Below are 72089 nucleotides of genomic sequence, written 5' to 3' on the forward strand. Positions count from 1 at the left end.
CTATATATTTATTGATAAAAATACATTTATCAAATTACCATTAACTGTATCGGCCAAATAATGTGCAAAATTGTTAAAAGGGCTGTAACAGGTAAATGACAAATAACAAAGTCTCAGATTAGGAAGGGAAAAAATGATGATATATGTGGGCGTGTTTTTGTGTCATATCAGGATACAACTGTGTATAATGACATGGGTATGACACAGGTATCACAAGGAGAGCGTGACTTATGAGGACATAACCCATGTCTCCATTTTTCAAAACGCTTATAAATAATACAGAATGTGTTTTTTTGAGAAAGTAAAAATGCACAAAGTTTCCTGTGAGGGTTAGGGTTAGGTGTAGGGTCATAGAATATCCAGTTTGTACAGTATAAAAACCATTACGCCTATGGGATGAACCCACTTTTCACAAAAACAAACGTGTGTGTGTGTGTGTGTGTGTGTGTGTGAGACCCTGGACCACAAGACCAGTATTAAGTGTCAATTTTTCAAAACTGAGATTAATACATCATCTAAAAGCTGAATAAATCATCTCTCCACTGATTTATGGTTTATTAGGATCTGACAATATTTGGCCAAGATTCAACTATTTGAAAATCTGGAATCTGACGGTGCAGAAGAATGTAAATACTGAGAAAATCATCTTTAAAGTTGTCCAAATGAATTCTTAGCCATGCATATTACAAATCAAAAATTAAGTTTTGATTTATTTATGGAAGGAAATTTACAAAATAAGTTCATGGAACATGATCTTTACTTAATAGCCTAATGATTTTTGGCATAAAAGAAAAATCAATAATTTTGACCCATACAATGTATTTTTGGCTATTGCTACAAATATTCCCCAGAGACTTAAAACTGCTTTTGTTCTCCAGGGTCACATATGTGTGTGTGTGTGTGTCCATATATCTATGTATATGTATATAAAAATAATGTGTGATGAATTCAGATGTGAGCAGATGCAAAATGTCCTGTTTCCATCCTCACTAGCAGCTCGTGACTCAGACTGTTTAAGAAAGTCTCTCTGCGCCGTGCTGACGCTGAACTCATTGCTATGGGAACTGATGTAGATACATGGGAAGTGGGCTATACTGATCAAAACCGATCAGATTTCACCCCCAGCAAAATAACAGCATGGTACTGAAGTTCAGAAATGTCTTTCTGGTTTGCATCAGTGTTCATCACAGTCACTTGTGTGTCACTACGTCGTCATTCAGATCATTATTCAGACAAGTCCAAACGTGTCTGTGAGCAACTGTGCAAACAATACTGAAACACAATCAAACTAGCAAATATCAGTTCTGAGAAAAACCCTCCTAAACTGAGACGTCTGACATAGTCCTCAAAGAAAAACATCTCACTACTGTATCTTCATTAAGGAAAAAGACCTTGAGACTGAAAAGCACAGATGTGTGTCGCCACTAAGTGAAGACAGCGATGTTCAACTAAAGGATGAACATTATTCATTTTCCATTTTCCACAAAAATATTGATAATAATCAGAAATGTTTCTTGAGCATCAAATCAGCATATTTTCATGATTTCTGAAGATCATGTGACACTGAAGACTGGAGTAATGATGCTGAAAATACAGCTGTGCATCACAGAAATAAATTATATTTTACAACACATTCAAATAGAAAGCAGTTATTCTAAATGGCAATAATATGCAGAAAATGCTTTTTTTTATCTTTAAATCGACTACAACCTTTTTTTTTTACATAAAGTTTTGTGAAACTTATTTTTCTGAAAAAAAAAATCCACTGGCATGACATTTTGTTTTATATATATAGAATATTTTAAATTTATATTTTAAATATTTTTGGCATCCCTCTATATGTGTAGTTTTAAGAAGGGGATGGCCTTCGGAGCAGACGGATCAATAACCGAGTCAGACTCAACATACATCCAAATGTGTTTCAGATCAAGTCTCAGACGTCCACAGAGGAAGACAGTGAAGGTGGAGGCTATTCAAGGACAAAGACCAGCTGTTTAGGGTTCCAGAGAGTCAGGTTTGGGCTAAAAACATTAGATTAAGCTGAGTAAAAACACTCTGTCCGGGAGAAGCCAATAACTGTATCTGGACGGCCAGACTGAGAGCATCACGATGGCATGGGATTTTTAACATGATACTGTTGCCATGGCAGTGGCCTAGATCACGCGAGTTAGAGGAAAAAGATGATTAAGGCCAAGAATAAATAACTTTTGACCAATGACAGCGGATTCCACATTTAAAACATTTTCCAATAAAACATAATCTGAATAAAATGTGAGCAGAATTAGCCTGAACAAATGCCGTTGTTGCAAAACTAGAGCAGTGTTATTAGGTTGCTAAGCATTCTGAAAGGTTGTTAGCACGTTGCTATGCCGTTGCTAGGGTGTTCTGTGTGGTTGCTAGGTGGTGGCTTACTGTGCCAAAGTCAAACAATATGCAAAATTATTTACAGTACTGATTATGAGTAACTGACTCATAACGAAGTCTCAGATTATCAAGGGAAAACATGATAAAAAAATATTATTTTATTTTATTATAATAATTTATTATTTTATTATCTGTTTTATTACATTCAAAATATTTTACAGATAAAAATTGTCTGAATAAAACGTAAGGCACATTTGCCTGCACAAATGTTGCTGTTACAATGCCAAAAAATATACAATTATTATGAATTAATTATAATAACTTGCGATTATTATTATTTTATATTTTTGCATATTTTATGTTATCTGTTAAAAAAGATTGGATTTGTCTGTATAAAAGCTGCCTATTAATTTATTATTTGATTATTTTGTTATATGCATATTATATGAAGGAAAAAATTATACAAAACATTTTTTAATTATTTAAATTATTTAATTAATTAATTTATTATTTGCATATTATTTTCAACTTAAATCTTGGGAATTATAAATGTATATAATTTGTTCCTATTTTTTAAGTTGCCTGTATAATAAATATAAAACATCTGCATGAATGTCAATGTAGTAAGCTGCATGAATTTAACTCGTTCATGTCTGAAGCACAAACAGTACCTGAGTTTCATGCTCAGCATTAGAGGTTACACTACTACTAATATTTATAATTATAATTATGAACAATAATTCAGTCTAAATAGAAATATAAAAAAGGATCTAAAAAAATATACAATTACTAAAACGTAAAATTTCTAATAAAAATAAAATCGAATTCCAAATATGAATACATCGTATTCTATTAATACTATTAATTATTAGTAAATGAATAAAATAAAATAGAAATGTTAACACTGTTAATAACAATGTTTCTGTAGCAATGTATCTGTAAATGTACAAAGCCCCTCGGTACAATTTTATTTCTGTTAAAACTCTAACAAATACAACTCTGGACATGTTTGATTCTTGGTTTATTGTCACTAAAACTGTGATAATCAACCTCAAGAGTCTGATGCATGCCGAAATAAAAGTGTATTCTTGAATGCGCTTTAAAAGAGTCTGAAAAAGTGTGAATGTAATAAACATTCAATTGTTGAAAGAGAGAGAGAGAGAGTTGAAATGATTTTGAATGGAACTGAGTGACTGGCACCAACCTCAGTCAATCAAATCTCAGAAGATCAGCAGGTGTATTATATAGCCTTGCAAAATGCGCAGTGAGTCCTGGCCTTGACAACAAGCAGTTTCGGTTCCTTTAGCGGCACCCATAGGGAACTGTGCATTTGTTCAGCAGTTGATGTGAGCGACGAGCCACATCCTGCTTCACACACACAAACACAAGCGGCTTCCTGTCACTGGCCACACAAGCTGGAGTTCACTGATAGCTGCCGCACCCTGTGTGTGTGTGTGTGTGTGTGTGTGTTAACAGCTCAGTACTACCACGTCAGTTCTCAGGTACACATTAGAATCAGAAATCTAGAATCTTAAAGAGCTTTATTTTTTAGTAAGGAATTTGTTCTTGTGACAGAACAAAAACAGAACAGAAACAAATATAATAATAAAGATATGTCCATAAAACACACACACACACATATATATATATTTTTTTGAAATGGAAGATGTCCTGTATTTACTGTTGTGGTATATGGAATACAATAGAATTCAAAAGGAATGGCAGATGTAGGGTTAAATAAACAAAAGTGGCATTGCACATCTTTTTTTAATTGAAAAGAGAACATAAAAATTGTCTGTTGTGTTCGTATTTTACACATTTTCGGTATTTGATTGAAGGTTTCAGCTGATCAGCTCACATGTGCATTATTGTGAAATTTAAAATGTATTTAGTTTCAACCTTGATGTACTAAAATACATTTCAAAGTGCATTTCAGTGGCATACATTTCCAATAGTTTTTATTCAGATTTGACATATGTAAACATATTTTCTTGGATTTAAATGCATATAAAATCTAACATATATATAGTAATATAAAAAAAAATGTCCAGAAATATATTGGTAGAAAATAAATTTATGTAAATATATTTGATATATTTTTTATAAATAATATATTTGAATATTTTGAAACATATTTAAAATATTATTTTATTTTTATTTAATATTTATTTAATTATTTTTTACCGTACTGGTTGCATTTTCTGTCCCATATTCAAGGAACGCATTTTGACACTACTTTCTAATTGCTAAGCGTCACTATTTGATGTCACTATCCGATATTTTGTATTATAGTGGTCTGTACTGATCTCTAGTGGTCAAACGCTAGAGCAACATACCATTTTTTTGTTTTAATATATTAAAACATAAAAAAAAAAAAAAAAAAAAAAAACTCAGTACCTGAGGGGTGTTGAAACAATACAAAATGCCAAAGTAATAATTTTACTTATCTTGTTTATTATGTTATTTTATTATTTGCCTCAGTATCAAACAATCAATTTGATCCACATAAGATACCTTTTTATTACATTACATTATTTTATTATTTTTGTGTGTTGAATGTGCATTCTAAATGGAAATTTTAATTGCTATTCTGCTTGGTACCTCAATTCAAATGAAATTCAAATTCAGAATTTTAAATGCATTATCTATTCAGTTCTGAATGATGCAGTATCATCAATGTGTGCACTTAAAACACGTGCTTCAGATCAGTATGATCTTATGCAAATAATATTACATCATATATTTACTGAACAACATTGTAAATGTTATATACAGCATCGTATAATAGCACTTTTTGGCTTTACGCCCCAAAATAAACCTCTAACCAACTGCAATCAAGATACACAGTTGCAGTTCCACTTCTGTCTTTTATTAGTCATAGTCAGATGAGGTAAATTAAGTTAAACCTCTGTTTGATACCTGCTTATAATAATAAGTGTGTTATATGTGTCTCATTCAGATGACAACAAAGAAGAGTCGTGCAGCTTCTTGCTCACTCCAGAGAACCAATTTAGACTCAAGTCCTGTTCTCAGTCGTGATTTTGCTGAAACTAAGGCAATGTGAAACTTAACCATACTCATATTATGCAAATGAGCCTTAATATTCTGCCTGTGGCTAAAATATTAACTGCTTAAAATACATCATACCTACATAATAAGCATTTGCAGGCTTCAACTGGGATACAGAAGTGTTGTTTTAGTATCATTGATATACAGTATATATTGATATACTGTAATATATATATATATATATATATATATATATATACAGTTTTTTTTCACTTATATAAACCATTGTAGAAAACACTGTCACCAATAGCCTCTGCTTAGACTAAAAATGCTTTTGGGACACACCACCCAGCTTAAGAGCTGCATCGGTTTTCTTTGTCTTGTCAGAAAAATTACGTTCTAAACAGCTGCAATTTATTAAAATCAAACAAAAACACACTTGTCTTCAGACTCAGAACACTATATTGGTCAAAACCTCCAGCAAAATCTAAGATTTGAGTCCTGTGGATCTTATGCTTATCATTTAAAGGTGATTCTGATAGAGACTGTAAAGATAATTACATCATAAATTATTACAGTTCATGCACCAAATCTTCAAAACCTATTCATCTTCTTAAAATTTCTAGAAAAATAGAAATGCATGTATGAAGATGCACCATATAAATGCATACAACTTTGTTTGCTAGACTTTCCAATTAACCACTTTTAGCATAGTAAATTAACGCTTATATCATAGTACTGCACTGTAAAAGTAACATGACAAACCATGCATTTTTGTGGTATTTTGGACATGCTATTATCATAGTACACTGGCTTAAGTAACATTTTGCATATTCAAACATCATGGGTGCTCACTGTATCATGACACATTAGTGGTCATGGTATAATACGATATTACCGTGGTACTTTTTCTAAGGGGAAAATCTACTATGATTGGTGGAGTGCAGCACTATGTGGTTGTGTATAGGAGTGTGTGTGTGTGTGTGTGTGTCTGAGTGTTTGTGTGTGTAAGTGTGTGGTTGTGTATAGGAGTGTGTGTGTGTGTGTGTGTGTGTGTATATGTGTGTGTGTGTGTGTGTGTGTGTAAGTGTGTGGTTGTGTATAGGGGTGTGTGTCTGAGTGTGTGAGTGTGTGTGTAAGTGTGTGGTTGTGTATAGGAGTGTGTGTGTGTGTGTGGTTGTGTATAGGAGTGTGTGTGTGTGTGTGTGTGTGTGTGTGTGTGTGTGTGTGTGTGTGTGTGTGTGTGTAAGTGTGTGTGTATATATATATGTGTGTGTGTGTGTGTGTGTAAATGTGTAGCTGTGTATAAGAGTGTGTGTGAGTGTGTGTGTGTGTGTGTGTGTAAGTGTGTGTGTGTGTGTGTGTAATTGTGTGTGTGTGTGTAAGTGTGTGGTTGTATATAGGCGTGTGAGTGTGTGTATGTAGGTGTGTGGTTGTGTATAGAAGTGTGTGTGTGTGTGTGTGTGTGTGTATGTGTGTGGTTGTGTATAGGAGTGTGTGTGTGTGTGTGTGTGTGTATTTAAGTGTGTGGTTGTGTATAGGAGTGTATGTGTGTGTGTGTGTGTGTGTGTGTGTGTGTGTGTAAGTGTGTGGTTGTGTATAGGAGTGTGTGGGTGTGGGTGTGTGTGTGTGTGTGTATGTGTAAGTGTTTGGTTGTGTATAGGAGTATATCTGACTGGGTGTGGGTGTGTGTGTGTGTGTGATTGTGTGTGTGTGTAAACGTGTAGTTGTTAATAGGAGTGTGTGTGTGTGTGTGTGTGTGTGTGTGTGTGTGTGTGTGTGTGTGTGTGTGTGTGCGTGCGTGCGTGCGTGCGCGTGCGTGCGTGCGTGTGTGTAAATGGCTCCTCCTGCCACAGTAATCGAGATCGGAGCTCTCGGTCCGGAGCGCCTGGACAGTAAACCCCTTTTCCCGGAGCCCAGCCCAAGCAGATTCTCAGTGCAATGCACTTGAGGCTTTTATTTTCATTCTCCGAGCTCAGCACAGTGTAGGGATCCAGAGGAAAGGGCTGCAGCGGTGTGTGGTTACACCAGAAACCCGTCAAATGAACTCCGTCAGAGCGACGAGCCGCAGACCCCGGCGAGTGTCGAGGCCGCGCCCGGTGCCGCCGGACAGAAACAACGCAGAAGGAGGTGAATATACCCCTAAAAAACACTAACCTGGGCTTGATTCACATTAGTCCGTCTTTTTTGGACGTCATGTTCAGATTCCAGCAGAATTCGTGTCGTGATGTTGTATTTTGAGGTTATTTGTGTTAATATCCATTCGCTAGGAAACACCGAGGCTTCTGATCCCCCCGCAGGCCGCGCTTTGTTTAACTGGATTTGCTTTGCTCTACTGTCTACTATAAACCCCATTTAACGAGATATTTTGGAGTTTGAGCATTCCAGAAATAACTAGTCGTGATTTTAAATGCGTCATGAGTCTAATCGGTGGCACCGACGATGATATATTTATGACAAATGGCAGCGGTCAGTTGTTTGGTTAGCATCGGCTGTTAGCAGCACAACAGCTAACTAAGCCTACCAAATATAGCACAATCCGCACAAGTCACAACCATTATTCATTAGATTATGTAATAAACTCTTTATTTAGGCCATTCGCAGTGAATACACATAAAACAAAATCATGGTTATACCATGTTTGTACCATGTTATTTTTTTGCTCTCTCTTTCTATATACATACACAGTGGTACGTGAATATTATATTTCTCTGTACCTTATTATACACCCAAGCAACAGTGATTTTGGACTTGTACCATAGTAATAATTTTCCTTAGATAGACTTACTACAGTAGTACCATGGTACAATATTATGACATTTCTAAGAAACTTTCGTTCTACCACAGCAAGTTTAAAAACCGTATTAGAATGATGGTGCTTTTTGTAAGCAAGTCATCTACCATGGCAATATTTTTGCATATTTCCTATGGAAGCAGTATGGTTTTCTTGTAAGTACTGTGATATTTACTAAATATACCTTAGTATTACCATATGATACCATCACAGCATTGCAATATTTAATTTTGTAAGGGTTATGTCAAAGTACAACAGTACTGTCAGGTTTTGTGTTGGATATTTACCATGTTAATTCGATTTTTTTGGACAAGTGTCAAAGTTTTACCACGGTATTCTTTAAAGTTCACTATGAGTACCATGCACATTCAAAAATGAAAAAAATAAAAATAAAAAAATAGTATACACATGATACTCCCAAGTATACTTCTAAGGACACCAGAGTAAATGTCCAAAAACATGGTTTTACCATAGCACTGTTTATGTTTTCCTTGGTTTAATTAGTCAGTTGTGTTGGATGCTGTAAACTTGACACCCTCATTGACTTGTTTATTGTTGTTTGGGGTTGATTTGCTTGTTGATGAGTTGTAATGACTAGTTAACTCTTTCAGTTAACCAGCAAGGCTTTGGTGCTGATAGTTGGGTTATGAACTCCTCTGATGTAGTTATTGAAGGGTTGTATGATTGTTGAGACGGATTAAGTGCAGTACTACATTTCCAGGTTGGTTGATTGACCACCCAGACAGTTGCCAAGTGTTTTCAAATGCTGTCTGAACTCCAATGCACCTCTAGTCCTTTTGGTCATCCAGTCCAACAGCTATAAGAGTTGGGTCATTTGCTATGCAAATCTAACAGCGGGACAGCTTGTTTGAGATTCAGGCAATCAAACTCGAGAGCTGGTTGTCCTAACCACATCTTAAGTTCTAATTAGAGTGTAGTCATGGGACGAAAGCGAGATTGAAATTGAAGGACGGTTTCAGCACATAGAGCAGCTATGGGTATGTAAATGAAGGGCTGCTGTCACCTAATGGGAATCTTCTGTAATTAAGGCTGTGAGAGACTGTGAGAGAGATTTTATCAAGTGTTTATTCTGCAGTGTCTTCTAAAAAATGTGGGAATTATTTGCAGTTGCAGTGATTTTTAAACGCTATTAGCTGTAAAATGAAAATTGCACTAATCCATATCACAACATTTTTTTTTTATTCAAATCCATTTTGGAGCTTAAGGTTATCCAACATTTTCTCATCTATCAAGTGTTTCCTCTGCATTGGCAGAATCTTCAGCACAACTGGTAGTATGTTCCATAATTCCCTTGGTTTATAATCCAAAACATTTCAAGTAATGTTCAAAAGATCTTTTCATAGCATGTGCGTCGCCTCACAGAATACTTCCTGGATAAATTTAAATGCTGAATTTACTGTTGTGATAATACTCCAGGATGGAGATATTTATTGCATCGGTGTCACATATTTGGGTTTTGTGAGTAATGGCAATGATGCTACAGTAACTCTCACAAGGTGTATTAAGGTGAGTCTGGCACATATCTGTTCCGCTGGGGCACTGCAAGGGAATGCTTGGAAATAAGTTGGAATGTATCTTTTTTATAAAAGAACTGGGTCAAAATGGCAACGCTTTCAAACAAGAATGGGCAAGAATTGGACTGAGAGATAGCAATAACTGAGAGGTTGTGTGTGGTGTTTAGTGACAGCTAGGTTTGCAAACGAGTTCTTGCTTAAATTGGGGTGTAAAGTTCACACTAGGGGCTAGAGCTGCACTATAAATCAAAATCGCGATTCACAAAAGCTGCGATTGACATGCATATCTTTCAGTGAAGCAAGGTACTGTGATCAGCAGTAAATCTCCATCCAAAGGCCAGAGGGCACTCTCGCGTCTTTCTTCTATTTCCCAGTGGTCGGCTTTTGTGTTTCTTCTATAGAAAGCAAGGTAAAAAAAAAATGCGTAAGTGTTAATGTAGCTCTAATAGTAGGGCGTGGTGCATGCAACGCAAAGGTTATGGGTTCAGTTCTCTCAGGGAATGCATGAACCGATATAATATCAATGCATTGTAAGTCACTTTGGATTAAAGTATCTGCCAAATGCATAAATGTAAATGTAGCTTAAACAGTAGAACATGGTGCTTGCAACTCCAAGGTTATTGGTTCGATTCCCACAGTGAATGAATAAATGGATAAAATGTAATCCTTCAGTGGAATGTAAATCGATTTGGATAAAAGCTTCTTCTAAATGCATAACTGTAAATGTAGCTCAAACAGTAGAGCATGTTGCTTGCAACGCCAAGGTCATGGGTTCAAATCCCAAGGGAATGCATTATCTGATAAAATGTGCACATTAAATGCAAGTTGCTTTCGATAAATGCACAAATTTGTATAATGCTTCAAATAAAAATGCAAAAAATTATAAAATGTAAACCTTCAATGAAATTTAAGAAACTTTGGATAAAAGCTTCTGTCAAGTGCATAAATTTAAAAGCATTCATCAATAAACTTAATTTCCACACAAACTTGTATTAATGAGTTAGGGTTAGGGTAAGTCAAATATGTTTTGCTGAAAAGATCTAAACCCCATTCAGCATCTATTCATGTGTGTCCTGCAGGGGGTCATGTATGTCTTTGAAGCTTAGCGGCTTTAGTCTGAAAAGAATATTAATGAAAGGTGGGGCGATCAAGTATTGTAATTTAGACGTTACAAATTGTTTTCTCTGAAGCTTAACATGCTGTTAGGCAGATTCCCAGCATGAGACTTTCTCAAGAAAATGGACTTTGATAGAAGCTCTTTTAAGTGAGAAGTTAAGTTGGATTTACTAGGTTACTTTTTTTCCCCTTTCCTGGTTGTGCAAGAATGGATTTAAATGGAAAAATGTGGTTTAAATAGCTAAAAGCAACAATATTTTATTGTAGTCAAATTTGATTAATTCGGAATTAGCAAATTCTGATTCACTTTGTGTGAGAATTTAATTGTCTAGTTTCATGACCAGTGCAGATTTTTTGCACCTTTTCTGCACTGATTAATTTTCTGAATTGATGTAAATATGATCATTTCTGAGGGTTCTGCACTTTTTAGTAGCTCAAGGCTTTTAATTTTTAGATAATATGCTGTATATTTTAAATATGAATTATATTTAACTTCAATATATGTAACAATATGTTAATATATTACATTATATTGAATACATTTATATACACACACATATAGTCAAATTTATATATAATCTTATATTAAATAATTTGTATTGTATTTCTACATATCATTTTTTTCTGTAATTTATGTACCTATACTGATTATTTACATATAATTAATGATACTCACCTTTTAGTTTTTTTGCCAGTTTATTTACATTTCAAATTTTGTTTTAAACATTCCATATTCAAATATTTTTGAATGTTTGTTTGTGTGTGTGTGTGTGTGTGTGTGTGTGCATATATGAAGAGTCTAATCCAAAGTAACTTACAATGCATTGAAGGTTTTTATTTTATCAATTCATGTATTCCCTGAGAGAACTGAACCCATAACCTTTGCGTTGCAAGCACCTCGCCCTACTGTTAGAGCTACATTTACACTTGGAAGGTTGCATTTGGAAGAAGTTTTCGACCATTTAACAAAATCATGTATTTGTCAGTGTGCATTCCAATTAATCTCAATCAAATAAATCATCTAAATCGTGTGTGTACATAAATACACGTACATATATATAATCTTTTAACATTTTGACATTTTTTTTATGAAAATGTTTTGTGGACGTGTATATGTGTGTATATAACACACGTTTTTGCAGTTTATTTAAATATTTAACTAAAAATAGAAACATTTTGTTCAAATGTCCCATATATTCTCTTAATTTGATTAATTTAATTACATAGTAATGATAAACAAATGAAAGAAATCTTTTTAAATGCTTTTTAGATGGTGTATAGCCAGTGCTTGATATGTCACTCACTTGCTATATAATAATTTTGAATCAATAATGTTTACGCAGAATGAAAAAGTTTCTTGGGGGGCTGGATCTGGAGTGTGGATGATCTTTGTTTGGAGACAGCCTGGTGTCTGTTGTGTTGCACTGGTTGTTTGTAGTGGTTACTCGACTAGTAGCCCTGGAGAGCCCCCGGTGCAACCAGAGCAACAGGATGTATCTCATTCACCGACGATCTTCGTACAGAATGGGTAAACTACATGCACTACAGATTAGAATGCTTTTTTTAATCAGCAGCACATCCTCCCACGATGTGCTTCGTGTGATAAAGAGCATGTCGCATTATATATGAGCATGTGTTTGGCGGCAGTCTGCCGGTAATATTGATGCTGATTTGAAATGGGCCATTTGGATTTGACTTTGACTTTCACCATTTGATGCCTATGAGGGATCTTGAATCCCATGTATTTAAATCAGCGGTGTCACCAGTGGTAGATTTTAATATCACTTTAGAAAATAGCCTCATGCATCCACTTATACTCTACCAGAACCTGGGCTTTCAATGCAGATGATTTGTTGTGTAACTTCACACATGATTTGCTCTTAAAACATACGGACGCTGCCTCGTAATTGTCTCTCTTTGTTATGTGCATGTAATCTCTCTCTGTAATATGCATGCATAACTGCATGTATATAAGATAGAGATTTGATATGTTAGATTATCTTGGTGTTATCGATGAGGATGATGCTAAGTTTGAGCAAATCGCTTTGTATCTCAATCCTAACCTTTGTCCCTGACGCTCATCTCACTGTATTGAATTACAAACAAACATCACTGTCGATTTGTAGGCTGTTAACAGTTTTGAAAGCTGATTGTTTAATAGCATGTTTCCTGTGTAAATGCACTCAGAGCTGAGAACCGAACAGTGCAAGATTAGAAATGCATTATTGCGGTGACGTGATGTAAATCTGCATTAGCTTGTTATCAGGTTCCTGAAGTTTTAGTTTTCACTAACAGTTTAAAACGTCTTTCAAATGCAGCTTTACAGAGCCTGGCTTTTGAATATTCGTATAATGTTTTGCATGCATGAGGTACTTTGATGTAAAATAAATACATAGAGGTCATGTGTCGAGATGTCAGTTTTGGTTCTTTATTGGAAAAGTTATGATCAAAGTGTAGACAAAACCACAAGATGACCAGTCTGGGCATGTATGTCATTAGGACGCTCTGATGCAATAATGGTTGAAATTTTAATGGTTAATTAGAAATTTTAATGGTTAACTAATGAGATATTTTATGCAATTTGTATTGTTAAATATACAGTTTTTGGAAGTAAAAAAGTAGTCATATTGTAATTTACAGTGAAAAACTACATTGACTTTCCTAGTTTTTTCCCCCATTGATATAAAGTAGGCTATACAAGATTTGGCTTTACAGTAAAAATATTTGATTGTATGAGCCTCGTCATTTTTTAGCAAATCCAGTAACTATTTTTTTTCTTGACTGGTGACATTTAACAGATCACTACTTGTAGAAAAAGTCAAACATTTATTTTGAAGATTTAATCACAAGCCTTTTGCAATGGCAGCTCTTTTTGACTTTTCAGAGTTGTTGAGGTTTAGACGCTGGATTGTTCTTACTTCTGTTGTCTCATAGTTTTAGGAAATGATGAGGTCTAACTGCTGTATGGCTTTGAAATCACTCGTTAATGTTAATCATCTGTTTGATTTGATTACTGTCAGATGCTTTGCTTTCAATATCTTTATACGGGCAGTTAGTTTCACTTTCAGTTCGGGGAAACCCCATTTGATTAGTTTTAAGATGTGAAGGAGTCGCCAAAAACGCTTCAGCATCTGGATGTGAGCCATATGGTGATGCTGCTTGTCTTCTTGAAGCTATTTTGTAGGTTAATGGACAACATGGCATCAAAATGCCCATTTACTCTCTTTGATTGCTCTGCTATTGTTGATCAGTGAACATCTTTCATTTTAACATTATAAATGAATGTTTTGTGTTATTTCATGTTCTCTAATCAAATATTTTCAGCTGAAATCTGTATTTCACATCCATTGCAATCTCAGTTTAGTGCAGATTCATTTGACTGTAATCTCTCAGGAGGTTCTTGTTTTTGTCTGCCGTACAATCAGTGCTAGAAAAGGAGATATATTGTACTGTTGCAAGTGTATTGTCAGATGTGCCCTTTAGAGATCCCATCAGTTACTGAAGCTTTTGCAATTAAAGGAGTAGTTCAGCCAAAAACCTGCTTTTTCTCAACCCTAATCTTGCAGCAAAACTGTGGAACACAGAAGCAGATGTTTAGCAGAATGTTCATGTTTTGTTTTTCCTCATACAGTGAAAGAGAATGGTGACCATGTCAGACTCCGAAAGAGTGAAAATATACCATAAAAATTAAATAGTGTCCACATGACTTGTGCAATTTATTACATTTTCAGAAGCTGGAATTTTTGGTTTGTTGGTCTTGTTTTTGTAATAAAATTAATAATAAATAGAAATAACTGTTTGCTAAAATTCATGAGTGTAGGTGTTTCATGTTTAAAGTTTCCTATAATGATAACTATATTAAATCAAAATTCTTTCTCATTTTATTTTTAATTTTATTTAATATCTATATAGATATTTTATTCTATATAGTTTTTATTAATTTTATTTCAGTTTTAGTTATTTTGACAACTACCTGAAATGCAATAAAATATAAAATAAACTATGATAAATAAATATAGTAAATAAATATTTCAATTATTATTTCAGTTAAAGTTTATTTCAAGTAACTTTTTTTCTTTTAATGTTTTTTGTAAGTTATAATACTATATATAATAACTATAATAAAACATGTTAAACAAAAAGAAAATCAGAGATGTTAGCTTGGCAAATACCTGAAGTAAAATGAAATAAAATATTGTATAATAATAATAAACCTAAATTAATATAATTTCAATTAATGTTAAAGTTTGTACTTTTTTTAACACCTGAAGTAAAATTAAATCAAATTAAAAATAGTAATAATAATAAAAAAAAAATGTAAATAAATATAATTTCAATTATTATTTAAGTTAAAGTTTGTTAAAGTAACAAATTGAGTTTTATTTTAAATTTTTTTCTTTAAGTTAACTTTAATAACCCATGTTAACACAAAAAAATAAGAGATGTTAGCTTGGCAGCTACCTGAAATAAAATATAAAATATTTAAAAATAAACTCAAAGTTTGAGTATATAATAAAAATTGAGTATATAATGAAATAATACAAATATTAGTTTTTTTTAAAATGCTTTTTGTACCTGATTTGAGCCAGTCAGACCAAAAAAGAAATGTAGATCACCATATTTATTTTAGTAACTAGGCTAATACTGCTGTGTGAGGTCTACTGCTACCAGTTTCTGAATGAACTTGGCTTTTATGTTTTGTCAGCATCCTCTGAAATGAAGCTAGCTTTTCTATTTGAAGAGGTTTCGCTGGATCTCCAGGAGTCTGGAGAGGAAATATGGCTTCGTCTCAGGTTTCAGGCCTGCCATTAAAGGGATGCACGGGTGTCATGACCGCCCCATTCAACCTCTGCCTCCTTTGACCCTGATTCTCGCCGTCACCTGCTCCGTTTTCGCAGCTGCCGAGGAGATTAGCCGTGTGTTTTTGGAGGAGGTCACAGGTCTCTGTCATACGGTGCCTTGATGAGAATTCAATATGCCGTTAAACTCGGAAGTCCAATTTGTTCCAACTTTTGCTGATCCCAGCGTTTATCCCTGGGAAGTGTGTCAGGATGAGGACTGCAGTGTTCCTAATCTTTCATTTGGCCTGAATTATTGAAGTCGCTTGTTTGAGCTGACTTTCACTGACACTGCAGATGTCTGATTACAGGGAAAACCTAAGAGCTAGAGAATAATGCAAATGTTCATTATGCATCCACCATATGGTGATTTAGATGAGTTGAAATACGCTCTGGAGCATGGAGGCCAGGGAATTGATTTAGCAGGGTACATGCTGTTTTTCATTATTTCTAATGACTAAGTCTTACACTGGTGTCTGAACTCAACCGGCTGAGGCTGTTCTTGACGCTTGGAAGAGCCTTTGGGATTCAGGAATTTGTTTCCCTGGCTGTATGTGATCATCATTCTTGGCATTGTGTGAAAGTTAGTCAAACATGAGTTTGCACACTTTTAAGTGCAAAAAGTATGTAGCCAAGGCTATTTATTGGTTGATTGAGAAAATTGAAAATTTATTCTCTTTAACAATTCTAAAAACCTTGCAAAATGAATGTGAACCATCAGTTATAATAACAATTAATATAAATATATATAGACAAAAGAGAAAAATCAATCACTGTGCTTATCTGGAAAATTACTCAAATAACTTTTGGTTTATTGCTTGTAGTTCGTTTCTTTGTTACCTTTTTTTTATATATGCATGTATATATATATATATATATATATATTATATAATATATATATATATATATATATATATATATATATATATATATATATATATATATATATATTATATAATATGTGTCTTTATTTACAATGATTTTGATTTATTATTAATTTTAGGGCTGCAACTAACGATTATTTTGATAATCGATTAATCTGTCGATTATTTTTACGATTAATCGATTAATCGGTTTATGTACTTATATTTTAGTTTTTCCCATTTTTTCCCCAAGTAAATTATTAATAAATGGTCTTTATCCTTCAGCATAGATTTTTAAGAGATTTTAACCATTTTGCACTGTCATATCCTCATCAAAAATATACCTGGAGTTGTTTTATTGTGTTAGTAATCCTTTGTCAAACTATTCTGCAATCAGAACACTGACCCATACTCTAGCAAATTTCACAAGGAGATTTAAAATAATGTTTTCACCATGGCAGTCCTTAGAGCTCCTAAAGTAGTTTAACATCCCGAACGAAGCTTATTAAGGAATCTTTCAGAACATATTTTCACGAAGAATAAGGATAAAACAGAATAAAATTGCAGTGCATTGTATTTTATTATTTACTGGGAAACAGCTTTATAGCTTATGCTGTGAAATTGTAAACAATCCTTCGAATAAAGTGCCAATGGCATGAAACCTGAATGGAAATCACAATTTAAAGTAAAATCCATCAGAAGGTTGTCCGGAAAAAAAATTGGACAGACACACACAAAAAACCTGCTGTGTGAAAAAGAGCAGTGAATACTTAGAAAAAAAGTGCATTTCAAATATCTTTAAACATTTACCTCTCTCATTCAGTCATAATTAGGCTGCACGACTGAATTTTGAACTGGTAAACGACAAACTGATCACAGAACATGTTTGTAAAGCTTTAAATGTTAACTGTTAAAAAGCAATGTTATCAGCTTTTACGACTAAACATGTGCAAACAACATTGTACTGGAGAATCTGCACAAATAAAAATCTTAGGGGCCGTTCACATATCGTGCCTAAAAACGCGTGGAAAACGCTAGGCGCGCCGCTTTCTCCTTCTTTCCAAAGCGCTCGGGCAGAAGCGCTAAGCAACCATGACGTGCTCTCTCCTTGAAGACGCGGAAATTTCAGCAAAGGATAAATGGATTTGCAGCTCAAAAATCGCTTGCAGTAGCTCTGCTAATTTATTTCAAAATGGAAATCCATATACAGCTATGATCAGCTGTTCCTTTCATCTTGACTGAGCTTTTAACGTTGTTACGGGAAAGGATGAAGCTGATTGGTTAGTTCTTGTCACATGACCCGCGGTGCGCTTGCAGCATTCTGAAAAGTTGAAATGTTTTTAACTCGATGCGGTGCGGTGTTGGAAATAACGAACTAGAGCGCGCAAAAGACGCGATATGTGAACGTCCCCTTAAACAGTTCAGTAGTGCAGAGTTTACAGGTTACTCTTCTTTTTTGAAGGCTCAAAGTAAAGTACTCCCAGTCTCCCACATCCCGCTGAATGCTGCAGAGACGCTGCTCGGGAAGCACGTGACATAAAACGAGGCCAGCTATTGGCTATTCGCTACTTCTCCTGCTGTACTGGCTGAGTAAAACCTCCGGTGGCTCATTACTGCCACACTTTGGTCACCCCAGATTTGAAATATGCACGAAATGAGCCGCTTACGGCAAATAAAAGTTATTTAGCAACGAATCGATGACTAAATTAGTTGACAACTATTTTAATAATCGATTTTTATCGATTAAATCGATTCGTTGTTTCAGCTCTAATTAATTTGTAATTATTTAAAAAAAATAATTAAAACATTTATATTCTAAGTTGGTTTACTCATTAATTGTTTTGATTTATTATTAATTTGTAATAATCCATGTAATTTAATAAAAATACACAAATAAATGTTATGTTCTCAATTGGTAAACAAATTTATTATTTAGATATTTTCTAATTGTTTTTAAAAAGTACTTATATAAGTAATGTATAAAAAATGCACAAATAAAATGTATATTCAAAGCCTGTAAACTCATTGAAACGCATTAATACAGTTGAGTTTTGGATACTTTGTTATCTGGGAGGCTCTTATCCTAATTTTGTATTCTTTATAGTACATTCGTTCAGGCTTCTGTCCAAAAATGTCTACAAATATTATTCTGTCCATGAGCTGTTCTTCTCTAAAACACACAGACTGACGAGTTCTTTGAGATGTGCTTTTATGTACGAATTCTCACTTATCCAGTGTGATCATTAGTGTTGGTGTTAAATGTAAAGTTGTGCTGAATTATTAAGAGACTTATTTTCTTCTTAACGAACTCTATATTTAACCTTTCTTCTACAGATGAGGAAGTGCCAGCCGAGATGGTTGCAGAAGAATCTGGTCAAGGTGCTCAAAATAGTCCGTACCAACTACGAAGAAAATCTCTGTTACCGAAGAGAACAGCTTGTCCAACAAAGACCAACATGGAGGTGCGTCAGTGCCACTCAACATCAGACAAACACCTTAGGCAGAGTTTTAGATATGTAGTATGTGTAAAAATGGTCTGAAATATTCATTTAGACTAAAAACAGCAGCTTAAATGCATAGGGCCCTACGAAATTAATTAGATTTTTTTCCCCCAAATTTGGTTTTATTTTTTCCTTTATTCATTTTGTTTATTTTAATGGATTATATTCTGTTACTCCTTTACACAGACACATAAAACATGCAGGATTTTTATTTCAATCGCAGTCCTTTTGCAGTTTAATATTCTCAGACGTTAATCCATATCGCGATTTGAATAATTGTACAGCCCTGTTTTTGATTAATTCATAGAATTGTTTTTGCCAAATTTGGTGACATTTTGCATTATTTTGTAACTTTAATTTTTTACTTTATCTTTAACTTTTTTTTTTTTAGTTATAATACTATATATAATAATAATAACAATAAACCATGTTAAACAAAAAGAAAATAAGAGATGTTGGCTTGGCAAATAAAAGTTAAATTAAATCAAATTTAAATATTTAAAAAAATTAAATAAACCTAAATAAATATATTTTCAACTATTATTTAAGTTAAAGTTTGCCTCAAGTAACTTTTTTTTTTTTTTTTTTTAGGTCAACTTAATTTTTTTGACTGGCTTCCCTGATTCTGTCCACGCTTTTTGCATATTGGAAATCATAGAGCCCTACATGCATGAAATAAAAAGAGTTGAGCATGTATGGGTTTTGAATGCGAGATTAAAACTCTTTTTGTTCAAAGGGTGCTTCCACATCAACAACAGAAAACTTTGGGCATCGGGCAAAACGTGCCAGAGTGTCAGGAAAATCACAAGATCTGCCTGGTAAAGGACATCAGATTGATTCTGCATACAGTTACAACAGAAATGTAGTGTTATCATCTTCAGATGGTTTTCATTAACACTGCTTCTCTTGCGCTCCAGTCACCCCAGCGGAGCAGTACCTGCAGGTGAAGCTTCCGGATGAAGTGGTTCTGAAGATCTTCTCCTATCTGTTGGAGCAGGACCTGTGTCGAGCGGCCTGTGTGTGTAAACGCTTTACTGAACTGGCCAATGACCCCATCCTCTGGTAAGTTAGGTGGCCTATTTAGACTAAAATGCATGCTTTTTTGTTTTCTTAATCAACCAAAAAGCCATTTTAGCCACAAAAGCTGGAAATAAAATTGTTTTATTACATCATGTTTTCCATGCTTGAAGATGACCACATTTATTATGCATTTAGCAGACACTTTTATCCAGAGTAATTAAATTCATTTCAGTATTTTATATATCTCAGTATTTCAAGTAGGTGTTCTACAGCATCTACTTCAGTTATTTAATGAATGAAACACAAATTTCTAATAGAACGTAAAAAAAAAAAAAGCTTTATACAGATAAATCAGTTTATATCCAATTCATTGAATCGACTTTGTGGAAATTAGCCTTTTAGCTCCTGAAGTTCAAATCAGACTTCATAAATAAATACAGGACTATAAAGAATGTTTTGCAAATAAAAGCAGTATTTATCTAGTTATCTACTTCAACAATTTTTTGTATGAAAAAAAGCCCTTATGCCGATTTATCCCAGCATGTAAACGCATTAACCTGCTTTCTGTCGAGCAAATGTTTTGCTGTAAAGGAGGAGGTAATATACTGCAATCTCACACACTTTCCTGACCCAAAGAGTTATAAAAATGTGTTCAGTGAAGTAGAAGTGGTACAATCAAAATGCTGCGTCTTGAGAGGATAATATATGAGCCGTAAGTTTCCAAGTGATGTTGCAATGCTGCTCTTCTTCGGTTTTTAATCATTTATTAACACAACAACCGACATAACAAATAAAATACTGAAAGTTAGATCTGCAAATTATTACATTTAGACATCACTACCAGGAAATAATCCGATTTATTAATAAAGTCTTTTAAAAGCGGTTTACTTGCACTGCTGGGTTATTGGTTTGCATGTAAATCAGAAACAATAGTAAAGCACTTAATGTTTTTTTTTTTAGATGCCCGATTACAGTCGAATACATTTTAAGCATCATGTGTGCTTAACAAATTTATTAGAATGCCTGTCATAATAAAGAGAAAACGCATACTTTAGGAATCTGTCAAAACCTGTTTAAGACTAAAGCAATTAGTGTCATTTATTAGGCAAATAACAAACTCATCACACATAACCAATAAACGTAATATTTTGTACGGCCTTGATAACAGCTTGCAGTCTTGCTGGCATTGTTTTAATGTACTCTACCTACAGTCTTTGTAAATAAAAAAAACCTAATAAATAAAAAGCGCTTCACAATTTTTCTGCCTTTCTTGTAAAACAGTAAATTGGAGAATTCTTTGGTTACAACAATAACACTAGAAACACTTCTGTGACTACAGAGCTTACATATACCGCTGGATAGATTAACCGTTGATGAAACAAAAACTGATTTCAAAAACTGGCACAAACCATAGATTGGGTGCTGGGGGTCTAATACATTTGTTAAGCACTGTACATCTGTCTTAACATTTCTATATAGGATTGAAAAGTGAAGTGACATTCAGCCAAGTATGGTGACCCATACTCAGAATTCGTGCTCTGCATTTAACCCATCCGAAATGCACACACACAGAGCAGTGAACACACACACACACTGTGAGCACACACCCGGAGCAGTGGGCAGCCATTTATGCTGCGGCGCCCAGGGAGCAGTTGGGGGTTCGATGCCTTGCTCAAGGGCACCTAAGTCGTGGTATTGAAGGTGGAGAGAGAACTGTACATGCACTCCCCCCACCCACAATTCCTGCCGGCCCGGGACTCGAACTCACAACCTTTCGATTGGGAGTCCGACTCTCTAACCATTAGGCCACGACTTCCCGAAAAGGATGGATTGCAACAATGTATCAACTTCAGCATTTTAATAAATAAAAATGGCACACATCTTCAAACTGATTTGAGTGATAAATCACCGTTTTGAATCAGACAACTTGAACGGATTCATAGAAATGAATCAGATTTTTCAATTCAATTCAATTCAAGTTTTTTTGTGTCTGTAGATAACATGTGTGTGGGGAAAATAGATTGGTCTAATCTGAATGAGGAGGACCTTAAGGAATATTATATTCAGTCTGACATCTTGTTGAATAACATTGAATTACCTAAAGATTCTATGGCATGTTATGATATTAATTGCAAGAACCCTCAACATGGTATTGAGCTATGCACCCTGTATGAGAATATTGTGAAGTCCCTCCTTGTTTCGAGCAGGCCCCTGTATAAGAAACACAGATTGTATAAAGTCAAGCCAGGTTGGAATGGCTATGTGGAAGAGATGCATGCCGAGGAAAGACGGGCCTTTAAAGCATGGGATGAGTCAGGTAGACATAAACAGGGTCCCTTATTCGAATACAAGAAACAAGCAAATGCAAAGTTTAAATATGCCCTACGTTTTATTAAGAGGAAGGAAAATACAATGAGGTCGGATTCTCTGGCAAGGAAGCTGCAATATAATAGTCCTATTGAGTTCTGGAAAGAAATCAAAAGAATGAATAACTGTAAAACATCGTTACCAACGAATATTGATGGTGTCAACGGCGCGGAAGAAATTACTCAGTTTTGGCAGAAACATTACAATGAGCTGTTTAATTGTGTTAAAAGTAAGTCTTTTACAATGGGTGACATTGACAGTAATGAAGATGCAACTGTTCTACCTCAAGAAATATATGATGCAATCATGATGCTAAAGGATAACAAGGCATGTGGTATGGATGAGATATCTGCGGAGCATCTAAAATTTGCAAGTAGAAAACTCTGTCCCCTAATTGCTATTTGTTTTACTGGGTTGCTAGTCCATGGTATTTTACCTGATTCTATTTTATCTGTCACACTAGTGCCTATTATTAAAGAAAAAGCTGGTAAGATTAATAGCTTGGATAATTACAGGCCTATAGCTTTAGCCAGTATTTTATCTAAGGTTTTGGAGAGGATTATATTGAATAGGCTAGAACATTTTGTCTTGACCTCTGATAATCAGTTTGGCTTCAAACCTAAACATGGCACTGATGTGTGTATTTTTGCCCTAAAGGAGGTTTTAGATTTATATAACAGGCATAATTCAACAATCTTTATGTGTTTTATTGACGCTTCTAAAGCCTTTGATCGGGTAAATCATGAGAAACTATTCTACAAATTGTATAACAGAGGGGCTCCCAAATATTTAGTGAGAATCATGGCCTTTTGGTATGCCCATCAGTCGATGTATGTGAAATGGGGTAACTTTATGTCTGCCTCATTCAATGTAAGTAATGGAGTTAGGCAGGGAAGCATCTTATCTCCCTTTCTCTTTAATATTTATATGGATGATTTATCAAAGTTGTTAAACGAATGTGGAACAGGTTGTATGGTTGGGGACACCATTATTAACCACCTCATGTACGCAGATGACCTGGTCATGCTTTGTCCATATAGTGCTGGTCTTCAACAGCTACTAAGGGTGTGTTCTCAATATGGCTCAGACTTTGATATCACGTTCAATTCTAAGAAGAGTAATATAATGATTGCTAGAAGCAGGGAAGATAGTAAACTCTCATTTCCTGCTTTTTATTTGTCGGGTATTTTACTTAAAGTGTGTGATGAGGTCAAATATTTAGGACATTATATAACTGATGATCTGTCTGATGATAGGGACATTCATAGACAGTATTGTATGTTATATGCACAGGCTAATATGCTGAATCGCAAATTTAGTATGTGTTCACCATCTGTGAAGACTACACTTTTTAAAGCTTTTTGCACTCCGATGTACACTGCCCACTTGTGGCGGCGTTATAAAAAAAGCAATATGCAGAAACTCAATGTGGCATACAATGATGGGTTGAGGCTGCTGCTTAAATTGCCACGTTGGGGCAGTGTGAGCCAAATGTGTGTAAATGTTAATGTATTCACGTGTCCTGCTGTACTCAGGAATCTCATGTACAGATGTATGTGTAGATTAGCAGAGTCATATAATAGCATCATCGCAACACTAGTGAACCCTGCATTGAGTGCAGTTAGGTTCACTTCGAGATTGTGGAACCATTGGCGTTTTAGTCTATGTTAATATTTGAACACTCTTTTTGTGTTTGTGGAATTTTGACTGTTGTAGTTTTGTATTTTTATGTGTATGTTTGTATAGTGCTATGGACCATTTTTATGTATGTCCTGAATAAAGAATATGATGATGATGATGTATAGCGCTTTTTACAATACAAATCGTTACAAAGCAACTTTACAGAAAATTGTTTCTACAATATTTAGTAGTAGCTAGTAGTTTGTGCACGTTTGACAGGATTTTAGAAAAAATAAAAAATAATAATAATAATACAAGACGTAGTCAGCTAGACGATGAACTATCAATATTATTAATTAATAGTAATTATATGATGCAGTCACACATGTAGCAATAATTGTTAGTTCTGTTTGTTGATTCAAGGTTAGGATCATCTGGGGTCCTCTGAGGGTCAGCATCATCTCTTCTCAGGTGTTCTGGATCCAGACTGGAGCTTGTGTAAATCCTAGTTACCACGGGATGTAAATCCCGTGGCAAAACATAGAAACAAAATAGAGAAAGAGATGCGTTTTTAATCTAGATTTAAACAGAGGGAGTGTGTCTGAACCCGAACATTATCAGGAAGGCTATTCCAGAGTTTGGGAGCCAAATGTGAAAAAGCTCTACCTCCTTTAGTGGACTTTGCTATCCTAGGAACTACCAAAAGTCCAGCGTTTTGTGACCTTAGGGAGCGTGATGGGTTGTAGCGTGGTAGAAGGCTAGTTAGGTACGCAGGAGCTAAACCATTTAGGGCCTTATAGGTAAGTAATGATAATTTGTAACAGATACGGAACTTAATAGGTAGCCAGTGCAGAGACTGTAAAATTGGGGTAATATGATCATATTTTCTTGACCTCGTAAGGACTCTAGCTGCTGCATTTTGGACTACTTGTAGCTTGTTTATTGACGAAGCAGGACAACCACCTAGAAGTGCATTACAATAGTCCAGTCTAGAGGTCATAAATGCATGAACTAGCTTTTCTGCATCAGAAACAGATAACATGTTTCGTAGCTTGGCAATGTTTCTAAGATGGAAGAATGCAGTTTTTGTAACATGGGAAATATGATTTTCAAAAGACAATTTGCTGTCCAATATAACACCCAGATTTTTGACTGTAGAGGAAGTAACAGTACATCCGTCTAGCTGCAGATTGTAATCTACAAGATTCTGTGTGGTGTTTTTTGGTCAAATAATTAATATCTCTGTCTTATCCGAATTTAATTGGAGAAAATTATTTGTCATCCAATCCTTTACATTTTTAACACACTCTGTTAGCTTAGATAATTGGGAAGTTTCATCTGGTCTCGTTGAGATATATAGCTGAGTATCATCAGCATAACAGTGGAAGCTAATTCCGTATTTTCTAATAATATTACCAAGGGGCAACATGTATATTGAAAATAGAAGGGGACCTAGGACGGATCCTTGTGGCACTCCATATTTTACTGATGATAAATGAGATGACACCCCATTTAAGTAAACAAAATGGTAGCGATCGGACAGGTAGGATCTAAACCATCTTAGAGCCTGCCCTTGAATACCTGTATAGTTTTGTAATCGATCTAGGAGTATGTCATGATCTATGGTGTCGAACGCAGCACTAAGATCAAGTAAGACTAGAAATGAGATGCAGCCTTGATCTGACGCAAGAAGCAGGTCATTTGTAATTTTAACAAGTGCAGTTTCTGTGCTATGGTGGGGCCTGAAACCTGACTGAAATTCTTCATACAGATCATTTTTGTGCAGGAAGGAGCTCAATTGAGCAGACACAACTTTTTCTAAAATTTTAGACATAAATGGAAGATTTGAAATAGGCCTATAATTTGCCAGTACACTAGGATCTAGTTTTGGTTTCTTAATAAGAGGCTTGATAAGCGCCAGCTTGAATGGTTTTGGGACGTGACCTAAAGATAACGACGAGTTAATGATATTGAGAAGCAGTTCTTCGGCTACAGGTAACAGCTCTTTTAGTAATTTAGTGAGTACAGGATCTAATAAACATGTTGTTGGTTTAGATACAGTGATAAGTTTATTTAGCTCTTCATGTCCTATATTTGTAAAGCACTGCAGTTTATCTTTGGGTGCGATGGATGAAACTGAAGTGTTAGACGCTGTTGAATCTACATTCGCTATTGTATTTCTAATGTTATCTATTTTATCAGTGAAGAAATTCATAAAGTCATTACTATTTAACTTTGGTGGAATATTTGAATCAGGTGGCGTCTGGTAATTTGTTAATTTAGCCACTGTGCTAAATAAAAACCTTGGATTGTTTTGGTTATCTTCAATGAGTTTGTGGATATGCTCTGCCCTAGCAGTTTTTAGAGCCTGTCTATAGCTGGACATACTGTTTTTCCATGCAATTCTAAAAACTTCCAAGTTAGTTTTTCTCCATTTGCGTTCAAGACTACGAGTTACTTTCTTGAGAGAGTGAGTTACTGTTATACCATGGCACAGTACGTTTTTCTCTAACCTTTTTCAATTTGATGGGGGCAACAGCTTCTAATGTATTAGAGAAAATAGTGCCCATGTTGTCAGTAATTTCGTCTAATTCATGTGTATTTTTGGGTACAAATAGCAGTTGAGATAGATCAGGCAGGTTATTTGCGAATCTGTCTTTGGTGGCTGGAACAATAGTTCTGCCCAGATGGTAACGCTGAGACATATAGTTAATATCAGTTATACGCAGCATGCACGATACAAGGAAATGGTCTGTAATATCATCACTTTGAGGTACGATGTCTATAGCAGTAAGATCGATTCCATGCGATATAATTAGATCTAGTGTATGATTAAAACGATGAGTGGGCCCGGTGACATTTTGCTTGACTCCAAAGGAGTTTATTAGGTCAGTAAACGCAAGTCCTAATGTATCATTTGCATTATCAACGTGAATATTAAAATCTCCCATGATTAGCCCCTTATCAACTGTAACTAGAAGGTCTGAGAGGAAATCTGCAAATTCTTTTAGGAATTCTGTATACGGCCCTGGTGGTCTATACACAGTAGCCAGAGCAAGAGATACATTAGATTTCTTTTGCATGTCTGACAGTGTAACATTTAGCAGAAGTATTTCAAAAGAGTTAAACCTGTATCCTGTTTTCTGGGTAACATTGAGAATATCACTATATATTGTTGCAACACCTCCGCCACGACCAGTCTGACGGGGCTCATGCTTATAACAGTAGTTTGGTGGAGTAGACTCATTTAGACCAAAATAATCATTTGGATTTAGCCAGGTTTCAGTCAAGCAGAGTACATCAAAAATATTTTCTGTGATCATTTCATTTACAATAACTGCTTTGGGTGTGAGTGATCTAATATTTATGAGCCCAAACTTTAAAAATTGTTTTTGTTCATTTACTTTACATTTTTCTGGTTTAATTACGATAAGATTTTTTCTAGATCCTACATTATATTTTGACCTCACTATTCGAGGAACAGACACAGTCTTAATAGTTTTAATTTTGCAGCTCTAAAGCCTTTTTGCTTCTGAAGTTCAAATCAAACCGTTGATAAATGCATCTGTACATCTAACAAAGGATGGATTGCAAAAAAAAAAAAAAAAAATTCACAAAGTTGTTTCAATACATCGTCTCAGGGTAATACAGTCTGCTGACATCACTTGTTCTTTACAGTAGTGTTTTGGTAAAGGTCACTGATCTTTATTCTTCTCATCCGGTCTGCAGGAAGAGACTGTACATGGAGGTGTTCGAGTACACGCGTCCCATGATGCACCCCGAGTCTGGGAAGTTCTACCAGATCAACCCAGAAGAGTATGAACAGCCAAATCCCTGGAAGGAGAGCTTTCAGCAACTGGTACTGTTCCCGTGGCTCATGTTTTTTTGGGCTAAAAATAGTCCGAATTGAGTATTTACAGACCATTTCCAACCATCTCCTTTAGAATCAAATGGACAGTTTCTCTTGTTGTCAATTTAATAGTAAAGCAAGTACAACAATACATATGAGTAATTTAGTATTTTAGTCCGAAAGCAGGGAGATGGTGTGGTTATGTGATAATCAGGGAGCTCACGATGTGTCCGTAATCATCAGTGAGCTTTCTGAAGGATCCCTGACCTTTGTGTTTTCCAGTATAAAGGCGCTCACGTCAAGCCCGGCTTCGCTGAACATTTCTACAGCAACCCGGCCAGATACAAGGGACGAGAAAACATGCTGGTAAGTTCTAGGCAATCTATAGATGGACTATATGGTTTGATAAATGTCTTGCAAACACCTCTGAACTTCAGTCAGATATCCCTGCACAGCCTCAAGTGGCTTATAACTTGCCCCAAAAAATCTTTTTCTACTCTCTGTGATGTTTGGATGTTTAAACATAGTTGAATTCCCCTCTTTAGTGTCTGTAGTGTTTTTTTTGTCAGTTTAATAGCTAGCCAGTCAGTAATCATGCATTTTTTTTTTTTTTTTAAGTAACAGCCCATTCATTTCTGTAGGACAAACTCGTGCAGGACGAGTTTAATATGTAATGCTGTTCAAATGTGGCTCAGACTTTATTTAGAGAATCCTGCTTTTCACTCTTTCCTCAGTATTATGACACCATTGAAGACGCTCTGGGAGGAGTTCAGGAAGCCCACTTTGACGGTTTGATATTTGTCCATTCTGGGATCTACACAGACGAATGGATCTACATCGAGTCGCCCATCACTATGATAGGCGCTGGTATGAGTATGAGTCTTGAACCATGTCAATATTTAACTACAGTACCTTTCAAAGGTTAGGCGTTGGTGTAATTTTTTTAAAATGTTTTTGAAAAAAGTTTTTATGCTCATCCGGGCTGCATTTATTTGATCAAAAATACAGTAAAAATTTAAATATTATAACAGTTTAAAATAACTGTCTACTACTTGAATATATTTTAAAATGTAATTTATTTCTATGATCAAACTTAATTTTCAGCATCATTACTCCAGTCTTCAGTGTCACATGATCCTTCAGAAATCATTCTAATATACTGAATATTATAAATGTCTTTACGCTCACTTGTAGTTAATTTAATGCATCCATGATGAAAACTAGTATTAAGTAAAAGAAAAAAATCTCACAGACCTGAAACTTTTGCATATTAGTGTAGAACATGAGAGGTTTTCTTTTTAATAACCTAACTGTTAATTGTGCATATGCTTTTGCAGCGCCGGGGAAAGTAGCAGATAAAGTCATCATCGAGAACACTAGAGATTCAACGTTTGTGTTCATGGAGGGGTCCGAGGACGCATTTGTAGGATATATGACAATAAAGGTGAGTTTCTTCATATGCATTTTTCATTAAAAGAAAGTTCAAGGAAAAGTTCACCTAAAATCCTGTCCTCATTTTACCTTGTCTGGTATACATTCTTCCATGCACAGGAAAAAACAAAAAGGCGTTATTGCCACAGCTCTGTTTTTAGGCAGATAAGTGCATATAATGTTCTCTGTTACAGTTCAATCCTGATGACAAATCAGCTCAACATCACAACGCTCATCACTGCCTGGAGATCACCGTCAACTGCAGCCCCATCATTGACCACTGCATCATCCGCAGTACCTGCACAGGTGACCACAGTGTGTTGTGCATGTGTGCATGTTTGCTGAGTGTCCAGAAGTCAAACACCACCATAACTGTTGCTTATCTTGTGGTTAGGGATCTAAACCAACCTTTTACCCTAAGGCTCTTGTGATTTCTGTGATGCGGAAAATTCCATTCATAAAAATGGAATTTAGAGTATAATGCGGAATTGTCATGGAATTCTGCAAATTTTGGATGAATGAATCAAAATTAGCACTGCACAATTATTTAGATTGTGTTATGGACTAGTGTCTATGAAATATATTACTATTGTACAGTAGAATCAGTCCCTCCAGAAAAACGTGATTATGCGAGCGCCTGATTTAATGCATAATCAGCCAAAGGCTGCATATTTATGCAGGGTTGCATTTTTTCAAATACAATGCACTTTCGCCGCATAAATTGCTGATTTCAGCAAGCAAAGTATGCGGGGGAAGCATGATTTCATAATCCCTGTATTTTAATTGCAAAAAAGTCTCATATATCTTAGCAGAAAGTTGAAAAATGTTGCTTGTTTACTTCACTCAAGTAAAGCGCTATTATTTTCCCCGTATTGCCATGGGTACCTTTTAAAGTGACGTAATTACGCGACATGAACATCATCTGCAAACACCGCTGTTAAACCTGAAGCTCGCAAATCATTCTCATTTGCCAACAAAAATAAGCGCAAAAGACCGCGCGAAGCAGTTTCCCGATTTGTTACATGACAGTGGGGGAAAATTATATTGCGGCAACTTGTGAAAACTGCGGTTTGATGAAAAAGAGTGATTGCCCCAACACCCGGTTTTCACTAGGCTACTAACAGTGTTAGAGGCTACGCAGTTATAGTGTTCATTTTCACAGTGGACTGTTGTAGTTTCATTCAGAAGTAGATGCAACTTTACAGTTGTAAGTTTGCACTTGGTTGTTACAGAACAGTACCAAAATAGTATGTAAAATAATTTACGTTGCAGTAAGAGATTGCACTTTCTGCATTGGAAGCACTTAATTTACCAGAAGATGTCTGTTTTGTAAAGCTACCTGTGTAAAACAGGAAGCACACATTTAATTTTTTTATATTTTATCTTTTCATTTTTACAGATGTTGTTGAATATTTCTTTTGTAAAGCTACAGAGTTTGAGCCATGTGTTAATTAAGGTCTGAAATAAAACAGAACGAGAACTTAAATATTCTGTGATTTAGTATGCTTGCTTATCATAGGAAGTAATAAGAAATTACTCTTTACATTAAGGTAGTAGTCTAGTGAGAACAGGGTGTTGGAGGAATCACCTTTTTTCTCTCTTTTTTCATCAAACCGCAGTTTTTGCAGGTTCATGCAATTTCATCACATAAAATTGTAAAAATATTCTGCATATTCCATGGCATTTTTAAAGAAAACGTGCCGCAAAATCAAGGATTATTGTATGCAACAATCACAAAAAAAATCATCGTTTTTCTGGAGGGATTGTAGAATGTACTCCGCGAAGTAATAAAAGTATTAAAACGTTATTTTTTTAAGAAATATTAACAAATTTGGTCATATTTTATTTTTAACCGTAAACCTAATGTGCAGCTATTTGTTTGACCAAAAAAGCTAAATTTTAATTTGATTATATTTTAGAAGATTCATTAAATTGATAATGTTTTATAAATTATAGATATTCTAAAATAATAATAATAAAAAGCAATAAAGTATTCTATAATAATAATAACAATTGTTATTTACATTTTTTTTATTAATAAATTGTTAAAGTTTTATGAATTCAGTTAATGAGATCAGTTAATTAAAACAGAAAACATTATTTTTGAAAAATATTGTAAAATAATGTATTTCATAGGGCCCTGAAAATGTTTTTTTTCTGTTAAACTTCTATTTGTTAAATTGTATAATTTTCATGATTTCAATTAATTAGACATGCGTCTTGATTACCAAAATGTAACCATTAAAACGGAATACAGAAAAAAATTTAATCCAGAATAATGAAAATGCAAACTTCATACGGCCCTAAAAATGATTTTTTTTGTTTTAAGCTTTAATTAAATTGTTATTAAATTGTTTAATGATTTCAATTTATTTTAACATGCATTTTGATAACAAAAATGGAATGTATCCATTTGAAATGTAAAAATAAATAATAATAATTGTATGTTTCATGATTTCAATTATTTAGACATGCTTTTTGATTACCAAATTGAATTTATCAAATAAAATTCAATCGATAAAAATACAAACAGACTTTGAGGTGAAAAAAAAGCATGTTTTTGCATTCCGCTGCGCTGCTTATTAATCGTGCACATGTGCTGAAATCATGTATACTTTGAGATTTTGACTTCTGTTGAGCTGAATGTTGTCCTCCTGCAGTGGGCTCTGCAGTGTGTGTGAGCGGCCAGGGAGCGTCCCCCACCATCAAACACTGTAACATCAGTGACTGTGAGAACGTGGGGCTCTATATCACAGACCATGCACAGGTAATGTGAAGCTCTGTCTGGAGAACACCATCAGCGTGGTTTCTGTGGCAGATGAGTCACAGTGTTCAGCCGTCGCTCTCTCTGCTTGCTCTGCAGGGCATTTACGAAGACAACGAGATCTCCAATAATGCACTCGCAGGGATCTGGGTGAAAAACCACGGCAATCCCATCATCCGACGAAACCACATCCATCACGGCAGAGACGTCGGGGTGTTCACGTTTGACCATGGCATGGTAACAACGCTCTCTGTCTCTATACACCTCAACGACACGTCAGATATACTAATGTCAGCAATTGTGTTTTTATTTCCTTTAATCTTCCAGGGACTGTCTTTAAACATTGAGACATGGGGCATATTCAGAATTTAATATAAAGCTCAAATGAAATATAAATACTAAATATTACGTATTCATTTTAATTTGAGTTTAACTTAATTTATGTTGTGCATTTGCCATTTTTTTGTCTTGGTCACTAACTGAAATAAAAGAAGTTGAAGTACTAAAATTACTTTAAATAAAAATAAATGTAAGGTAAACTGAAATATAAAAAACTAATAGAAATGACAAAGCATATAACATAAATTACGAATTTAAATGAAAATATAAAAGACGATTCAAAATATGAATAAATACTATAATAGTATGCAAATAACCATTAAAACTATTAAAAATTGAATAAAAGTTTATTAAATTTTTCATCTAATATTAATATTTAATTTTTTCACCTTTGTTCAGTTAACAAAAACTATTTTTAAGCTTTATGCCCGTTTACTTGTGTAATTAATTTGTTTTGTGTTTTTATAATTTTATTAGTTATATAGTATTGATTTTATTTCAGTTTTAGTTAGTTTTATACAACTGAAAAAAATAAGAAAAACATTGCCTTGGCAGCTAGCTGAAATAAAGACCTTTTTTAATTTACAATTTGAATATTTGTTTTTTTTATTTGCACTCTTCATTTTGCTCTTATAAAATTTTTTTTAACCCTTTTAATTAATATTTTGAATTAGTTTTTATTTTTACATTTAGATTTTAGTTTTGTCACATGTCTTTTATTTATTTGTATTATCTATATTTTAATGTCGATTTTTTTCCATATTTTTTAAATAGTCATTTCAGTTTTAGCTATAGTTTAATATTGTACATCAACATATAATGAAAATGAGAAATGTTAACTTTGCAAGTAGCTGAAATAAAATAAGTTTGAATTAAAATATATATATTTTTGGTATATATGTGTGTTTGGTGACTCTCTGGCTCCCTCTGCAGGGCTACTTTGAGAGCTGCAGCATCCACAGGAACCGGATAGCAGGTTTCGAGGTGAAGGCGTATGCTAACCCTACGGTGGTGCGCTGCGAGATCCATCACGGACAGACGGGTGGCATCTACGTGCACGAGAAGGGCCGAGGCCAGTTCATCGAGAACAAGATCTATGCAAACAACTTTGCGGGCGTGTGGATTACCTCAAACAGTGACCCCACGATCAGGTGAGAAACTCTAACGCATCTAATCATATCTGTACAGTTACACTGTTAATGCTCAGTTATAACCCCTCTTCTGATCAATGGCAGGGGTAACGCCATATTCAATGGCAACCAGGGCGGTGTTTACATATTCGGCGACGGCCGAGGTCTCATTGAAGGGAACGACATCTACGGCAATGCTTTAGCTGGAATCCAGATCCGGACCAACAGCTGCCCGATCGTCCGGCACAACAAGATCCACGACGGACAGCATGGAGGCATTTATGTGGTGAGTGAACAGCACAGGTTCAGAAATCCAAACGTTAAAGTTGTATGGGGTTCTTTCATCTGTTGAGCATAAAAGAAGATCTTTTGAAGAATTCTGGTAACCAGACAGCTGCCGGTAGCCATTGACTTCCATAGTATTTATTCTATTTTTTTCATAGTATGGAAGTCAATGTGTACCATCCACTGTTTGGTCTCCAATATTTTTTTTATATCTTCTTTTGTGTTCAGCAGAAGAATATTTCCATTAAGGGAATGCAATATTGTATATTTCTACTTTTTTATATAAACATAATATATCTGTTTTGTCTTATGCCATGCTTGTTGAAATAATTAGAACCATGCACTTTTTTATGCATTAGAAAACAAGACTTCACATTGCTCATCTTAGTAGAATGAAAAACAAAAAGTATTTTTCAAATTGGGAATAAATAATGTACAGAAACCATGCTAAGAACCTTTTGTGTGCAGTTCTCCGGTTGGCTGTGCACTACAACATAGATCAGATCTTTTTATTTTTGTATTTAATTTTTTATAATTTTTTTTTATACAATACAATTATGTAATTTTTAAAATTCTTCTTATATTTATTAGTTTATATACATTTTATTCATGCATTCATGCTTTTATTATTGCATTTATTATCATTATACATGCATTTATTATTATTATTATTATACATTTTTATATTTTTTAATTTATTTATTTATTATCATTATTAGTCACGTTTTTTTTTTTTTTGTGCAATTTTTAGTTTATGATGATTTTAACCGTGACCGTCCTAACTGATAGTAGTTTAATAGTGCGAGGCATATTTTGAATTTGGGGGTCATTTCGATGGCGTTTTTGCCCCTGTTAAGGCCCCATTAATATCTAACCGTGTTGCAGTCAGTGAGGTTGTTCACTAAAGCTGGTTGTCCCGTCTCTTTCAGCATGAGAAGGGTCAGGGAGTGATCGAGGAGAACGAGGTGTACAGTAACACTTTGGCTGGTGTGTGGGTGACCACGGGAAGCACACCTGTACTGCGCAGAAACAGGATACACAGCGGGAAACAGGTGCGTGCGCTTCACTTCCCTCGCTCTGTGTGACCGGATTCCACATGCATGCTTTATAATGACTTATGGTCTCATGCAGAGACATTTTATGACACGAAAGACCACGATTGCATTCGGGACAGAGTGGTTCTTCAGATAAAGTCTCTGGATCCTCCTGCAGTGATGCATGCACTGTGTTTCTGTCCACAGGTGGGCGTTTATTTTTATGATAATGGTCACGGTGTGCTAGAAGACAATGACATCTATAACCACATGTACTCTGGAGTTCAGATCAGGTCAGTGGCATTGCTGTATCAACCCTCTACAGTGCGACTAAATCTCCACTCTGGGCGATTAAATGATGTCGAACATTAGTAGAATTAGTAGTTTTATTATCTCATCAGTATTGATAGTCTTTTCCCCTTTTTTACAGAAACACTGAATGACCAACAATATCTTAAACACCACCATGCATACATACATACATGCATGGTTACCTAGTTTTATCATTAAATTATGCTTGATTATCATAATAACATATTATAATGCTTGACTGATGTTAAGAGAGTACATTCAGATATTTAAAAAGCTGTGCCATTTTACAAACAGAAGCTTTTTAAATATCTAGATATGTATAATAGTGATGAAGATATGTATAAAACTGATGATTAAACTACAAAATGTAGTAGTCAACTGTGATTGTATTGCCAAAGTGTGCATACAGGGTTGTGTTTCGGGATTTTCATGTTTAGGTGACTGAAACATTATTATGTAGGGCTGGGGATATTGAATTTATGATTATAATTTTGTCAATGATAATGAAATAAGATGGTCAAGATACAAATATTGTGCCACATTCAGTTTCACAATGATGCTCTCACTTTTGACCCTTTTAATCAGTCTATTTATTTATTTATTGTTTTGTGTATGTTGAATAAATATTCTGTGGTTGTGGAAGAGCAATAATTTTTAACTAATTTATTTTGTCATTTATTTCATGTCTTATTTTATAAAAATATTTTTTTATTTTATTTATTATTTTATATTGAATTAATGTCATATTATTTTATTTTATTATTACATCATATATAACATTTATTTTCAAAGTTCAAGGAAATTCACTTTTTGAAAGACAAGTATTTTTATCATTTAATACAACGTTGTCTGTCTTTAAATAGTTTTTTTGTTTTAAATTATTATTATAATGTATTTAACTTGTGCATTATTATTTTTAATTATTATTTAATTTTTTTATTTATAATTATTTCTCTAATTATTTATTCTTTTTATATTATTATTATTAATCCATAACATGATTTATTTATTTATTTAAGAATTTCAGTAAATGCATGGTATTTCCGAAGTCAGTGAGTAATGATGTTAAACGAGTTTCACTGTAATCGACTTGTAGGGTAATGACATGACTTAAAAAAAAAAAAAAAAGAAGTGACATGCAATAGATATTTTTTGGATTTCTTCTTGTAGAACTGGCAGCAATCCCAAAATTAGGCGCAATAAGATCTGGGGTGGACAAAACGGAGGAATTCTTGTTTACAACTCGGGTAATATTTCCGTCGTTGTCTTGCTTGATTTAAAGGCTCATGTTTCTGTGCTTCGGTCAGACAGATAAGCATCCTCTCGATCTCTTCTCAGGTTTAGGCTTTATTGAAGACAACGAGATCTTTGACAACGCCATGGCCGGAGTTTGGATCAAGACCGACAGCAACCCCACGCTCCGCAGAAACAAGATCCACGACGGGAGGGACGGAGGGATCTGTATCTTCAACGGAGGACGAGGTGACGCTCCTCTTCTGATGTGATCGACCGCAGGCTGATCTGTGTGCTTCAGCTTCATGACGTTGGTTTGATATGTTGTAGGGCTGTTGGAGGAGAACGATATCTTCAGGAACGCTCAGGCTGGAGTCCTCATCAGTACTAACAGTCACCCTGTGCTGCGCAAGAACAGGATATTTGACGGTTTTGCTGCTGGTATGCATTTTCATTTCATTAATGCAACAGCTACTTGATCAACTTTCACTAGATATTTTAGGTGTCTTGCACATTTTCTTTTAAGGAAAAATTGAGGCTTTTAAGTTTGTATATTTCACTTCTCGTCTTCAGAATGTGTGTCAGTGCTGTTACCGTTACTTTTATATTCTGTACTTCATGCTGACATCATCCTTTCAGGAGTGAACAGGAAGGATTGTCTAGGTTTTGTATAGTTAATATTTTTTGTGTATTTTTCTGCAGTGTTGTGTCGGAATATATTGTTATTTATTGATTAAGCATGACACAATGCAGTTTAACACTTAAAGAGATGCCTTAAAAAATCTAAATTTTATCTCTCTTTCTGTAATGTTAGTATCTATGACATGCTATTATAGTTTTATATATATATATATATTCACACACAAATAGACAAATTATCTATCTTTTTTAAGTTTTAGTAAAATTTGTCAAATAATTTTTAGTAAAATAAGTAAAAGTTAACAATTAAAATGTTATTTTTTTTATAAGTTTTATTTCATTTAATAACTTTAAACAAAAAAGTAATGTTATATTTGTATAGTTAAGTACATTTCTAGAGGAATATATATATATATATATATATATATATTAGTTCCTTTAGAAATGTACTTTACTAGGCAAATGTATGAAACTCATTTCTGAAAATGCTGTTTATTTTTTTTATGGAATCACAGATATAAGATGCATATTAAATATTTATTATAGACCACTAATGAAGCGCCATCTGTCGCAGGTATTGAGATCACGAATCATGCGACAGCGACATTAGAAGGCAATCAGATCTTCAACAACCGCTTCGGTGGCTTGTTTCTCGCGTCTGGCGTCAACGTCACGATGAAAGGTGAAGTGGAAACCTCTTCATTTCACTCACTTCATGATCCAGTGGACTATACATGAACATTACTCTCATCTAATCTTCACAGACAACAAAATCATGAACAATCAGGATGCCATAGAGAAAGCGGTGAGCAGAGGTCAGTGCCTGTACAAGATTTCCAGTTACACCAGCTATCCAATGCACGATTTTTACAGGTAACGCTCCTCCTGAGAAGCATCTGAGAGCTCAGTGTGTCCTCGACGGGTGCTTCCTCACGCCTCTGTTTCTCTGTGCAGGTGTCACACCTGTAACACCACAGACCGCAACGCCATCTGTGTGAACTGCATCAAGAAGTGCCACCAGGGGCACGACGTGGAGTTCATCAGACACGACAGGTCAGTCATTCCCTCCAAATGCTACTGTGATTTTTCTTTGCATTTACGACTAAAACAAGAAATATTGTGCCGTTTTTAAAGACCAATAAGACTTTAAAACAACAATTAAGCTTGTTTTCTCCTATATAAATATATATATTTCTAAGTACAATGAGTACAAAATGACTCATGAAGTATGTTTGGAAATGTACATCTAACATATTATTTGCTGTACTTCCATTCATTTATGTTGATTAAACATATACATTTATTTATATGCATACGTATATTTGTATGTGTCTATGTCCAAAAGTTACTACTGCATTTATAGATTTTTATGCATTATAATTACAATTTAGAAAGAAAAGTATCATTTAAATGTCACAATGTTATTATAATTTATACATACATTTAGGAGCACGTAAACTTATTTTTCATTATTAATGTGAGGAGACATTTACAAGCAAAGTGATTTTAATTATTTGAACTCCAAGGTATACTAGATACTACTTTAAATATTTTTGCTGTATTTAATTATTTTTTTTTTAGGTGTGGTATTGATATTTTTTAAATGAAACTTAGTTGCTAACTGACCTTGATTTTGGTTAATTATCATGACTGTATCTTCCAAATAAAAGTAGTACAGAATGAGTAATTGCTATGACATTTTGCTTGCATCATGATAGCGCATCATATATGCATTTATTTAATATATCGTTTATTTTCATATTTAAAAAATGATCTTGCCTGGACACTGTATTATAGATATTAAGGGGGAAATGTGCTTAATTGTCATGAAAACAATAAAAATTTGAAAAAGTATTCTTATATTTCATGAAAAGATTTAAAACTAGGCTTCACTTTTTAAAATGTAAAAATGTATTTGTATATTATTTTTTGTATTGTGTGTGTGTGTGTATATATATATATATATATAATATACACATGCATATACATGCATATACATACATACATATATATATATATTTCATTTCTTCTGATGTTCATGTGCTTGGCTCTGCAGGTTTTTCTGTGACTGTGGCGCAGGGACTTTGTCGAACCCTTGCACACTAGCTGGAGAGCCGACGCACGACACAGACACACTGTACGATTCAGCACCTCCTATAGAGTCCAACACACTTCAGCACAACTGAACCCAGACCAGAGAGATTACACGCTAGAAATAATTCAATTATTATTCAGACAAACTCTTTGAAGAAAGAAAGAGAGAGGAAACATTTCTATTTAAACAGACGTTCTGCTGTGGATGTGGTGTGGATCCCGTCTCTCCCTGCCGCTCTCGGACTCAGGATTTCTGGGATGGGGAATGAGGACGATCTGAGCCACACGAGAGGAACGGACCCAGAGCGAATAGACTCGATGCTTTCCATGCAGCTGTCACCGCGCTCTTGTATATGTACAGAAAAAAAAAATGACCCAGCACTTCAGTTCTGCTTTCGTTTAGTTTTTTTTTTAAGAGGTTTGATTTTAATGCTTTCTCATGTAGTTTTGTATTTTCAAGCAAAAATCTTAAATGTACTTGAATGTCTTTTTATTTTATTATAAGTGTATTAATTTCAGGGTTGTTTATACCTTCGATAGCTGTATTTGTTTTCATGCCGCGGGATGTATGTTCTTTCTGTGAAAGAGATTTGAGGAAAAAAGAGAAGAGAAGAGAGAAACACTAAGTATTCTCCAGCAATGTTTTGAGTGTGACGAGACTGGCCGTAACAATTCGGCTCATGCATCGGAAGTGATTTAAATGATTAGCCCCACCCCTTTATCCTGATTGGACGAGGACAGGATTTAAACTCCCAAACCATTCCGTAAGACGCCAGACTTGCGAAAGCACCGTGTTCTCGCGCAGCTTCGCTCCGAATTGCCACGAGCGAGGGGACGTGATCCTGAGAGACATTGCTGGAGATTTTTAAGAGGCTTCATGCTGATCTGAAGCTCTGATGAATATCTGTATAGCTTTTTTGTGCCCCCCCCCATCCCTCCATCCATCTGTATTTGGTGACCGTGGGTTCTCATACAGCCTGAATTGTATGCATGTTCCATGACCTCTAGACTTAATATATTGTGAAGTACTCAATAACCATTATGTAGCTGTTAGCAATTAATCAAAAGTTTAATTTCCTAGTCAAAGAGGAACGTGTTACATTTTTAAAATAAACTTTATTAGATCATTTCAGTAGTGAGTGCTTGCTTTCTATGTGAACAGAAGTACTTTAAACCTTTCTAGCACAGGTTGCCGATCATCCAAATCCAACGTTGTGAACCGTTCGCAAGCACAACTTCCTGTTTAAACAAATGAGATTATAGTCAATAAATTAGTACAGGATCTGAACTTACATGATAAAAAACATTCTCACTTTTGAAAGGTGCATCAAGGAATGCATCAAAATTAAATCTAAACAATTTTTAGTGTTGGAAAGAGTCCAAAACACCAAACCAGCTTCATCTGCAATACTGAGAGACTGAAACAAGTTTTCAAATACAACATCCCACAAATAAGAAGAAAGCGATCAAACATCAGACAAACCAAGATTTAGATTGTTTTATATGTGGGTGAAGTGAAGGTGTGTAATGTGGGACGTGCTGCAGAAAACATGAGATGAAGCTTCAGCTAAGCATCTTCATAAAATGATTTTTTTTCTCACTGAGGAGCATGTGCTTTTAATTTGAAAAATACACCGGGACTCTTATTCTGCATTGCTCATTCAGACAAGCATTTGTGGTTAAAATGTATATAAATTATTATTTTATTATTATCATTTTTATATAGAAAATGACCATTGGATCTCTGTGAACCACTGCATCAGCATCTATAATTATGTTACCTCAGATCAGTTTCAATTTGTAGACATTTATGTAATTAAAAGGATGAGTAGTATTTAATAGACTCCAACTGGCCTGTTGTGACAAGCTCTCCATAAAACAAACCGAACAAGCACTTTCATTTTTAATAGTATTTTATTATTTTGATTGCATTTAATATATTATACTTCCAAGAAAGTGTTTTGATTGGGTTTGTAAAAAGCTGTTTTTATGCATGTTTTGGTTTACAGTGGAGGTCTTTTGGGAAAGTGTATGGGAGGAATAAACAGGAGAAACATGCAAAAACATCTTTTGTTGTTTTAACTGTAAAAGTACCTCAATCATTCAATGGGACTAATGTTTTAGACGGACAAACTTTTGGTTAAACATGAAAAAAGTCTGAAAGTTAGCAAGTTTAAATGGTCATGGCAGACACTAAAAACCTGGATATAAAGACAAGGTTAGTAAATGATTTTTAAATGAATATTTTATTATTTTTCATTTTAATTCTAGTTAACATTATATGAATTTTGCTAGATTTTGTATTTTAAAAAATGTCTTTAAAAATGTAACAGATTTGTTTTTTTTTTTACTTTCAAACATTTATTATTTAAAGACTTCCTAAGTGAAAATGCATCGGTGTATTTTAGTATCATCTATACACAATTATAGTTTTTAATCTTAATTTGAATTAGCTTTTTTTATTTGTTCTATCTTTATTTTAATTGTAATATTTAATTTTGTATTTTATAAATATGCCTATACAGTTTGTCTGTACTTTCAAAGATTTTTTTTTTTTTACATTCAAATATTTATTACTTACAGACTTTTGAAGTTAAATGGCATCAGTTTTTTAGCATTTCTGTTTATTTTTTTTGTATTAATGTTTTTATAAATATTTAGAAATATATAGTTTTTATACTTTGTGTTCATCTTAATTTTAATTAATGTTTTAGTCATTTATTTTTACTTTTTAACATTTCTTATTAATACACTTTCTAATTTATAAAAAATAACTTTCTAATGTTATTTTAGTATTATTTGTAGACTTGACTATTATTTGTTTTAGTCATATATACGTATTTTCTGTTCTCATTTAATGTTTTTGTAATTTTGATAAATGTCTATATAGTTTGTATTCATACTTTAGTTATTTTAGTATTTCAAGTTCAGCTAAAAAATAAGAAAAGAAAAATAAGAAAATAAAATCTGGATGATTCTGCATATTTATTCCAGTTAAACAGGGCATTCACCACTTAGGTCACTTCAATAGTCCTGTGCTATAAGAAATTATTTTTAAAAGTACAAATATTCCATACACATAATAAGAGGTCCATAGATTTGTGTAGTTATACAATATTTTCCACCCTTTTTGAAAAAATTTTTTGTTTTAGTTTTTGTATTATTTATATATATATATATATATATATATATATATATATATATATATATATATATATATATATATATATTAAATAATATAAAAATGCCAATTTTATGATGTTCATATTTTTAGTTCATTGACAGCCTTCCCTGGCCTGAACAACAAAACAGAAATTAACATAATAAATTCCATACTGTTATTCAGTGCATTGAATTTAATTTAAGATTTGTGGACAGTATTACACCAAAAACAATGCTTACTTTCATTAAAATTAAAATTCTATAATTCAATTCTTACTATTAACAATTCATATGATTCATGCATACGATAACATTCATTCAATACCACGCTTTAAAAATGTGACGCTGAAGTTATGCATGCATTCTGTGTGAGCCAAAAAATTAATAAATGATTTAATTAATACAATTAATAGAAACGTAAAAAACAAAAATAAAGACAAGAGTTGTATCTACAAAACTACACATATAGGGCGCTAACAAGCCAAATTTCAAATATTTATTCTCAGGATGCATTTTAAAAAAGAAAAACATTATTATTTTTTTTATTGCAGACATTTTTGGATCCTACCCGTGATACAAATTAAATTCCTCCCCAATAATTGCTATACTGTTTAATCACTGTTTTAATCACCTTAATACTATTATGATCAGCGCAGTGAAAAGTACTGTTACTTTTCTCATCGCTGTCAGGATGGACCAATCACAGTCATTTGTTTTCAGCACTTCAGCAAGCGGTTTGGATTAATAATTTATAGCTGATAGTGACACAAAGAAACATTATTATACCTTCAATCAAAAATACACAGTGAAGAATTAAAATAAGAGATTTATTAAGGCAGCTCATTATTCTGAGATCCGATGTTTGACCTGTAGGTCTGAGTGTATTTGTTTATTTGATGTAGCTAATATATGAGAGATGTGATGATGGTCTGGAAAGGTATTATGTCATATTTAGTTTTCATTTTGTGTCAGCAGGGTGCAGTGTTGGCCCACAACAAATTTGCAGGACTACATGCAATAACTGGTCATACATTTGTCGTATTTGTAATATTGTGATCCATACAGTAGGGTCTTAGACCACATTAAAAATCATTATTCAAACTGTATTTAAAGTTTTACTATGTAGACACATTTATAACATAAAAAAAGGTTTGTAATTATTTATGATCATTCATTCATCATTTTATTTAGGATCATTCAGATACGATTTTATTTTTTAATAATTATTATTGATTTTTTTTCCCTCTTTCATTTTAGTTAAAGTTTTAGTAATTTTCTTGTGTTTTTGACGTTTTTATTAATTGTTTTTTATGTTAAATATACTTTGTTAAATTTAATAAAAATAGTATTTAAATAGAATTTTTATTTTAAGTTTGAGTTAAGGTCAAGTTCATAGATTTTAGCAAGTAGCTGAAATAAAATACGCTTTTTAATTTAATTTTATCATCAGTTAATGTTTATTTTAATTCAAGTAACAAAAATGTTTTTTTGTAGTTAACTGTAATAACCCTGATGTACGATATGATATACATATCCATATCCCTCTCTTATAATATATAAGATATATCAAATATTCTACAAAAATTTAAGTGAATTAGTCACACCTATCACGTGATCTCCTTCTACTTTAATTCAAATTTTCATGCTGGTGCAATCTGAAAAAAAGAAAGTATAAATATTTCTGTGGGAGGAAGAGGTGTAGGTTTCTTTCTCAAGTCAGTAATCATCTTCACGATTTTCGGTGTGTTCAGTAACACTGATTATGAAATCTGTCAGACGTCGAAATGACTCGGTGGCAAGCTGTACTTTAAAGTGAACACTTTCTCAGCTGCACGCTCTCATTTGTTTGGTCAGGATAATTTCCAGTCACTGTTGACTCTCTCATTAATTCGTCTGCGGTGCTTATGATTCCTTATTCTCACTATTCTTAGAGTCTAATGTGCTTATCAGTCATGATGCATTTCTGTTTCTCATCTATTAGATAGCTCTTTGTGTCTTTAGCCTTGACACTTCCACACAGAAAACCTCAATGCAGCACATTTTAGCACCAAACCAATACCAAACAGACAGATAAAGCGGGTAAAGAAGCTCTTCAGTTGGAAATAATAGAATGTAATTTTCCAGTAAAATCTGTCTTAAATCTGTATGTTGATAATAAATGGCAAATGGAAAGGAACGGATGCTACAAACTATATAAAGTGAATCCAGTAGTAAATGAAAGCAGTAATAACTATTTTGAAAATGGATATGACCAGGTTTAGTCACTAAAACTGAAACAAAATGTTTTTGTTTTTTTATAAAACCATTAGAATTTTTTTTTTCGTCAGTTGAATTGAAGCTGAAATTAGATATATTTATAGAATATATTTATAAATGTTGCCTTGGCAACTAGCTGAAATAAAACAAGTTTAAGTACCAAAATCACTAAAGTGGAAATCTAAATAAATTAAAGCCAAATAAAAAATACAGAAACAAATAAAAATGACAAAAGCACATGACAAAATTACAAAAACTGAAATTAAAATAAAATATGGAAATAAATTCAGGATATCAATGAATACTATTATAGTGTATAAATATAATACTAAAATAACGATGTGTTTTTCCATCTTAGCATGACGTCATTATATTGTGTGCATTATATTAGGAGATAATACACCACTATACCTTGACTTTCAGCCATTATTGTGTTAGCTTTGTATTCTGCCAACAGTAATAATAACTCACTTTTACGAGGGAGTATTTAATTTGACCTGGCTTTCTAATACTCCTTCTTCTCAAATGGATTTGTTTGGCATCACTGAAGCTTAATTGCTGTTTGTTTAAAAGGTTTCCCTGTAGCAGTCAAGATGACACACAGCTTGTGCATGTATGAGTGAGAGAGACTTCCCGTCCTCCTCGAGATCGTTCTGGTTCTCAGCCTTTTGGCAGATGCTTCAGCCGGATTGACTTCCAGTGCACTAACTGCAGGGAATATAATTATGGAGAAAACTGTTAAGTACTTAACTGTGGGACTCTGTAACTCTAGTTTTTGGAGGAATGCAACACCTTTGTATTTGTGACCCACATGCTTAATCACTGCAAAATATCCCACTTTCTGAAGTCATATATTTAAGTGATTAATGACGTTTTGGGGATGTTTTTGGGATTGTCTGGCACAAAGTGTCTTAAAGAGGCAGGCATTAATGTACAGTTTGTTGTTTTAATATCATTGAGATGCCATTGAATTTTTTTATTTTATTTAAGTTTGAATGATTTTGGAACATCAAAGAAATGAAAATCCTTGACAAATAGGTGAATTTTTAAATATATATATATATATATATATATATATATATATATATAATATTAGTTAACTAAAACTATGCATGTGTGTGTGTGTGTTTAAGTTTAAAAAAAATATTTTTTATTTTATCACATGCATATAATTATTATTTTTTATTTCAGAGACTGAAATAGTTTTTTCATGTCATATATATATATATATTTGGTGCTTCTGTCATGCATTATACTTAAAATCTTTTATTTATCTTTTAACTTTTTTGTTCTTTTTGGAGTTTTTGCTGTATAGGAAATGACATACTAAACATCTTTAGTTGACACATAAGAAAGGAACTCATCAAGTTTGGAACGGATGAGTTAATGAGCAAATTCATATTTAAGGAGCTTATTTTAAAGTCTCTGTAATTAATTATAATTAAGTGTTCAGAATCAATCGCATTCAGGGTTTGCCAAGCGTGGATGTGCATGTCTCAGACAGCTTCATCCTCTCACTGTCTGGAGTGTAAACATCTGCATACCACTGCCTGCTGGGACGAAATATCAGAGGAACACAGACTGACAGGACAGAGGCACAGAGAGTTCATTTAAGCATTAATTGGAGATCTGAGAATAAAAGCTCTCAGCAGAAAGGAGGTCATTAGGAGTCAGTGCCCGTGGATGAGGCTCTTTTAACCTGTTTTTCAGCATCATACTGACCTTCAGCGGCACTGAATTCATCTTTGCTGAGTTTATGTAGCAGGTTTGCTTTTATGGGATATGCTTTATAGTTGATATTTCATAATTGCTTTCATCCAAGGTGAATTGTATGCTAATTTCAGGGACAGACCTCTTGCAGCGACCTGATGTCAAGTGCTTTGCTCAAGGACACCGTTATCTCAATTACTCTGGTTTCTAAGTCACTCCAGTTTGAGATTAACATTGCAACTTTTGTGTTAACAAAAAAAAAACAAGCAGTTTTGTATATATGCACACTAATTAAAAATGTAGACTAAAAAGGTCTGGAAAAGAATTTTCATTGTAAAAAAAAAAAAAATGCATATATGGATAAACATTTTTATAAAAAAAAAAAATGTATTTAATTATTTTTATTTTATTGGATCTCATTTTAATTTAATAATTGAAATAATTTGATTGATTTTTAATGAGGTTTTATATTGTAATTATTAAATACAACCATTTTCAATTCTCTTTTAATTAGCTAAAATAAAATGAGTTTTTGATATATTTTAAGTCTTTTTTCTGGTTTTAATTTTAGTTAACCGATGGTGCAAAGTGCAGTAAAGTAAAAATAGAGCAATGCAAACAACATTTCAGTACAGTGCAACATACAATACTCTCTATTTTGCATGAACTTTTGTGTTAAACCAGAAAGGCCTTTGTTAATGTAGGTCTTTAAATATCTGTTATCTTTGTGTTTTATCTCATTAAAGATGAAGAATGTAGAAAATTCCCAGTCATAACCTGCGCTCTCCTCTGACAACCTCCATCAAGAGTCAGCGTATAATCAGCTATTTGTGATATTGTGTAATCCTCGTGCAATGTAAAAAATGGAAACCTGCAATAGTTACCTTAAAGGAACAGTTTAGCCGAAAATGGACATTTGCTGAAAATGTGCTCACGCGCAGGTCATCCAAGATGTAGAGGAGTTTGTTTTTTCATCAGATTTGTAGAAATATTGCATTGCATCACTTGTTCACCTATGGATGCTCTGCAGTGAATGGGTGCCGTCAGAATAAGAGTCCAAACAACTGATAAAAACATCACAGTAATGCACACATAATCCACACCTCTTCAGTCAATCAGTTAATGTCTTGTGAAGCGAAAAGCTGCGTGTTTGTAAGAAACAAATCCTTCATTAAGATGTTTTGACTTCATAACATGGAGACGTTTTCACTGGAACAAGCATTATTATGGATTGTAGACTTATATTTTTGCCAGAAGTGATAGTTTAATTTGAAAAGATCTTAATGATGGATTAGTTATTATTATTATTATTATTATTATTTCTTTTTTACAAACACACAGCTTTTCTCTTCACAGCACATTAACTGATGGACTGGAGTGCTGTGGATTATTGTGATGTTTTTATCAGCTGTTTGGACTCTCATTCTGACGGCACCCATTCACTGCAGAGTGTCCACTGGTGAGCAAGTGATGCATTGCTACATTTACATTTAAAGAGCTATTTCTACCTGATTTAACTCATGAAATCTTTGATGGTTTAAATTCATGTATGTAGGTTTGTTAGTGATTTTAAATAATTTTATTGGATCAAAACCAGTTAATTTAGATGTTACCATAGATGTTTTTTTAATTTTTTACTCTGATTTTTTCCAGAGTAGACACTGATCTGAACTGGAAACAGTTGTGTAGATTTGCAGCAGATTTTATTTTTGTTTGGTTTTAACATTAATTTGGTTGCACTCCAGGTTAGTGATTTGAACAAACCTCTAAACCCAAGTATGAAACTTTGTCAGGTAACTCATCCCACTTCTACAGATGTGAATGATTCCACAGCTTGTTGAGGACAGGTGTGCTGTTACTTTAGTAAAACATTAGATGTGCAGTTCCTGCCTGCAGAACGATAGGTTATAAAATCCATAAACTGTAGTTTTACATTAAAGAGTTCCCATGATGCAACCTGGGGTTAAGCGCTTTATTCAAGGACGTGGTATTGAAAGAGGCAGCCAGTACTTATCCATTTCATAAGGTTTGAATCTGTGAACGTTTCATTAAAATCACCTAACTGCTAACACATTTTTAATGAATTCTTTCATAGAATGTGGTTAGACAATACAAGGAATTCTTTTTATTATTATTATTATTCTGGACACATTTGCACATTTGGGAAAAAAATGCCATTAGGATTTCTTTCCACAGTCTGTTGTACAGTCCTTTTAAAAGCCTTTAACGTTTTGCCTGGAGACCTACTTTGGTCATAAATAGTGGGAATAAACATCCCATCTGCTACACATAATACCATTTAAACAATAATATTATTTTACTATGGGGGTTTTATAGATGTTATAAACTTATATCTTCATCTACCCAGAGAATGTACCTATGTGAAAACAATATTTTATATATTGTAATATCACTCTTGATATAGGGCCATGTATGAGATGCATGCAGAAAGATCTAATCTGTGCATCTTGTGATTTTTTTTGTGTGTTTCTGCAATGTGTTTTCCTCTCATTTATTCATCACTTAGTAAAGTAGCTGCAGACTCTTCTTTGATAAGTCAAAATCTGAGGAATCATTCAGGACAAGGAATGTCTAATCCATAGCTTCAGGGTTTTCTTCAGATCACTAACACAATTAAAGAAACAAAGCTACAGCAGCACCTCTAATTGTGCTGCTTCACTCCTCTATAGAGTCGCTGAATTATCGTTATGTTCCTCGGAGGCTGATGCAGCTCCTGCACTGCGGGATGCAGCAGTGAGGTTATTATATTTTGATTTATTTGGAGAATAGAGATGCTCTGCATGTACAGGACCAGAAAAGCACCACCAGAAGCATCGAATTAGAGCTGCAAAGCTTGTGTGTTTGTTTTCTGATGGCCAGTGTAAATAAACAAAGGATATAGAGATGGTTAGAAATGCACCGGACGCTCATTAGAGCAATGTTGCATATATTCTCCTCCATTGAATTTTCTTGAATGGAGAGGCACAGATGCTGCATTAATTTACTGTATTATCAACTGCCTTGATTTTAGAAAAGCTTATAGTTGACTAAAACTTTTAAATTATTCATTAACATAGCGTTTAATGCCATTTTGATGGAAGATTAAGACAATTATGAGGTCAGACATTTTCACTTTACTCAAAGCCATTAATACATACATATATATATATATATATATATATATATATAAACTGAATCCATTAATTATGCCTTGTAATGCACCTTACAATGTATTGTTTGATCTCATGAATAATTGTAACCACATTTATAAAACTTCATAATAATTATCTATTCATTTTGTTACAACTTTAGAAATTATATTTCATTAAAACAACTCTGCAAATATTACAATGCATTTTAAATCTGGTTATAATTATTATGATAGCATATAATGCATTATAACATATGAAATCCTTTGTAATGTATAATACATAAAATCTTCAAGTAAAGGTTTACAAATAAAAAAAAAATACTTATGTTATTGTGACATAAGTATAATTCAAGTGCATTATAGAGAAACACAAGTGTCTTGAAAATATTGAGTATTTTGTTAATTAATTACAAATCGTACAATAAAAATAGGCTTTAATACATTTGTTTACAAATTAATTTATTAATCTATATATAAGTTGACTAAATTACTAAGTAATGTATTATTTGATATTTTAATGAGCAGTAAAAAGAGTAATTTTAAAAAAGATATTTATAAATTTATAAAATAAATATTAATCTTAATAGTAAAATTTTTATAGAGTTTAAATGCAGAAATGCAAAGTTTATAATTTTATGAAAGCACTAAGTATACATAATGTGTATTTTAATTTTTGTGGATTTACTTCCAATGTAAGTGCCTCACTGTTACCCAGATTTTTGCTTTTCTGTGCACAAGTGGAAATTATTTTTTTGTGGTTATCAACATTATGCCACAAATGCTGTTAATTAAGTTTATGCTAATTTCTCTTTTATGACATATGTATTTCTCTCTTTATATCCTCTACTCTCATTCTGATAGGAGAAATTCAATCAAGTGATTCAGTTCATTGTCCCCTGAATGTGGCAGTGGTACAGTTAGTGATGTGAGTGATTGAATGTGGTTGAATGTTTTGAGCAGATACCTCAAGTGTGTCTTTGGGTGATCGATGACGATGTGTCATGTGTCTAGTGAGGAGGAGGTGTGTCTGATCCACTGATACCAGCAGAGACTGAAAGATCTGCACAATGTGGTGGGTGAAAATGGGGCTTTCTTGTTAGTATAGGGTTAGTGATTGATGTTCCCCATTCCCTGTTATCATGGCCTGCAGACTTCAGCATTGTCTTCCTGTATAGATCAATAAACCTGGAAGCATTATTCACGGGGTTCTCCCTCCTAAAGTGATACTATTTTTTTAGGATTCTTTGAAAGTTCAAAAGAACAAAATGAAATTGAAATATATATGTATTTTTGTAACTTTATAAATATATTTGCTGTCACTTTTGATCAATTTTAAGCATGCTTGCTGAATAAAAAAAATATATAGGATAGTTAACCCAGAAATATAAATTCTGTCATTAATTACTCACCCTCATGTCGTTTCAAACCCATAAGAGCATCGTTCATCTTTGCAACACACATTAAGATATTTTTGATGAAATCCGAGAGCTTTCTGGCCTTGTATAGACAGCAACACAACTGACATGTTCAAGGCCCAGAAAGGTAGTAAAGACATTGTTAAAATAGTCCATATGACACAATCATATTTTTGCTTTCTTTGCACACAAAAAGTATTCTCATAGCTTAATAGAATTAGGGTTGAACCACTAATGTCACATGGACTTTTTTAATGATGTCTTTACTGTCTTTCTGGGCCTTGAATGGGTCAGTTCTGTTGCTGTCTTTGCAGCGTATATCTTCATTTTTGTTCTGAAGATGAAAGAAGGTCTTACTGGTTTAGAACAAAATGACAGTGAGTAAATTTTTGGGTGAATGATCCCTTTAATTTCGTAAAAAAAAAAAAAAAAAGTAGTGTATGTTGTTTAAAGATTGGGTTGGATTGGGAATATTCTAAAATATATTTCTCAGACTTAATTCAGTGGCATTTGTTTCTCATCTTGTGCCCTCTCATGTTTTTGTCCTCTGAGATCGTGTCTTGTTCGGTTCCAACACATCCTGTTCCTGTATGTAGAAGATCAATGAGACTCTGCTGAGACTGTTCAAAGGGAAGATTTAACTTTGAAATATACTTCATGATTTTGTGTTCAAGAGGGCAGCTGCAGAAACATTCCTCTCCTTCGAGGAATCGGACTGAGGCTCACACCACATTTTCTAGGAACACAAGCTGTCTAAGCAAACACTGTTCTGATGTGGGGAAACTTATTTGGTGGATTAATTAGTGGTGTTCGCTAAGGTAAGCACTATTGCAATTGCTCAAACTCCTATGTTAAGTCAACTGTTTTCATCTGAACAGATTTCAGAAATGTAGCATTGAATCACTTGCTCATCAGTGGATGTCCTGCAGTGAATGGGTGCCGTCAGAATGACATCACAATAATCCACACCACTCCTGTGTGTTTTTAAGAAACAAATCCATCATTAAGTCGTTAACTTCAAACCTTTGCTTATATAATATTGCCTTCTCTAGTGAAAAAGTAATCTGAATCAGGAGAGAAATATGCACAGATGTGAACTTTAACGCACATCTCAAATTATTCCTCAAATCTTGTGTGTCTTGATGAAAGAGAGACCCTAGCAACCATTTAACAACCACCTAGCAACACTTTGGCAATCGCATACAACACACTAGCATTGTTGTGGTGAGTTTTACAAATAGCTGCGTTTGGAATAGGATCCTACTCATAGTATTTTCATTACAAACACAGCTTTAGTATTCATTGAAGTGTTGCCTAGTTAAAAATTTGTCTGTATGATACATTCAGCTTGTTTTAGTAGAGAAACCATATTGACAAACCTGGTGGTATTTCAATTTAAGGTTGCCCATTGATAGCATTTGTAAAAACACAGGTATTAAATTGTGCAGCTTGTGTCGTATGTTATCGACTCTGAGCACATTTGCATTGATCCAGCGAGTGACTCACCGTTAGATCAATGCATTTCATTAAACATGTTAGTGGCACTGTAGTGGGAAAGACCAATCTGACAACCCAAACACCTCATCATGAAGAATATTTTTCAGTCTGAAAACAGAATCAGCAATTTCCTTGAAGCTCTTAAAGGAATAGTTAAAAAAAAAATGAAAATGTCACCCATGACAGTAAGTGGAAGCTAGAGATTAAGGTTTATTAAGTAAATTGTGTATTTTTCTTACACAAATGCATTGTGTTGCTTCAGAAGGTCTTTATTAACCCCCCGGAGCCGTGTGGACTTAATAATGGATGGGTGCAATTTTTTGGACTTTATCATTTGGGCTACCATGCACTCCCATTATAAAGCATGAATTAGCCTGGACATTATTTAATATAACTCTGATTATATTCATCTGAGAGAAGAATGTCATATACACCTAGGATGGCTTGAAGGTGCGGTAATTTTTTATTTTTGGGTGAACTATACATTTAATGTTTAACAAAATGTAACAAATAACATGGTTTTTTTTTTAATCACAGCTTGTATTGACTGAAAAGACAGTCAAACTCATTAGTATGAATACAGTTACTGGATCAGAGTGAATTATGTTGAATATAATCTCTCATAGTTCAAAATTTCTCTTCAGTAATCCCATTCAGATATTAATGGATTATCAAAGCGCTTTCTTCATGATAATCCTCCGCTGGCCGAATGCTCATCTTCACTTATTTCTTATTGACAGAATGAGCAAAATGTATTTAACATAAACTTATAACCAGTAATAGGTGTAAGATGCCATCTTAGAAAGACTTTTGCAGACGACAATTCAGCTGAAGAGATCTTTTGTTGATCTTTTGTTTTTCTGACACTTTTTTTAATGACAATTTCAATAAACTGAGATCGATTTGCATTAGTCAAAACAGTTCTTTAGGTGTCAGTTGATCTTTTAATGCCTGAAGTAATAAATGATTCTTAAAGTGATCTCATTATGTAAATGACGTAAATGAGGGAGTATGTAATCAGCGCGTCAGGGCTGTCAATAGTATAATGAAGCCCGTTTTAGCATCAGAGAACTGTGGGTGTTGTACTTAATTTATAGAATCTATAAATACTTGATTATTCTGAAATAATGTTAATCTTCATCACTCAAAACTGTTCCACTAACATGTTTGACAAAATAACCAAGGCATTTCAACATTTTGTGGAAACTGGAAAACGATAACCCCTGTAGTACAAAAGATTATTACAACTAATATTTTGGAGGTCACAGCTGTCAGAAATCAGTAGGAATTGACTTCAGCACATCTCTAGTTTCTCACACTGCGCTGCTGGGATCTTGCTCCGCTCTTCTTCAGGTCTCTTCTAGAGTTCGTGACTGTAGTGGGTTTCTAAGACACAACTTTGTCACCATTGATTTTCCAGAGATTTTCAGTCGGGTTTAGAGCAGGACTTTTCATTATTTCAGTGTTTTCAGCTTCAAGAACTGCTTTACCCGTTTTACAGTGTGACAGGAACATTGTGTTTGGCTGATTGGGAGATGTTTGCAGGGAAGGAACCGTATGTTGCTGAAGGAGGTTCTGATGAATATTTACATGCACCTGCCATGTGTCTGTATAAGAGACCAAACTCCTGATACAGAGAACATCCCTCAAACCATCACAGCTCCTCCTCCAGCTTTCTCTGACTTCTTCACACACTCAGCTTCAGTGTAATGCTGATCATAATGTTTCCCATCAGACCCAAATAAACTGAACTTACTCTCATCACTAAAGTGAACTTTAGAGCAGTTCTTATCTCTCCACATCTCTCCACGCTCCTCAGTAAAGGATTGTGCTGATGAGTGGTTCAGTAGTGGTTCTGCTGATGAAAGGCTTAAAAAAGCCTTTGCTTAAAAAATGGTTTCCTACTCCTGTTAGGATAACTTCAAATAGGACTAAGCAGTGATCTTGAAATGTAGGAAAGTTTGTCCTCAAAATTAAATTTGTATAACATAATTTTTATATAAATAAATACAAATATAGCTATTAATTTTATCTATGCATAATTTAATTTAATTTAATTTAATTTAATTTAATTTAATTTAATTTAATTTAATTTAATTTAATTTAATTTAATTTAATTTAATTTAATTTAAAAAAATCTTTGTACCCTCATCCACCACCTTAGATGACTCTTTTCCCCCCTAAGCATGTTGCATCACAAGCTGTCTAGTTAGGCAGCTCACTAGGATTTGGAACAGAACATCTCTGTATGTGTGAATATGTCCCATTAAAAACTTTCTCAGCACACCTTTTAAGGTGCTTATGTTTTTTTGTATTTATTTTTTTTATCGTTTTTCATTAATGAAACAACTTCAGTGGAGAAGGATTTTAAGAATTGAATGCCTTAAGCTGTGTGTTTTGGCTTTGACCATTCTGCCTTCCCAAAGAATTAACTACAACATTTAATTCAATGTAAATTCCTGCACAAATCAAATCATTGTCTTAAAGTGCTTTGTTCATGCTCTCAGCAGTCATCTTTCGGTACCAGAGCTGTTGTATTGCAATTTCAAATCAAGTCTTCATGGCTTAAATATTCATAGATGGGAAATAAACTGAAGAGTAGCAGACCAATTTTCATTATAATTGTTGCCACCTCTTTAGAAATCACTCCTGTGGCCCCCAGATTTCATTTTTTATTTCCACACGTGTTTGTGTATTTTTGCTGTGCAAATTTCAAGAGGCCAATCCCTAATGTATCTCTGTTTTTTCTTTTTTTTTGAGTCGCAGTGGCTGCAAATTTGCTCTGTCGCATCCTATTCTAACCAATTTATGGGTCACTGCAATTCACAGGCTGTAAGATTTAGATGCAATGTGCAAACAATGTTCCATCTGTTTTAGGTTCATCTGTTGAGGTTCAACAGTCCCAGATAAATCGATGCAAAATGTTTTTTGCAACACATCTTACTTTGATAATGTGAAACAAGAAGTTAAATGTTTTTCTCCAGTCAAAGATGTGGGGAAAGCATTCCAGAAAGTTGCAAAAGCTGGATTAACCACTCCAATTTACAGATAATATGGTATCTCTGCTCAATAAATCGTGCTGGAATTACTTCAGTCAAATTCTAATTTGAGCTTGGAGAAAGTGCTTTGTATAGCTTTTGTTTGCAGTGTTGCAGTCTGAGAAACATAAGCTCTGTTCGAAATATGTGCTGCCTATCTAGGCCAAAAGAATTTAAAGGCATCATAGACACCCTCCTCCTGATACATAATTATGCTGCCTTATATACCTTTTGGCCAAATTTAAATAATAGATATTTTTGGTAACACTTTACAATAATGTGTCATTTGTTAGCATTAGTTTATGTATTAACTAACATGAACTAACAATGAATGATACATTTGTTACAGTATTAATCTTTGTTAATGTTAGTTAATGAAAAAAAATGTTATTCGCTGTTCATTCATGTTAGTTCACAGTGCATTAATATTAACAAACACAAATTTTGATTTTAATAATGTATTAGTAAATAAATGCTGTAGAAGTATTGTTGAAGTATTGTTGTATTGCGTTGACATTTCTAAAGTGCGTTTAGAAACTGATTGAACTGAATCTATTAAGGCAGAGGAGCTTCTGCAGGCTCATTGAATGGCTATTTGTTTAGCTAGTGTGTGAGTATGAGAGGTCTATAGTGTTCTTTTTATAGTCTTTTCCTCATGTGTTTCAGCCGATGTTTTGCTACACAGGTTTTATCATCATGTACTGTAGTCACTTTGACTCAGAGATGCATTCAATTTGCTTAAAAGTGATTATCAATAAGTCTGACATTCAGTTGCACTTTCCCAATCTGAATGGAAGTCAACATTGATATTGTAAAACGAACTCTCTTAGCTTATGTAAAGTTGACAGTTTCTATCAAGAGAATCCCACACTAAAACAAATGTAATCCACTGCGTCTTCAGTGGCTTATATTTCAGGAGTATATGATGACTGCTATATTCATTATTACATCCAACAACAGAACACCTCAATCACTTACTGTAGGAGTCATTCTTGTGTACATCTGCTCAGGGCGGAGCTAAGGTAAGACGCCAGTCCAGTCTGTGCTGAAATGCTACTGTCAATCAAACTATAGTGGGAGGGGCTTGTCTTTTTGACATCACACAGACAGGCATCTGAGATTGGCTCGATTTGAGAAAGGGGTAAAGATTTTAGTAGATTCAAAAATTAAACACTGGATGGATTTCATTATCATTATAGGGTGGTTGTGTAGCCTACACACACTGCCAACCCACATTTCAGTTCAAACTACTTGTAAAAGTGCATGTGGCATCTATTGACCCCTTTAAAAATACATAAATAAATAAATAAAGGTAATTGCAGCTTTTTATCTTAAAATTTGGACCTTTTTTCCCTCCCAATTTTGTTTATATCTTTATATTTAACAATATATTTTCATTTATAATAATATTTTGAAATAATATTTGTTTATTAGTATCCATATTAAGAATCTAATGCATACATGTTTAAGATAAGAAAGTATATATATATATATATATATATATATATATATATATATATATATATATATATATATATATATATATATATATATATATATATATATATATATATATATATTCTGTATATATAGGTACACACATTTATACATTTTAACAATATTCAGTTATATGCTTTAAGATTAAAGTTAATTACTTATTTTATAATTATGTATATAATAATAATTAAAATAATTATAAAATATAAAATAATTTTTTTGTCAAGCTCAGAATTGTGAGGGACTCTTTTTATTTCTTATTCCATTGTGAAAAATAAATAAATAATAATAATTGTGTGATGTAAACTTAGAATTCTGAAAGAATGTCACAGTTCAAAGATGTAAACGCAGAATTCTGACTTTCTAACAAGCAATCCTTTTTTTCTTCTTTTTTTCCACCACAGAATAAAAAAAAAGGATGCAACTTTTTTTAGTCTTTTTCTCAAAATATTGGGTAAAAAGTATTCTTTTGTTTTCTGTGGTGGAAACGTACTTCCATATGTTTATCAGTGACAAATAATAATCCAATATCATATTAAACCCAAACAGTGGCTGGATGATCAGTAATTGTTATTTCTAACACCTGATTGATGATGTTTATATAACAGTTGGGCATTTATTGGTTTACTGGCAGATTGATTTTAATAGAGACATCAGTCTCATTCATTTACTTTGCTTTCTCATTCTCGATGCTGTATTGAAATGTGTTGCACAACCTGATTAATGATGCAGATTTCATGCTGCACATGTTGTATAAACAAGTAAATAACGAATGGCAGTAATGCATCAGTCCAGGGGTTATAATAGAAGGACATGACGACTGGTCTCTGAAGGGCCGTTGGCAGGGTCATTGCCATCTCTGGCGACATTAATAACCGACGGTGATCCTTTTATGGCACTAGTGACCAATGAGAGGGAGTTCAAATGCATTTATTTCCAGTAAGAGGCCTTTTAATGGACATTACCGTAAAATGACAGTTCACTCGAGGCCACAGTTACAGTCCCAAAGCTTCTTCTATATTGCACCGCTGGATTCCCTGTGTTTAAGATGGCCATTATTTAAATGTTGCCTTGGCTTAATAACATCAAATCACATTTATTATTCTACTGTTTCCCAAAATACTTAGATTGTACATTGTGTTCTTCCACATAAAATAGTTTGAAGTCTGTATACTATGGAGTCAATTTAACGCCGTATATATACGCAAAAAATGTACGTTTTGCAAAAGAAATTAAAGTTTTGCAAACGAAAATTAAAGTATTGAGGAAATTACATTTGCTTTTTGCAAACAAAAATTAAGAATTGCAAAACATAAATGAAACAGCACGAAATCAATGATTTTGCAATAAATATTTTCCATGGTCATATCTATTAATTTATTTGCAACTCTGCTTTTATTTTGCGTGTCAGTCTTGAGCTTGCGATACCATTTTTCCTTTGCGCTTCACTTTTCTGCACGTCACTCTTTGTGGCAATGTTTTGTCGTGGGGGCGGAGTCAAGGGACGGGGGCGTGTACAACATGACTCCCTGGAAGTGACGTCATCGGCCCGAGACGCAGCTCACTGATCCAGGTTCTGTCATGATGAGCAGAGACTTTCGAGTGGATCGTTTATTTTTATTCAGTAGCATTAAAACATTTATGTTTTCATTTTATTTACTTTATTAACAAATGTAGAAATGCTCTTAGAAAAAAAGGGTTCATTGGGGTTCTATATAGAACCATAGGGTTCTTTACTCAACTCCAAAGAACCTTTTATGCTAAAAAGGTTCTATAATGACAAGAAAGAACCCTTTTGGCACAAAGGTTCTTTGGGCTATTATTCATTCATATATTACATTATTCTGCAACATTTTGTATTTGTAATTAAATTATTGTTTGTAGTAACTTAATATCACATTTTTAATCATGCTGATTTTTGGAGAAAAACTGAAATGGCACTCTTCGTGTGATATTGATTAACTACATAAAATGATATAAATATATACATTTTCTAACCCCCATATCTTGAATTTTGTGATCATTCACATGCATTCATAAATGCATTTGAATACACAGAATAATGCAGTGAAAGAACGCACTCAAAATGCACACGCGCCACGCGCACTAGTATGACTTCATCATATAACTTTACAGCCTAGATGCGTGCACTTTTTAGGCACAATTTGTTTAGTTTTTGAATATACTTGATACTGTTAAAAGGCACACAAAGTTCACATATCACACCTAAACACGCGTGGAAAACTTAATTAGAACTACTAAATTAGTTTAAAATGCCTATCCATATACAGCTATGATTCCCGAACCCCAAACTGACTCAGATGATTCGCGAACCTGCACCAAACTTCCAAACAGACTCAAATAATTCGCGAACCCGCTACGAACTCCCGAACTGATTCAAATGATTCGCGATCCCCAAACTGAACCAATGATTTGCGAACCCGCTTTGAACTCCCGAACTGACTCAAATGATTCGCGAACCCGCTTTGAACTCCCGAACTGACTCAAATGATTCGCGAACCCGCTACGAACTCCCGAACTGATTCAAATGATTCGCGATCCCGCTCCGAACTCCCAATCTGACTCAAATGATTCGTGAACCTGCTCCAAACTTCCAAACTGACTCAAATGATTCATGCTCCGAACTGCCAAACTAGCTCAAATGATTCATGCTCTGAACTCCCAAACTGACTCAAATGATTTGCGAACCTGCTTTGAACTCCAGAACTAACTCAAATGATTCGCGAACCCGCTCCGTACTCCCGAACTGACTCAAATGATTTGCGAACCCGCTCCGAACTCCCGAACTGACTCAAATGATTCGCGAACCCGCTACGAACTCCCGAACTGATTAAAATGATTCACGATCCCGCTCCGAACTCCCGAACTGATTCAAATTATTTGCGATCCTCAAACTGACTCAAATGATTCGCAAACCCGCTCCGAACTCCCGAACTGACTCAAATGATTTGCGAACCCACTCCGAACTCCCAAACTGACTCAAATGAATCAGGCTCTGAACTCCCGAACTGACTCGAATGATTCACAATCCGAAGTTCCCACCCAAATCAAATGACACCGCCAGCGCTACTATTGGCTTAGTTCTCTAATTTCATAACATTTACTGATTTTAAGGTACGAAAAGTATGTTGTTAACAAAAAAAATCTATATTTCCATTCCCAACTGCTCTCCACGACGAAACATCCACGAACATAACCAGGTGAGCAGATCACTGACTCAAATGATTCGCGAACCCGCTTTGAACTCTCGAACTGACTCAAATGATTCGCGAACCCGCTGCGAACTCCCGAATTGATTCATTTGAAAAAAATAATTATATAATCAACACTTCCACGATTCGTTAATCTCGACAGCTGTAATAGTGTATATATATATATATATATATATATATATATATATATATATATATATATATATATGCAGTACAGACCAAAAGTTTGGACAACCTTCTCATTCACAGTCATTCACTAAGGAAACGTTAAAAAAAGCATTTTAAAAAATGTAATGTACACTATTGAACGGAGTCATTTTTATAAAGTAAACTATTTTCTCTTGTGGACAATATATTTTATGTGAAATATCTGATTCAGGCTAGTACTAAATATAAAATAAGATGCATTTTGTATGATCCCTCTTTTGTCAAAAATGTTTCACATTTTGTAGATTCTGCAAGGTGTATGTAAACTTTTGACCTTATATGTGTGTGTATACAGTATGTGTGTATGTACAGTATGCATTCATACGTGTGTGTGTGTGTGTATATGGCAATAATAATGTCATTTTTTTATTTTGCTTTGTTTTTTTAGAGACACATGAAAAGGAGGGAACTGTCTTTAAGCTGTGGAGTCAGCAGAGGGATCACATTTACCTCAAAAACAGCATTGCAGAGGACTCTATTACTACTAGAACCAACTCAAGCACACAATGGTGACACATTTATAAGAACATTTCCCTGTGGTAATTATTCAGATTATTCTCTTTTTCTTATTGTGTAACACTGGGTTCACCCAAAAATTACAATTCTGTCATTAATTACTCACCCTCATGTCGTTCTAAACCTGTAAGGTCTCCATTCATCTTCGGAACACAAATTAAGATATTTCTTGAAGAATTCCGAGACCTCTCTGACCCTTCAGCTGACACATAATAGCATGCGCTGCTCACGTTCAGTGCATGGATCCTCTCCAAAATAGCACCATGGTGAAATCAAGGAGACAATTTGTTGAATATATATATATATTTTTTTTGGGGGGGGGCAAAAAGTATTCTCGTAGCTTCGTAAAATTATTGTTGAACCCCTGTTGTTACCCCTTGCCACGTTTCTGGACCTAGATCGTGATAATTACATTGCTGTCTATGGAAGGGTCAGAGAGGTCTCAAAATTAATCAAAAATAGCTTAATTTGTGTTCCAAGGATGAATGAGTTGTCTTACAAGTTTGGAACAACATGAGGGTGAGTAATTAATGACAAAAATTTTATTTTTGGGTGAACTTACCCTTTAAGCTTAGTGAATATTATGTACAGGAAGCACTAGAAGTAGAGACTTGTACTGCTTGGGGTAGTGTACCAAATAAACCTTTAATTTTGCCTTTTTTGTGCATAAATTATCAAAAGGAAAGAAAAGATGCAAAATGGCACTTCTTTTGCATTGTTTTTTGTAGTGATTCAATTTTTTAAATATGAATATTGTTTTAATAGAGTGCTCAGTACTGTAATTGTCTATACATCTAAATCAGTATGTTAAACGTTTTGTTGTCTTAAGAGCTTCGTATAACAACTTAACAAAAAAAAAAATCAGTGCCATAAGACAGTAAAATATTTAATTATCTATTATGTAAGATGCTTGTAATGATTGCTTTAATGGTATTAATTATTTATTCTTAAATACAGTCATCTACTTATGTGATTTGTATGATCAGGTAACTGTACAAATACTGTGGTATATGGACATTACTTTTTTATTTGTAACAAAGAAACATGCATTTTCTATTAAAGGTGTTCTGAAATATGTATTGTGAAAAGTACTATCCAAATAAACTAACTGTATTTGAATTCTAGATATGTATGCAACTTATTTGTGTGTGTGTATTAGCATACCGGTGTGTGTGTGTCTATATATATATATATATATATATATATATATATATATACACATACATACATACATATATATATATATATATATATATATATATATATATATATATATATATATATATATATATATATATATATACATATATATATATATATATATATATATATACATATATATATATATATATATATATATATATATACATATATATATATATATATACATATATATATATATATATATATATATATAGGCTATATATACATGAATGAGTGAGTGAGCGCGTGCGATAGAGCTGGCCCAGATCCGGCACGGTTCTGGACCAGATCCAAAAGGGTACTGGACCAGATCTTGCCCACATTTAGGCCAAATCATCATAAAGGAACTCCCGAACTGATTCAAATGATTCGCGAACCCGCTTTGAACTCCCAAACTGACTCAAATGATTCGCGATCCCCAAACTGACTCAAATGATTTGCGATCCCGCTACGAACTCCCGAACTGATTCCAATGATTCGCGATCCCCAAACTGACTCAAATGATTCGCGAACCCGCTTTGAACTCCCGAACTGACTCAAGTGATTCGCGAACCCGCTACGAACTCTCGAAATGATTCAAATGATCCGCGAAGCCGCTCCGAACTCCCGAACTGATTCAAATGATTTGCGATCCCCAAACTGACTCAAATGATTCGCGAACCCGCTACGAAACTCCCGAATTGATTCAAATGATTCGTGATCCCCAAACTGAGTCAAATGATTCGCGAACCCGCTTTGAACTCCCGAACTGACTCAAATGATTCGCGAACCCACTACGAACTCCCTAACCGATTCAAATGATTCGCGATTCCGCTTTGAACTCCCGAACTGATTCAAATGATTCGTGATCCCCAAACTGAGTCAAATGATTCGCGAACCCGCTTTGAACTCCCGAACTGACTCAAATGATGATGTCTATGCTACGAACTCCCGAACTGATTCAAATGATTCGCGATTCCGCTTTGAACTCCCGAACTGATTCAAATGATTCGTGATCCCCAAACTGATTCTAATGATTTGGGAACCCGCTACGAACTCCCGAATGGAGTCGCGGATACGCGTTATGAGTCATTTTCTCCTTATAACCCCGAAAAGAATTTAAATTACACTTTCAGTTTTAATCGTACAGATAAGAGCAATACATCAATCGAATCTGTGAAGGGTCTCCTTTTTTTGGATACAGATATAATAACAACAAAACTTTGTGCACTTATAAAATAAAGATAACAAACAAGGTGTGCTGTCTGCTGCCTTTGTCTGCGCTGATCTTCATTTACAAACACGCCATTAAAATGAACAGTAACTCCGTGAATACTCAACGAAGAGACATAAGAGAGATATCTATAGAAAGCTTGACATATCTACTTTTAAACTAAACGAGTGATATTCTGTGATAAAGTAATCAATATGAAAACAACACGATGTCCGTTTTTTACGTCTCCCTTCATTATATCTAATGTGACCACGCCCCCGCGCTGAACGCTCTATTCAGATTCAAACTGAAGCGCGCGGCTTGAATACGCCCATAACAGAAGAAAAAGCAGCGAGATTTTCTTCAAGTTTTTATTTTACTGTTTGCTTCGCAATGAGAGGAATAAGACATAATTCACCCCAAAATATGTGATGTGGTTGAGGATTTGAGAAATGAATTTCCTCAGAAAAAAAAGAATGAAGCACATTATTCAGCAGAGGTCATAAACATGAGTAAGTCTCTTTTTATTTATTTATATACTTGTACTAGTTTTCACATAACGTGTAAACATTTTACTAGTTAGACTTTTTCCAAACTATAATTCCTGACTAAATGTATAATCAAGTGAAACATTCTGAAGTTTCAATAACAATATACAATACTATACCATTCAAAAGCTTGATGTAAATAATATAAATGTAAAAAAAAATAAATGTAACTGTAACAAATGTAACAAAAAAAGGTGTTCTTTTAATTTATCCACCCTAAAAAACCTGAAAAATATTCTCAGCTCTTTTCAACATTATTAATAATAATAATGGTGGTAATAATAATAATAATAACAATAAATGTTTTTTTTGGTAGAAAATAAGATTGTTAAAAGGATTTCTGAAGGATTGTGTCACTTGAGTAATGGTGTAAAAAATTAGTTTGAAAGTCAGCTTTGATTGTTCCTGATAAACTGTTTAACTGCTCCCCCAAGTGGATATTAAATTATGTTGTGGGATAATTAAATATATTCTAAATAAATTACAAACATAAAATTATATAGATTTATTTTGTTCTTGCATTCTTTCTTGTAACTCCTTCCTCTCAGTGGCACAGATGACTGAAAGGCTCATTATGCAGCTCATTATGCAGGCCTTTGTCTTCTCAGGTGTAAATCACAATGATATTCATGGTAGTTGACGCCTACTCGCATATGACTTTTACCAACAAAAAGTGTCTAAGATAATTTAAATCAATATATTGTTTTCTGTAAGTGAGTAAACAAGATGATTTTCACATCATTTAGAAAGAAAAATTCTAGGCTACAAGCTCCAGTTCTCAAAAATCCCGAGAAACCATTGTTTCATGTGTTTTTTTGCCTTATTCAAGTGATTTAACATTTTTTGTTTTTCACTAACCACGCATAACATTTTTTTTCTCAAAAACACAATCATGTACATACATGCTGCTCACATATTATTACAGCCCAGTTTGTGCTGATTACAGTGAGATTAGACTTTAACTATTTAGATATTTATAAGAAACTGAAAAAAGCACAAACGTAATGGCATGACAAAATATGCAAATATAAATAGAGTAAAAAATATTTTACTATATATATATATATATATATATATATATATTAAATTTTAATAATAATAATAATAATAATTTAAGATTACCAACATGCTTACACCAAAAATAGTATGTAAAATCTCTTGTGTTTATGATTAAAAAAACAACAACAACAAAAAAAACTTTTTTATGTACAGTAATAAAATACTGTAATGTGAACCACCATTGAAGATAATGAGAATTAGAAAAGACTAATTTATGGTAATGAAAAATTCTTCATGACTATTAATTGTCAAAACCAAATAGGCTTAATTTCCTTTACGTAAATTTCTTTTAGGATGAAATGTGACCTGCATACGTTTTCATGAGATTCACCCGGTGAACTTTCATTTTAAGAGATGCAGGTGGAAGAACCGTTAATATGCTTTCATTTAAAGCTTTAGCAATAAAAAGGGCAGATTCTGTGCGTTCGCAGGCATTGGATGTGGGTGTAGTGTCACCAGCTGAGAGGAAGAGGACCGATGGCATGCCCAGGGATGAGCACATCAGGTGCCAACAGATGACCTTCCAAGATCTGATCAGCCTCCAGTTACCACAGCAGCTCTCAGGTCAGTCTTCCTCACTGCTGCTGGTTTAGCTGCTTAGCTGTGGAGGTTAGTCCCTGCTGGTACATTCTTGAACACTATGGTGGTTTGTTATGTTATGTTTGTTGACTGATGGCATAACAGTTTTGCAAGCAACATAAATGTGCACAAAAGTCACAAATATTATATTATATTATAATAGATAGTAGACTTAGCTTGTCTATGCACTGAAATAAGTGAAAATACTATCACTATATATATGTGTGTGTGTTTGTGTGTGTGTGTGTGCTCTTGTTTTTTGTGACGTATCAGGTCACAACTGTGTATAATGACATGGGTATGACACAGGTATTACAAGGAGAGGGTGACTTATGAGGACATAACCCATGTCCCCATTTTTCAAAACGCTTATAAATCATACAGAATGAGTTTTTTTTGAGAAAGTAAAAATGCACAAAGTTTCCTGTGAGGGTTAGGTGTAGGGCCATAGAATATACAGTTTGTACAGTATAAAAACCATTACACTTATGGGATGTCCCCACTTTTCACAACAACAAACGTGTGTGTGTGTATTGTAACAATAGCACACACAAACAGGAAGATCCACGTGCAGTGTTTTATTTGGGAAATCCAAAAATCATAATCCAGTAAGCAAAGGTCCCAATCCAGGTAAGCAGTCCGCACACGAAACAAAAGTCCACAAGGAAACACGAAACACCAGGGAACACGAAAAAGCCGGGTTACATTAAACAAGGACTGCATGACACAGATAGAAAACAGACCGGTATATATGGACAGGTGATGACGATGAAAGTGAAGACTGCTGAGTGCAATTAACAGGTGTGCAATTAACCGTGATGAAGGGACAAGGCTTTGTGGGAAATGTAGTGCCTGCAGTGGGGTGCCTATGGGGAAGTGAAACCACTAGTGGAGACTCAGGGAAACACAGACAAGACACTGTGACATGTATACAGTCAAAAAATTATTCAGACACCAGATATGTTTTTAATTTTTTTTACTAGTGGGTGCAGGACAATATAGTTCATTCATGTAAGTGAGGGTAGCTAAATAAAGTAAACTGTGAAATATTATACCCAAAAAATCTTTATACTGTGGACTACCAATAAAATTGATATAAATTTGGGACCAAAAAATTACACTTTGACCTGACCATGTTTTGCTTAATTGTTATCTGACATTATCAAGATGAATTTTTTCTGACACAGTTTATCTCTCTCATTTTCTAAACTATAGCGAATAAACTGTAAACTGTGATAATGTGTGAAATGTTGATGTTTTGACTATATATATATATATATATATATATATATATATATATATAGGTCTAACTGAAAATCTCAGTTTCTGTTTTGTTCAGTTTGTCTAAAAGCAAAAAACACAACACATTAAATAAATTAATAAATAATATTTACATGTATTATTATTAGTAGTAGTATTTTGCATATAACAGAAAATATGACACATATTTCAAAAAGACATCACAAAAACATAAGTAATAGTAAGTAAAATGTAAAATTTACCACTCTTTTTTATTTATTTATTTTTTTACCTTAGGTGAAATTCTACATTCATGTAGCTAATCTAGTTTTGATATTAAAGTTACATGAACAAATATGGTTTACTTTGCTTAATTGATTCATTTGAATCCAAAATACATAATTTAATCAAAACACACGTAAATCTTTAGAATATTATGATTTGTCTTTTTTTTTGTGTGATTTATACTGTTTAAAATTAAAACCCAAATGAAATTTATGAAAAAACTAATAAATTTGCCTGTAACAAATTTAACAATATATATATTTTTTATTTGTACAAAATATATATTTGTATTAGTTTATGCTGGATATCATTTAATGGTGCTCATCAGTTAATGTTTATTTGATTAATTATTACTGCCATAATTTTTTGGTGTATATCAGTAAGTAAATAGCGTCTTAGAAAAAGTGTCTCACATAAAGCTAATAATTATACTAATAATAAAAACATTAATATTAAATGAATTCTACAGTATGTTAGTTATCATGTGGTTCATCTTATTTTATGACATCATCTTTGTGTGAGTGCTGTGATGATCTCCCACAGCCTCATAACTTTATCCCAACAGATTCTGACATTGGTTTACTTTTCATATTTACACAAATAGGAACATTGAAGTCTCCGAAAAGTTTATTCTCTAGTAAAGTGTAAAGGCTCTCTTACAGCAGCCCAAGGGCTGAGAGGAGATCGGGGAAGGAAGCTACTGTATCATCAAATATAGACAGTGATTCGGTAATGTGTTATGCATAACTCACCCAGCACAACTTCTAATGCATCTACTACATTTTTTGCCAGCGAGTTGCCAAATATATTTCACTACCGATGATGAATCTACTGCAAATGATCGAGCTGTGAGAGAGAGGTGTTAGTAATTATATAAAACTGATTCATTTTGCCTCATTAGTGCTGTTTGCTAATGCAACCATCACTGTTACTGTTGCTCATTGATTTGTCCTACAGATGTTAATTAAGTCTCAGCAATTCCTAAGTAATCAGATGCAAGATTTCCACTTGGCAGGCGATAAAACTTTTCAAAACCCTACACACTTACATTGGAGGCATATTTTTTGGAGGCACCCTGGCAACCACATAGCAACGCCATGATGTCATAGTGGTGATTTTTACACATGCTTCTTTTTTCAGAAAAACCATGTGTTTTCCCATCTAGGCTTTTTTTAATTATATGTTTAATCTAAACGTATCCGTTCACTGTAATCATAGTGCTTTGTTCCCAGCTGTCCTCTCAGAAAGGTGAAATTATATCCAGTGAGACTCTCTGTACAGATATCTGAGAGAAAGTCCATGCATTTATGTATATTTTCATGCATTTTTTATGTAATACAGCAGGGAGTAAAGACAGCCAATGTGAAGGTGCTCTATCTGTCTATCTGTCATTCTTTCTATCTAGTGCTTTATATATCATCCTTTCTATCGTTAATTCTTTCTAGAATTCCATATATCATTCTATTGCTCTTTAATTATTTCTATCGTTCTTTCTTTCTATCTAGCATTCTATATACCAGATTAACGATCATCAGTTCTTTATCTGTTCTTCGTTCTATCTGGTGTTATAAATTGTAAATAGGGGATGTAATATGTAAATGTGTTGTCAAACATCGCCCTGATTGTGTTCAAAACCATCACATCTTTAATAATCACATGACTTTTTACTCATGAAAACATTCTGCCATAGAGGTTCTACATTTATATAATGCACATACTCTTACACAGCACTATCATATAAGCTCAAATATTGCTGATGCCCTACCGTCCTCTGCTTATATTTCTCCAGTCTTCTTCCTCACTTGTGTCTTTCTTCTTCCTCTGCAGCTGAACATCATAATTACTTGCTGCCTCAAGTGAAAAAAGTGATATTTTGTTCTCTAGATTAGCTTTTTTGTGCTGTGTTCTCATCTGAAACTCAAGTATTATATATGTGTTGCCTTAAAAAACTAATAGGGCACATTTAGTGATTTGAAGCATTTGTATTTTTTGGTTCGTTCAAATAATTCCGATCCTTATGAGCAAAAGTGATAGTGATGTTTGACTCAGAAAGCACCACTAATTATAGATCAGACCCTCAAAGGTCATTTGCATTGGTGCAACACATTTTCCTGATTTATTAATAGACTCTAGTTACTTTGCCCTATTTTCTTCTCGAGCTGTAAACATTTGTGTGCTATTTCCAATCGGAGATGTCAGTTTTGTTTTGAGGTCGGTGATGTTTTGTGGTTTGTTCAGAGGAATGAAGACAGATCAATTGATGCATATTGTAGTTCCACAGAACACAGATCAAAATGCTATAGTTAATACAGTCTATATTTACTTTTACCCTTATGATACAGATTTTAGATTCATGAATTGGACAGGTGCCTTTATTAGAAGTGACTTACATTGCATTCAATTTAGATGATTTATCAATTCATGCATTCACTGTGAATCGAAACCATGGGTGTTTGAAAAGAAGGTGGAGGTTTTGCCATTTAGTAAATATTTGTCCAGGTCTGTGTAAAGACAGATAGAGATTATATGTCTTTGTGCATCCTTTGGTGAAGGTCGTAGGGGAGGAGGAATCAGCAAAGCAGAACGCAGTGTGGATGACGGTAATTTGTACAAGAAAAAAGGTACAGGCAAAGGTGAATTTGTTTGAGCAGTGAAGGGCGTCTGTTATTAATAAGAACATTAATTCCCACCACTGCATCTCTGCAATGTTTCTGTAATATTTTGCTAGTACCCAGTTGTCTTGGATTTATTTTCAACTATGCACTTATTTTTTTATTTATGCACTTACTTATAAATACTATTATTTATATATGTACGTATGTGTGTATTTATTTATTCCCTTATTTATTTTCACCTACACTTATTTTACACAATACTATTTGTATTTATTTATTTATTTTCACCTGTAATTTTTTTGCATATAATTATTTATTTACTTGTACCTACATTTATTTTATACACTATCATTTATTTATTTTAACCTACACTTATTGTGTACACTATTTAGTTGTGTATTTCTTTTTCACCTTAACTTATTTGAATATTATGTATGTATATGTATGTATTTATTTATTTACCCATCTATTATTTATTTAATATTTTCTTTAGTGTGATCAATACGAAGAAAAAGTGGCTATTTAAGGTCTGTAACAGAACAGCATCTACAAAGATGACCTCCAAAAAGTAGTTTTGAGTTGTTGATTTTTTTTCTGAATTCATCTAAAAATAATTATAAAAAATAAAAAAGGGCTAGTAATAATGTGTTTAGTTTGTGCACTGTTTGTGCACTTTTTTGTATTGTTATTTTTATTAATCAATTAGAGATTCTCATTTGAAATAACTGTTAATGAATATATTGTCTGTGCACTTCTCATGGTAGTGATATTTGAGTTGTTGCCTATGAAGAGTTTTCCAAATCAAGCATTTTCTGCAGGGAAAATCTGCAGAAATGTTAAAATGTTAAATGAATGACAGTTTCCCAAATCTGTGGGAATCTGAGGAGTTTTACAGCACATCATCTCTGCCAATGAAATTTGTTTTCAGTCAGAATGTAAACTTAGAATGTCGCTGCCTACTGTACTTATGTAATATACAGCAAGGCAGTTTATTCAATTAGGAATGGAGCTATAAAGATGCTCAGAGTCACACAGCATTTACCCTGTCAGGAAGTAATGTGATTGTTCTGCAGGTCTTGTTCAAGCTCCCTGTGGGCTGATGGGATTGTTGCTGAACAGATTGTGCAGGTGTAAGAGAAGCACAATTCAATGACGTGGCACCTGTCCAAAGTACTCAACAGCGACGCATGAGCCTCCGAGACACGTCTGAATGCAAGGAGAAGTGCTGCTGCTACAAAACACCATCACATCTGAAGTGAGACACATGCCTGTGGTGGAGAAAGATTTTTCACTGACCCTTGAGAGTTGCTGTCGCCATTATAATATCAGTGAAAGAGCGATTACTGCGAGCCAACAAGCTAATCAGTGTTGATTTCATGCCTAAATTAATTTGTGAAGATGGGCTACCCTAGTGAAAAATAGATATACTAACTATAATGTATAATGTACTTTGTAAAAATACGCTGCAACTGTACTTTTAGTATACTTAAAGTCTGCTATATATTTACTCAATGCACTTTAATTGTGCTGAATTCCAACTTTAGATATAATGAAGTATATTTGATTGTGCTAAAGTGTAACTATTGCAAGTATACTTACACTTTAAATGCCTTGCATTTAAAGACCGATATTATTCAAAGATCATATAATCCTTATCAATAATGACACAATTTTACGCTTAATATTAAGAAATGTGCATTGTGCACAAGTTCTCCAAATAAAATTTTATTATAATTTTTATATCATTAAGTCTTGATATGTCAAGTCAAGTCAAGTCACCTTTATTTATATAGCGTTTTAAACAAAATACATTGCGTCAAAGCAACTGAACAACATTAATTAGGAAAACAGTGTGTCAATAATGCAAAAATGTGTCAATATGTCATTAAATGTTAGTAGATTTGAACAATACATTAAATAAATATATATATAGGTAATAGGGTAATGTTGCATTTGTTTTAGTCAGACATGCAAAAGAAATCTAATGTATCTCTTGCTCTGGCTACTGTGTATAGACCACCAGGGCCGTATACAGAATTCCTAAAAGAATTTGCAGATTTCCTCTCAGACCTTCTAGTTACAGTTGATAAGGGGCTAATCATGGGAGATTTTAATATTCACGTTGATAATGCAAATGATACATTAGGACTTGCGTTTACTGACCTAATAAACTCCTTTGGAGTCAAGCAAAATGTCACCGGGCCCACTCATCGTTTTAATCATACACTAGATCTAATTATATCGCATGGAATCGATCTTACTGCTATAGATATTGTACCCCAATGTGATGATATTACAGACCATTTCCTTGTATCGTGCATGCTGCGTATAACTGATATTAACTATATGTCTCAGCGTTACCGTCTGGGCAGAACTATTGTTCCAGCCACCAAAGAAAGATTCGCAAATAACCTGCCTGATCTATCTCAACTGCTATTTGTACCCAAAAATACACATGAATTAGACGAAATTACTGACAACATGGGCACTATTTTCTCTAATACATTAGAAGCTGTTGCCCCCATCAAATTGAAAAAGGTTAGAGAAAA

The 72089-nt window shown here is 33.8% G+C and overlaps 1 protein-coding gene across 2 annotated transcripts; it reads left to right on the forward strand.

Annotated features, from left to right (window-relative positions):
- The first annotated feature begins 7214 nt into the window (after positions 1–7214).
- On the forward strand, positions 7215–39337 carry LOC132110395 (F-box only protein 11-like). 2 transcript variants are annotated; one of them, XR_009424643.1, is made up of 22 exons: positions 7215–7503; positions 18854–18981; positions 19757–19838; positions 19938–20082; positions 27757–27886; positions 28160–28243; positions 28612–28744; positions 29215–29321; positions 29503–29614; positions 31969–32075; positions 32172–32309; positions 33345–33562; positions 33647–33827; positions 34756–34878; positions 35068–35153; positions 36343–36419; positions 36511–36654; positions 36736–36846; positions 37619–37726; positions 37809–37859; positions 37999–38097; positions 39101–39239. XR_009424643.1 is itself a non-coding variant. In XM_059516962.1 (22 exons), exons 1-22 carry the CDS (start codon positions 7416–7418, stop codon positions 39228–39230), a joined length of 2640 nt encoding a protein of 879 aa, XP_059372945.1. In that variant the 5' UTR covers positions 7216–7415; the 3' UTR covers positions 39231–39337. The 2 variants fall into 2 exon arrangements, 1 of the variants encoding a protein (XP_059372945.1); XM_059516962.1 differs by having other exon boundaries at positions 7216–7503; positions 37809–37917; positions 39101–39337.
- The last annotated feature ends 32752 nt before the right edge of the window (positions 39338–72089 follow it).

The sequence above is a fragment of the Carassius carassius genome, chromosome 30 (assembly GCF_963082965.1).
Source record: "Carassius carassius chromosome 30, fCarCar2.1, whole genome shotgun sequence".
Taxonomy (NCBI): domain Eukaryota; kingdom Metazoa; phylum Chordata; class Actinopteri; order Cypriniformes; family Cyprinidae; genus Carassius; species Carassius carassius.

Coding starts and splice junctions, on each gene's coding strand:
- LOC132110395 (XM_059516962.1), top strand. CDS start 7,416: ATGAACTCCGTCAGAGCGACGAGCCGCAGACCCCGGCGAGTGTCGAGG. Junction 20,083..27,756: donor GCCAATGACCCCATCCTCTG/GTAAGTTAGGTG, acceptor TCCGGTCTGCAG/GAAGAGACTGTACATGGAGG. Junction 27,887..28,159: donor AGGAGAGCTTTCAGCAACTG/GTACTGTTCCCG, acceptor TGTGTTTTCCAG/TATAAAGGCGCTCACGTCAA.